Source organism: Notamacropus eugenii, chromosome 2, assembly GCF_028372415.1.
Source record: "Notamacropus eugenii isolate mMacEug1 chromosome 2, mMacEug1.pri_v2, whole genome shotgun sequence".
Lineage (NCBI taxonomy): Eukaryota > Metazoa > Chordata > Mammalia > Diprotodontia > Macropodidae > Notamacropus > Notamacropus eugenii.
Window position 1 is genome coordinate 64,675,635 of NC_092873.1, and position 72,089 is coordinate 64,747,723.

General features: G+C 42.6%; 1 long non-coding RNA gene across 1 annotated transcript; it reads left to right on the forward strand.

Annotated features, from left to right (window-relative positions):
- Nucleotides 1–21,782: 21,782 nt before the first annotated feature.
- LOC140523505 (uncharacterized) lies at nucleotides 21,783–29,524 on the forward strand. Its single transcript, XR_011973419.1, has 3 exons — nucleotides 21,783–21,981; nucleotides 29,046–29,180; nucleotides 29,418–29,524. It is a non-coding gene; the product is annotated as an uncharacterized lncRNA (long non-coding RNA).
- Nucleotides 29,525–72,089: the final 42,565 nt, after the last annotated feature.

Below are 72,089 nucleotides of genomic sequence, written 5' to 3' on the forward strand. Positions count from 1 at the left end.
CCTGGGAAGGTAGAAAGGGTCCAGGCTGCCCCTCTTGCCCCAAGAGCTTTGCATGTCTGATATGTAATATCTATTTGATGCCAGAGGTAACAGGGAGCTCCTGGGTTCACTGGACAACAGGATCTGGTCAGATCTCTACTTTAGGATGATCATATTGGCAGTTGAGTGGAGGATGACGGAGCACAGGGAGATTCGAGGCAGGCAGACCTACCTGCTGCCATTGCAATAGTCCAGATCTGAGGTGATGAGGGCCTGCCCCTGGGGAGGGGCTGTGAGTGGAAAGAGGTGACAAGATCACACAGATTGGATATGTGGAATGAAAACAAGAGAGGAAGGGAAAGTGGCAAGCCTGGAGGGCTGGGGGAGTGGTGGCACCAAAAGAGAAGTTGGGGAGAGTTTGAGGGAAAAGATAACAAGTTTGGTTTTGACTAGGTTGAGTCTAAGATGTCTACAGGATTCGCAGTGGAAGATGTCTAAAAGGCAGTTGGTGACCAGATGTCAAGAGAGAGGTCAGGGCTGGACATTTGGGAATCATTGGTACAGAGATGATGAGTGAATCCATGAGAGTTGGTGACATCTTCAAGCAAAATGTTATAGAGGGAGAAGAGAATAAGCCTTGGGAGGCCCCCATGGTTAGTGAGTGTGGCATGGATGAAGATCTGGCAAAGGACACTGAGGAGCAGAGGTTGGCAGAGAACTGGGAGAGCAGCAGAACCCAGAGATGGGGGGGGGGGGGAGAAGGGAGGGAGGAGGAGAAGGGGGAGGGGAGAAAGAAGAGGAGGAATAAGAGGGAGGGAGGAGGAAAGGAAGAGGGAGGGGGAGGAGGAGGATGGTGGGGATGGGCAGGAAGAGAAGGAGAAGGGGGGAGGAAGAGAAGGAGGAGGACATCGCCGATGTCCTGCGGAAGGAAGCCAGGGATTCAAATGAGGAGCATCCAGTCTTGTCCAGATGCCTAGAGTTGCCTACGTGGTACAGTACAGAGAGTGCTGGACCTAGAATCAGGAAAACCTGAATTCAAATCCTGCCGCACACACTAACTAGATGTTCTGCCGGACCATGGACAAATTGTCTAACTCATCTCTCAGACTCAGTTTTTTCATCTGTGAAATGTGAATAATAATAGCACCTGCTTCCTGGGGTTATTGTGAGGTTGAAATGACATCACAGAAAGGATTTGGAAATCTTTAAAAGCTATAGGAATATTAGCTATTATTGCCTGGGGCCACAAAGAGGTTAAATCGCCTGCCAAGGGTCCCCTTGTAACCCTTGTTAACCTGCTACGTGTGTGTCCTTTGTTGCTGAAGAAGACCATGCCATCAGAGAAATAATGGCATGACTTGCACTTGACTTTGTTTTGAGTGAGGAAGGGCTGTGCAGGTCACCAGCCTCACTTCTCCTCTAGAGCCATCTGGATCCAGTGAGCAGATATTCATCAGGATGACTGGAAATGACCCAGGATGAGGCAATTGAGGCTAAGTGACTTGCCCAAGGTCACAGCTAGTGAATGTCAAGTGTCTGAGGTGAGATTTGAACTCAGGTCCTCCTGACTCCTGCACTGGTGCTCTATCCACTACACCACCTAGCTGCCCCAACTTGCTATGTATCAGAGTCAGGACTTGAACACAGGTCTTATGTATTATCTCAAATGAAACAACAGATGTCAAAAGCCTTTAGTGAGGTTTCTGGCACACAATGGATGCCATAAAAATGCTTATTCCCTTCCTTTACATGTATGTATGTGTGTGTGTGTGTATGTATGTGTATGTGCATGTTTGTGTGTGTATGTGTGTATATGTGTGTATGTGTATGTGTGTGTGTGTAGGTATAATGTGAACCACATAAGGGCCTTTGGGATAGCTGCCTCAGTTGTGATCATCTTCATTTTATAGATGAGTAAAACAACATTTATCACTAAGTGATAAATGACTTATCCATGGTCACAGAGCCAGGAAATATTAGAAATAGCATTTGAATTCAAGTCTTCCTGATTTTTGGTTCTGCATTTGTAAAAATATTCCATCCTGGAGATGTTCAGGGCTATGTATGGAGGGAAGGGGGAGACAAGATCATTGGAAGAGCCTGAGCAGAGAGAGCAGGAGACTTTTGGAGTGCCTGGTTTCCAAGGCAGTGTTATTTGCCTCTCCTCTCCTCTCCTCTCCCTCTCTTCTCCTCTCCTCTCCCCCTTTCCCCCCTCCCCTCTTCCCCTCCCCTCCATTCCTCTCCCCTCCCTTCCCCTCACCTTTCCTCTCCTCTCCTCTTCTTTATAAACATATATATGTGTGTGTATGTATGTATATATGTATACACACATTCAGTTTATACTTCAATAATATATATTTATTTTAGCTAAAAAAGAGAGTAATAGAGATAGATGACAGATAGATGGATAGAACTCCTTAAGAAAAGAGACTGCTTTTGCTTTCTCTCTGTATTCTCAGAACTGAAAGCAATGCCTGGAACATAGTATTTGATAAACGGTGGTTGACTGGGTATAAATTTCCAGCTTCCTGTGGGGTGGTATGCATATTTGAATATACCTCTAAATCCCCATCTATGCACACATTCCTATGTGTTTATATTTTCATCTGTACCCTGTGCTAGTTACTGCCCATGTTTCTCATTCTGATCTGTAGAAGGCAGTCCTTTCTCCCCACCCCATCCGCCAGCTCCCCCCTCCTCCTTCTCTTCTGGTCCTCCCTTCTTCTCCCTTTCCCCCTCCCCTGATGAGGGACATGGGGATATAACTGACCTTTAGTTTCTCTCAGGTAGTGCTGAACAGAATGCTTGGCTGGCTCTTTACTTGTATAAATGGACATAATTTTGCTTGTGGGAGAGACTGAGAGATTTAATGAGGACCAGCAAGCACATAGACTTTGGGGAAATTTCTGGCTCGGTACAAAAATATAAATTCATCAAAAATGACTTCTCTAAATTGACTGCATAATTGTTTCCAATAAGCTGAAGGCTATGAGATGTGGGTTTTCCTGGGAATCGAATGACTTGGGCTCACCCAGTGAGGCTGATCTTGATATAAGGCCACAAGAACTTTCCCCCTCCAGGGAAGACCACAGAGGAACAAATATGGTGGAGTCATTTACTCCTTTTCCACTGGGAAGGGGCTGGAGACAAAGGGGTGGGTGACCCTGTAGAGGACTAGTGCACTTCCACAGAGGGGATGAAGAGAAAACTCAGAGAAGATAGGGGGTCTAAGGAAGACAGGAGTACCTTGAAGCCTTCTCACTAGATTGACCAACTCTGGGTCTAGTCAGGACTTATGTGATTTTCTTCCTCCTTCCCTGCTGCTTAGCAACCCAGTGGATTGGAGGGAACATTATACCTCCTGTCTTCTGAGGTCCTTGCCAGAAGAGGGGCTCAGAGGAAGTGCCTACCCTTTTAAAAAAACAAGGCAGTTTTTAACTGAGGTGGATCTGTTACCAGCAGGACATCACCTCTTCAATTGGTCACTGACGTTTTGATCCCCATGTGGGAACAGGAGCTCTATCACACATGCAATAGAGCATTGCATTTAGAGACATGAAGATTTGAATGAAATCTTACTTTTGACATGTTCTAGGCAAGTCCCTTAACCCTCAGTTTCCTCATCTGTAAAATGAAAGAGTTAGACAAGATGGCTTCTAAGGCCTCTTCCAGCTCTAAATATATAATCCTCTGGGTGGGGGAAGGTACACTCACACGCTCTTCCCTATTACAAGTATCTTGGAGGTAAAGAGTTGATAATTAATACTTGAAGGTGTCAGCTGATAATTGAAGGTAACAGTTAAAGCAGAAGTTGATAGATGAAGGAGTCTGTTGGTAAAGCTGAGCGGAGCTGAGCAGGAAAGCTACTGATACATTTTAAAGCATTATACTTTTTTCAAACAAAAATTCTTATATTTATTTAAGGTAAAATATTAATTGTATGATTATCACAGCATCCCTTCACATTATCACAGAATTATCAAATGTTTTGACAACTACAAAGGTCAGAATTTGATTTTTATAACTTGCACACAGTTACTGTACAGAAATTAGGTACATAGGATAGTGGCCCCAAAATGGAAGCCTGGAAGGATGTCAAAGATGTCAAGTCATATTTTAGACAATTTCAGGTAATTGGCGATACTGTTGAGGCAAAATACTCAACACAGCAGGAAATTACAAGACAAACATTTTATAACCAAAGGAACAACTTCTATTTTCTTTCCTTTAAGAAAGTAAGGATGGGAGTTCACTACACTCTAATCAAATACAGAAGATCAGTCTTTCTCAATTGAATCAATCTATCTCCCTACCCCAATTAATATAACTAGCAAGAGCCTCTTTGACTGATGTGCAAAATCAATTAATCAAGTGTGGAGAACGATGTGGACAATTCCTGAACATCTCTATTGAATCCATTAATCAACCCCAGGGTAATATAGACACATAGAGTGAGATACTTAGATCCAAAGGATAAATTTAGATGATGCCACATAGGAAAAGTGTTGGGATTGATTGAAGATGATTAGTCATGGCCTGTGGGGCCAACTCAGAATCCAGTATTTTAATAGCAGGTCAGAAAACTAGTTGAGCAATTTCAGCCAAGCCCTTGAAAAGTAATTGCTGGCTTGGTGGAAGAGTCTCTGTCTCCCCACCCACTTCCCCCCACTTTCTGCTTTGATCAGAGAATATGTTGTCAACTCTCAGAGGTCAGAAGATTTGAACTTTCCATTGGTGATATGATTGTCCCAGGAACAGCATGTCTGGCAAAATGGTGGCTAAAAGTAGCATCTGCACCCAGAACCAAGAACAATCTGGACAAAGCAAGTGAAGGCAGCTTTAGGACTCTACAAAGCCCTGCCTTTTATAAATGCAAATATCTACACCTCCAGGGAACTTCATGAGGCCTCTAGGAAAGGGGAAAGGACTTTTGTCCAACCAAGAGTTTTAAGTTCCCTTTCTTCAACACATGCTCTCTAATGGAGAGTCTATTTTCCATTGGGTTTGTGGGAGAATGTATTCCAGATGTTGTTTGAGTGGGGGATGTTAAACTTTGTTCCTGTGATACCTTCTCAGTAAAATATATCTAATTCTAACCCCTTGTAAAGCTAATTAATGTTAATTGACATTGCGGGGAGTTCAACTGGCTGTTCCGATTGGGACATTGGTGGACGCTCATGAGTGAAGCTACTAGAAACTTAAAAACCCTTCAGGGTGACCTCTATAAACATGAGGGGAGACACTTGATTGACTGCTGGTGACCTAACTTACCTGTAGGAGAAGAGAAGGTTGTGAGGATGATCCCTAGGGGCTACTACTCAAGCAAGGTCACTCTGAGCCTTGGGATGGAGAGGAAACAAACACTAAGTACCTACTAAGTACCAGGTACCATGCTAAATTTCTTACAAATGTAATTCATTTAATGCATGTTACCCTATGATGAGCTTCCTATTCGAAACACAATATTTTGTGTTCTCTCCTGAGATTCTGGTTTAAGAAAGTTACAGGAGGCATCTACTGGAATACTTCAGACTTCTGGGACAATCATCGCTGACTTAAGTTGATTTGAACAATGGACAGGGGATGATGACCTCATGCTTCCTTTCCAATGAAATATGAAGGAAGTGGCTTTGGTAGGTTTGAAACATTTGGCAAGTCAGCTAATTCTGTCACATTTATGAGTCAACAATTATCATCATTGTTAGTATTGACCCTTCATTGAGGGAGGGGACTCCCAGTGTGGAAACACCCTCTTCTGAAGAAAAGTGAACATTCTTATAGAGTTTTACATTTTACAAAGTTTTTTTTTTTACCAGTTAAGCTCTGATTAGTGCAAATAATAAATACCCTGAAATGGTCTCACATTACTTAGATTCTCACGGCATATTTCCATTGGCCTGGAATCAATTATTACAGTTCAATCTAACTGTAATTTTTTTTTCTAATTGTAATGTTAAATAGTGTGAATTCAGATGCGCACAAACTACTTCAGAGGATCTGTTATTCACACTAACTCAGATCTTGCTGTCCATGGGTTATATCATCTGTAAATGGGTGCTATTAATATTCCCATCTTACAGATGAGAAAACTGAGGGTGAGTGAAATTGATTGCCTTACCCAGGGGCAAATAATAAGGGTCGGAGATAGAATTTGAACTTAGGTTTTCCTGTTTCCCAGGAATTTTTTATACAACCTTACTTTCTCAATGACAGGACTATGTTGAGCTGAGGTTTACTTTCTAGTTCTGCCACTGCCCAAGTGGAGTGTCATTTCTTTACATCTGAAAGTGATCAAATCCAGTCTTCTTTGGGTAGTTATCTAGCCACTTCCATCAGCCAGGGAGTCTGGAGTGGAATCCTGAATGCTTCTCTAGCCATTGGCACTCAGAGTATGCCCAGCAACGTCTTCATGGAAGGCTTGCTTCTGAGTCTGTCTCTGCTGACAAGCTGGCTTCTCCTGGAGTAGCTCTGTCAGGGGATTGATGCTGTGTTTGGTCTTTGGGGAGCTCAAGAATTCTGTGGAGGATTTTTTTCCACCACAGCAGCAAATCGTGTTCTCTCTCCAAATAGGTCTATATTTTTAAATGGTGTATGGTAGAGGATCACTGGCCTTGGGACCAGGAGGGCCTGCGTTCAAGTTCTGACTCAGAACCATGCTGGCTGTGCGATCTTCAGCCTCTCAGGGCTCTGGGCTACTGCTTGAGCTTCTAAGGTACAGAGAAAGTGCTGACTTGCTTTGGTAGAAGGTTTACACTTTGTCAGTTCCTGAGTCCAATTCAATAGCATGTTCAGACCTTTTTCTTCTACCATTTTAAAACAAATAAAGACAAGGTTTGCTTTGGAAGAAAACATTCCCACCTCCAACTGTGGAGTGGCTCAAGCCTTGGGTACCTCAGCTGGTACCTCATCTACATGAGACTCTACTCATTGGCAGAGCTCCATCACTCCCTTCTCTGGGCTTGAAAGAATTGAAGGAGAGCTTGAGAGGGAGAGGTGCTGCTCCAGGCATCCAAGAAGACACATGGTTCTAGATTCTCATCATGGAGAGGTTCTCTCCTCACTCACCCCCTTTACAGAGAAGAAAACTGAGGCTCAGAAATGAGAAACAAATCATCCAAGGTCATCAGTGGCAGAAGTGGGATTTCCACCAGACCTCTAGATTCTGTGATACCAGGATATCTTGGTTCTCTGCCCAACTCAGTTGCTTCTTAGGTATATGACCTGGGAGAAATAATTATATTTCAATGAGCCTTTGAAAAGTGGGAACTATAGGATCCTGGACTCAGAGCTTGAAGGAACCTTTCTGGGCCAACCTCTTCATTTTGTAGATAAGGAAACTGAGGCACAAAAGAATTGAGTCCTTTGCCCCTTAACACACAGCTCCTAAGTGTCAAAAGAGGAATCTGAGCCTCTAGACCCTTGCTCCAGGGCTCTGTGCATTATAGGGGGGTGCCTCTGTGGATGAGATCATCTATCCTGTTGACTCTGAAAGGCTATTTTGAAGATAAAATGTAATATATAAAGATACTTTGACAACTCAGCAATCATTGTATAGATGCAGCATATTTGTATTATTAGAATTATCATCATTGTTAGTATTGACCCTTCATTGAGGGAGGGGACTCCCAGTGTGGAAACACCCTCTCCTGAAGAAAATTGGCATTTTGCAGTAACTTATGGTCTTCCAGGGGTGCCTGGGTTAATGAGCATACGTCCCAGGTCTCCCAGCTGCTATGTGTCAGATGTGGGATTTCAACTCAGTTCTTTCTGGCTTTGAGGCCACCATGCCTTACTTCTTTCTTCTCCTTTTCCTCCTTCTTTTCCTTTTCTTCCTTCTTCTCCTTTCTCTCTCTCTTTCCTTCCTTCCTTCCTTCCTTCCTTCCTTCCTTCCTTCCTTCTCCTCTTTGTCCTCCTCATTCTCTTTTCTCCTTGACTGCAGGAACCAAATGTTTGTTTTCTACCTCCAAACACTTTTTTTTAGCAGAAGAAGAAATCTTTAAGCTTTCTTGGAATTCTTGATCAAGAGAGAAGAATCAGATCTCTAGTAATTTTATGGGGCAATGTGGGGAAACTCCAGAGCCACATTTTACCTTTCTCTGATAATGAAAGTTGGGAAAATGGCTGCTTTTGCCCACATGTGTGTGGAATATCACCAGAGCAGGTGTGTAATGCAGAATGATTTATGGCATTAGTACCTTCCCAAAGCAGTCAGAGCATGCAGGGAGACAGTGAGGGGGAGCTGTCCAGGCCCAATGGCAGCTGCTCAGTCAGAGACCTGGAGACTGAGGAAGCGGGAGGGCAGTGATAAATGTCCAATTTTAATCTTGGCTTGTGGTTTGTTACTGTTGTTGATTTTCTTTGAGGGGGGAAGAGGGAAGGAATGGCAGCTGGATTTTAAAAGCGATGCCCACTGAGATGAGCTTTAAATTCATTAACACTCAGCTTCCTGTGGATTCTGCGGGGGTTGAGTCAAAAATGATTTTAGAATAGATTTCCTTTTAGGGTCATAAAGTTGGAAGACGGGAAGGAAACTTAGAGGTCATGGAGCACAACCCCCTCCCTTCCCAGAAGAGGAAACTGAGTCACAGAGAGGTGAAAGGGCTTGGATTTCCATGTATGTTCTGCATCCTGATGCCCCAATCACTAGGCCCTCCCCCACATAGCCAAAATCCCTTTGTCTTTACTCAGTGTGTAATTTATATTTTCTTAACTGTGCATATATATTCTACCCCCTCCCCCTCCCCAGGAGATATGATCAAACTATCAGAGCAGTCAAGGGACTGGTCTACAGTCACACAACAGGTAAGTAAGTGTGTAAAGCAAGATTGGAACTCAGGTTTTTCTGAACATAAGGTCTTTGGGGGTGGGGCAATTATTCTTTATCTTCAATTTCAAAGAGGACCCATGACATCATGGGGTGATGTCTTCATATGTATGAATTGGGTTTAAGTGAGGCAGGACTGCACAAAGTCATCAGCCTCACTCTCTCTTCCAGAGCCATCACAGTCTGTGACAAGGCAGATGTTAAGATGACTGGTGATGGCTTGGGATGTGGCGAATGACCTTGGAGTCTTTGATGCCTCACCAGGTGCTCCACAGCACCTGCTTCAGCCACCTTCATGGCTGCTTTGGAACAAACTGTTCTTATCTACCCATCATGCCAGGGGACATCTTCATGCGCTTAGAGTGTAGATGCCTCTTTAACTTACCATTGAATTTCAGGCTTAACAAGCAATACAGAATTGCTAGCTATCACCATCACCGTCACCATCACCATCATCGCATCTAGCCTCTATCTAAATGAATCCTGCCCACAGTATCCCCAGACAAATGGAAACTTCCACCAAGTGTGGGGGAATCTACTGCCTCCTGAAGTTCAGCACATTCCACTGCTGGATAGCATCATTCAGGAGAAGTGACTTTCCCAAGGACACTCAAGCAGCAAATGACTGAACCAGATTTGAAATCAGGCTCTCTGCCCCTCTATCCCATGCTCTTTTCCCTATGCTATATTGAATGCCTCTATCACTGGGCTCAGATGCCCTGACCCTTCTTCTTCTCTCTGGACTAATTGTCTCCTTTGGAGGCTGTTCCTTGAATCTATGCTTTTTGAGAGAACGGAACCTCCATCAGCTGAGTTTGCTTTCTAAGTGACAGCCTTGCATGGCCTTGAAAGGCACTCTGTTTTATCCCTTCCCAAGTCTGTGCTGACCCTGAACGCCCTGCCCTAGTCACACATATCTAGTGGGAAGCCTTGGTTTTGTGTCTTATTGTCTGTTTTTTGAAAGTGCTTACGGAAATGCCTTCTCTCAAATTACATAAAAAAATAAGTGTGTGGGTGTTTAGCTGGGAGAAGACAAGACAGTGAGAGGGAGTTGGGGGGTGCAGCACAGAAGCTGTCTCTAAGTATTCAGAGGCTGTCATGTGAAAGAAGGATTAGCTTTGCTCTGCTTGTGCTCAGAGGGCAGAACCAGGAACTGAGGGGAAGTTACAAAGAAGCAAATTTGGGCTTGAATTAGGGGGAAAAACCCCAAGCTTCCTGGAGGTGAGAGGTCTCTCTTAGTAGAATGGGGCTGCCTTGAGAGGTGGTGGACTGGGGGGCCAAAGTTAGAGTGTCACTTGTAGGTGATGACATCAAGGATGTGCTCAGGTACAGCCTGAGCCAGCTGGCCTCTGGGGTCCCTTGGAAGTCTGTGATATATTTAAGAGAATTTTTAACAAACAAACAAATAATAAAGAAACACAATTTTTAACAAGTTGGTTGTACATTTGAGCTCTGCAGGCGATCATGCTTGGAGAGATAAAGGCAAGCTAGAGAAGACCACGAACATGGGGGTGGAGGACCCGGGTTAAATGTCTGTCTTTTCCATTGACTGATTCTGTGGCTTTGGCTGAATAGCTGTTTTCCCTGTGCCTCAGTTTCCCTCTCTCTGAAACAAGAGGGTCAGATTAGAGGAGGTCTCAGGTTTATCACCAGATTGAAGATACTGTGACTTTTCTGGGCCTTCATTTTCCTTTTCTAAATTGAGGTGATCTTGGAGGTCCCTTCCTGTCTTAGATCTAAGATTTTATGAACTGACAGTTTCCCCCATCCCCATCCTTTCTCAGAGTTTACTGCCCAGTGGACCAGCTCTAACACCAACTGGAACCTGATCGGGACAAGAAGAAGGACCGTAGAGCATGCTGGGAGAGTCCTGAGCAGGGAGATAATATTCCTCACTGGGCAGGAGGAGCGGGGACCCACACAGAGCTGCTATTTGAGCTTGGCTATAAATAAGAGACTGAATTTCACCTGGAAGACACAAAGCAGGGGAAGGGAAGTTCTCTAGGTCACAGAGGGCACTGGGGCACGAAGGTGTGCGATATGTTGGTGAAAATGCCAAGAGCCCAGTTTGACAGAAAAATGGAGGGCGAGGTGGGGGGGCAGGGTGTAGGGGTGTCTGGGCTAGAAAGGGCAGACAGGGGAAGGCTTGAAAGCCAGGTCAAACAGTCTGGACTTTCTCCAATGGGCAAGGGAAGTTCCCTGACTCTTCTGGACTGATGAAATTAGAGCAGTGAGGAGCTGCTACTGCCAACAGCATGGCAGCTGGCTTGGAGGAGGAGAGACTGAGCCAGGAGAGTGATGTCGGAGGCAGTGGGGAAAGGGGGAAGGGCTGGGACAGGTATTTGAGAAGTGGAACCAATGGGGAGAGCAGGTTCCAGGAATGGGAGAAGGCCCAGGAGACACTGACCTTGACCTCAGACAACAAACAAAACACAACATAAAACAAACAAAAGCCCTTCCTAACAACTGGATTCTGAGGAGAATAACACCACCTCAAATGTATACAGAAAGCATTGTCCGTATTCTGTTTCATTTTATCCTCACAAACAACCCTGGGAGGTAAAGGCTACTATTATCCCCATTTTATCCATGAGGAGACCAAGGCTCAGAAATGAGTTGCCCAGGGTCACAGTGGAGTATTTGAGGCAGGATTCAAACTCAGGACTTGCAGACTCTAAGCTTTATTCTTTCTGTACTGTGCCATTTTTGTTGTTATTGTTCAGTTATGTCTGACTCTTTCTGAACCATTTGGGTTTTCTTGGCAAAGATACTGTAGTGGTTTGTTATTTCCTTCTCCAGCTCATTTTACAGATGAAGGAACTAAGGCAAACAGGGTAAATCGACTTGCCCAGAGTCATTAAGCTATCTTAAATGGTAGTAACACTGAAGTCAGGAGATCACATAACATGTAAAGACACTGGACTGGAAGGTGGGGGACTTCTGTTAGAGTCCTCACTTGAACAGGACTTCACTTTGTGTTTTCAGAAGAATAAGCTGGTTGTCTAGGTTTCAATTGCATTATTAGCATAATGGGGGAGGGGAAATAGCTCTAACGTCCCAAGCTTGAAAATTCTCTGAGTTTCTCAATCTGATGAATCTGGGCAGGGGTAGGGGGAAAAATGAGTTTGGTTTAGGACATGTGAGAAAGAAAGAAAGGAAGAAGGAGATGGAGGGAAGGGGAAGGAAGGAGAGAGATGGAGACACTGAAAGAGACTGAAAGGCAGTCAAAGTGGGAGGAGGAGAGGAGGCATAGCATTGGAGTCATATGATCATTGATTTCAAGCTGGAAGACATCTTAGAGATTATCCAATCTAACTTTCTCATTTTATAAACGAGAAAATGGCAGCCAACAGTGGTTAATTAATTTGATCAAAGCCATATAAGGAATAAGTGGCTAAGCTGGGATTCAAATTCAGATCCTCTCACTTCCAATCCAGGGTCTTTCTACTACACCAAGATGTCTCAGTGGAAGTCCCTGGCATCAACATGCCTCTCTTCCAAATTTCCCTACCAGTGTCCTTGTCAAGGCCACCATCATTTTTCCTGTCAGTCAGGTTTGGGACTTCAGAGGAATCCTTCATTTCCTCACTCTCTCATCCCCTACCTCCAGAGAGGTGGCCAGTACTTTCTTCACAGTATCTCTCATGTGTATCTCCTTTCTATTCAAAAGGGCATCACCCTACTTCAAACATGTTGGGAGGAAGGAAGAAAAGAAAGAAGGAAAGAATGAAGAAAGGAAGGAAGAAAGAAAGGAAGGAAGGAAGGAAAAGAGAGGGAGAAGAAAGAGGAGGAGAAGAAGAGAGAAGGAGGAGGAGGAAAGGACAGACTAGGTGGGCAGTTGCTCATTTGGAATGAAAGGAGAAAGAAGAACCAAGGAAGGAGAATGGGAAGAATGAAAAGACCCAGGTAAATGTGGTATTACAGAAGACAGAGGAGTCTGGGCAGCAGTGAAGTCAAGGAGGGTGAGGGTCACAGGAATGGCTATTATTAGATCTGTTCATTAGGTGGTCACCAAGGATATTTGAAACAGCCATTTCAATAGCTGGGCAAAAATGGAAGGAAACAGCAACTCGTTTTGGAGTTGGAAGACTTGAATTTGAAGCCAGGCTCTGTGATTCTGTGATTTAACTACCTGTGTGACCTTGAAAAACTCCTCTGTTTCCTTATCAGCAAAACAGCAAAACAGAAAACTGCCATTACCCACCTCCCCAAAACAGGAGGAAATTTGCATGTCTGGAGGTCTGAGTGGATAGTGAGGCTATAGAGATATCAAATGTAGTTTATACTTTCTCCAGTATGGCAATGGCAGGGAGGAGAGAAGGGGGCTGGTCCCTGGAGGGGGCAGCTGTGGCAGAGGAAGGTGTGTCTTGGGTGTTTTCGGGTGTCCTTAATGGTGCTGGAACTGGGGCTTATGGTCTCTCCCCTAATCAATCCCCCTTCTTCTAAGACACTGGAGACTTTGTCCTAGGGAAAGCTTCAAGGTTACAAGAGAAGACACAAATTCTTCAGGAAGTAGACTTGCCAGCAGCTCTGGGAAATTTCCTCATCCCTCCCCTTCCAATCCCACAATGAACTTAGCCTCCTCTGCCTCCCAGGAGTGGCCCAGATGGAAGGGAGTTTCCTCTCCCTGGCTAAGCTTTTCATGAGAAAGACCATGAGTCATTGGAACTGATTTCAGGCTGTCTTCCATGACCAAGACCTCCTAGGAGAGGAGAACACCAAAGATAGGAAAATGGCTCAGACATATGGCTCCTAGCCTCTGAAAACAATTCCCAGGCACACCCAGTTCCTGACTAGAGCCTGAGATCTGGGTTTGCTGATGCTTCAATGCCCCCTCCTCCCCATGGCGGCATTCCTTTATTTTCCAGTTTTAAAAGGTAGGAACATGATGTGAACAGTTAGAGACTTCAAGTATCAGTTAGTAGAAGCCTCTCATTTTATTATTTTTTAAAATTTATTTGTTTTCAGTTTTCAACATTCACTTGCACAAAATTTTGAATTTCAAATTTTCTCCCCATCTCCTCCCTCTCCCACCCTAGGACAGCATGTATTCTGATTAACCTTTCCTCCAATCTGCCCTCCCTTCAATCACCCCTCCCTTATGCCATTCCCTTCTGTTTTCCTGTAGGGCAAGATAGATTTCTGTACCCCATTGCCTGTATATCTTATTTCTTAGTTGCATGTAAAAACAATTAAATTTTAAAAAAAATTCTGACTTCTAACTTCTCTCCCTTCCTCCCTCCCCACCCACTCCCACTGAGAAGGCAAGCAATACAATAGGTTATACATGTATAGTCATGCAAAACACTTCTATAGCAGTCATATTGTGAGAGACTAACTACATTTCCCTTTATCCTGTTCCACCCTCCATTTAATCTATTCTCTCCTTTGGCCTGTCCCTCTACCAAAGTGTTTGCTTCTGATTACCCCTTCCCCTAATCTGCCATCCCTTCTGTTATCCCTGCTCTTATCCCTTTCTCCACTACTTTCCTGTAGGATAAGACAAACTTCCATACTCAATTCAGTGTGTATGTTATTCCCTCCTGAAGCCAAATCTGATGAAAGAATCTCACTTATTCCCTCTCACCTTCTCCCTTTTCCCCTCCATTGTAAAAGCTCTTTCTTTTCTCTTTTATGTGAGATGATTTACTACATTTCACCTCTCCCTTTCTCTTTCTCCTGGTACATTCCTCTCAATACTTAATTTTCTTTTCTTAGGTATTATTCCTTCATATTCAGCTCACTCTGTGCCTTCTGTGTCTGTCTCTGTCTTTTCTCATACACACACACACACACACACACACACACACACACATGCGCACATGCATACACACACATATTCCCTCCAACTATCATGATACTGAGAAAGGTCTCATGAGTTACAATATCATCTTTCCATGTAGAAATGTAAACAGTTCAACTTCAATAAATCCCTTATGGTTTCTCTTTCCTGTTTACCTTTTCATGCTTCTCTTGATTCTTGTATTTGAAAGTCAAATTTTCTATTCAGCTCTGGTCTTTTCAACAAAAGTGCTTGGAAGGCCTCTATTTCATTGAAGTTTCATTTTTTCCCTCTGAAGTATTATATTCAGTTTTGCTACATAGGTGATTCTTGATTTTAATCCTAGCTCCTTTGACCTCTGCAATATCATATTTCCAGCCATTTGATCCCTTAGTGTAGAAGTTGCTAAATCTTGTGTTATCTTGATTGTGTTTCCGCAATACTTGAATTGCTTCTTTTTGGCTTCTTGCAATATTTACTCCTTGACCTGAGAACTCTGGAACTTGGCTACAATATTCCTAGGAGTTTTCCTTTTGGGATCACTTTTAGGAGGTGATCAGTGGATTCTTTCCATTTCTATTTTACCCTCTGGTTCTAGAGTATCAGGGCAGATTTCCATGAAAATATTTGAAAGATGATGTCTAGGCTCTTTTTTTGATCAGTTTTCAGATAGACCAATAATTTTAAATTACCTCTCCTGGATCTATTTTCCAGGTCAGTTGTTTTTCCAATGAAATACTTCACATTGTCTTCATTTTTTTTTTCATTTTGGGAGTTTTTGTTTTATAATTTCTTGATTTCTCACAAAGTCATTAACTTCCATTTGCTCCATTCTAATTTTGAAGAAATTATTTTCTTTAGTGAGCTTTTGGACCTCCTTTTCCATTTGGCCAATTCTAGGCATTTTTTAAAGGCATTCTTCTCCTCATTGACTTTTTGGATCTCTTTTGCCATTTGGGTTAATCTAATTTTAAAGCTGTTATTTTCTTCAACATTTTTGGGGTCCCCTTTAGCAAGCTGTTGACTTATTTTTCATGATTTTCTTGCATCACTCTCTCTTCTCAATGCTTTCTCTTCTTCTCTTACTTGATTTTCCAAAGCCTTTCTGAACTCTTCCATGGCCTGAGACGATTTCATATTTTTCTTGGAGGCTTTGGATGCAGGAGCTTTGACTTTATTGTCTTCTTCTGTTTATATGTTTTGATCTTCCTTGTGATGTAAGAAAATATCTTTTCACCAAGAGAATAAGAATATATAGTCTGTTTATTTTCCTGTTTGCTCATTTTCCAGCCAATTACCTGATTTTTGAGTTCTTTGTTTACTTGGCTTTTGAGCTCTTTGATAAGTGACAGGCTCCAGAAGCAGCCTCTGTTTCAGCAGTGACTACTACTGCCCTGGGGCTGGATCCATGGGGCATCCCAGGCTGGGGCTGGAGCTGGGGCTGTACCATGCCAGGTGAGGCACCCTTCCCACTGACCTTTGAAGCTGTCTTTGGTGTTTGTTGGTTGAGAAGTCTGGAAGGTACCACCAGCAATTCAGTCCCCAAAGGCCTGCTGTAGCTCAGTCCAAGCCTGACCTGCACACCTGTCCCAGCTTGGCAGAATAGACCCTTCCTGTTGACCTTCCAGATTGTCTTGGGCTAGAAATCTGCTTTGGTCTGTCATTCTGTGGCTTTTGCTATTCCAGAATTTGTTCAGTCATTTTTTACAGGATTTTTAAGGGGTTTGGGGGAAGAGTTCTAGCAGATCTCCACTGCTGAAGCCTCTCATTTTAGAGAGAAGAAAACTGAGGCTAAGGAAAGGGAAGTGAGTAAGGAGGGATCACAGGGTCAGTAAGGCAAAGGTAACCAGCATTGGGCCAGGCCTCTCAGGAGCCAGAGGAGGGATCAATCAAGGGTTATAGGTAAATCTTCTCTTGGCCTTGGGATGGGGCCTGGCTGAGATCCTGGGAGGAGAGGAGGCAGATGAGCTTGGGATTGGGAGCTGTCTGATCATCTGCCCAGGAATGATGCAAGCCTTTGGCTCCTGGATCTGTGTGGGCCTCCAGTCAGGCAGGAGCTGACCCCTGGAGCAGACAGAACTCTTCAGTTTCTATACTGAACCCTGTGTCCAAGGGCTGTAAGCATTGCATGCTGTGAACCTGGCTGGCCCAGGGGGCCTTTGGGGAGCCTGGTTCCAGAAAGATGCTCCCACCTGCAAGTCAGAGATCAAGTTCTTGTTCTCAGTTTTGTGTTGTCTGGACATAGTCCATTCCCTTCTGAGCTGGGACATGCTGGGTGGAGCCATTTGGGAGATCTGAACCTTTTCCTGAAAGAGTAGATCAAGGGAAATGTTACCTGGAAGATTCAGGGAGGTTGGAGAGCTGCACCTAGATGGGGCAAGCCCATTCTGTCTCTTCTTTCACAGGTTAGAATCAGATCCTTTGCTTCATTTTGAAAGTTGAGAGATGGCAGTTCCTGAAGTGTGGGGTGGGGGAGGGTGTAGGAGGCACAGAGTATTGGTAGAGGATGTCAGGTCCCTTCTCCATGAGGGCTGATCTTCTCAATATTCATAGCCAGACCACCTGCTGGTTTAGGGTCAAGGTGCGCTCACTTCACATTACACAGGAAAGTGACTCAGGCTAGAATTCCATCCCTCCTGGAGAGTTGTTTGTTTGTTTTTCAATCTATATTCTCTTTCTCCCCCAGTGCCCCACCAAATCTAGCCTCTTTAAGCAGTAGGGGCTTCATCAAGACCACTTGAGCAATGGGCTGCCAGTGCTATCTAACTGGAATCCTCCAAGCTAATGTTTGAGTACCTTCAGTAGGGATCACAGAGATGATTGTCTGGTTTTTGGGTGATAAGCTGGATGGCCCCTGCTGTCCTTTTCAGGTCCGAAGGCTTAAAACCCTGAGAATGAAGGAATGAAGAGAGGTGAAGGGAGTGACTGACACCTGAGGAGCTCACAGGGCTCTTTGACAGGTTGGGGAGGGGAGAGTGAAAGAGAGAGAGAGAGAAAGAGAGAAAGAGGAGAAGGTGGAAAGGAGGGAGAGGAGAGGGTGAGAACTCGAAAGAGGTTCTTTTCAAGGAAACATTTAAAGAAAAGTGATCATATTTCTCAATGGCCATTTTAGATCTCCACCAGGGGGGTAGACAGGGGTCCAAGTGGAGTCAAGGAAAGGAATTATCTTTTCCTTCCCTAAATTCCAAGGCTGAGGCAGGGCCAAGACATGGGAGAGGAAAAGGAATGCACAAGATAATTCTATATAATAAACACTCCTACTCAGTTCTGGGATTGCTTGTGTTTTGGAAGTATACTTGAAGGTCAAGTAGGTCATCCCCTTCATTCTACAAATGAGGAAATTGAGGGCCACTGAGGTTAAGTGACTTGCCCAAGGTCACACAGGAAGTAAGTGTCAGAGGCCAGATTTGAATGAGATCCTCCTACTTTCTTGAATAATTACATGGCTCAAACCTCTATCCCTGAATAGACTGGGAACATTTAAAAATTAAACTCCTCCCATGGATCATCTAATAAAATATCAAAAGGGAAATGTAAATGAATTAGCAAAGTATTTATTATAGATGAAGTTACAAAGTGAACAGTATGAGATAGTCAAGTCAAAGAAGCACCCTCTGCCCTCATCTGTGAGTGAGTGAAATGTTCTTATGGAGACAGAGTTCAGGCTTCATTTCAGTCTGCCTTGTGTGGAAACCAGAACACTTAATGTCTGAGTACTCTTCATTCTGTTGATTTTTTTCCACTTGTTAAACCCCATAGAAGGACCTTTTCAGCACCAGAACTGATCTAGGTAGTCTTCAGATTTGTCAATGGTTGACTCGTTGGGACTCCTGACTTCAGAGACACCAAGGCAAGCTTGTATGTCCAACAAGACTCTGACTGCCCACAGCCTTGGTTTGTTGCCCTTTCTCACACTCATCTTTGGGGGTCTGCCTCTCCTCTCTTTCAGACTTCCACCTATCAGAAGGCTTTTGAATCAACCAGCATCTACACCTTGTGGTCCTATCACCCATACCCTCTGTTTCATATAACATGGAGTTCTGGGACTCTATACCAATGAGCAATGCTCTCTGAGTCTGAGCACCATGAGAAATAAAGTCCTGCTGACTTCTCCCCTTTTTCATAGCTATATCATCAGAAAACCCAACAATGCTGCAGTGTTTTAAGGTTTGAAAAGCACATTACACCCAATTATCTAAATCTTGCCTCACAGCAGCCTTTTGTGCAGAGCAGCCCTATGCATTATGACTTCTATTTTGCCAAAGAGAAACTGAGCCTCAGAAATAGCAAATGAATTACATGGAGTCACCAAACTAAAAAATATTGGAGGAGGGTATGAAACCCAAGTGAACAGTGATTCCACACCTAGCCTTCTTTCTTGAATCATCTTTCTAGAATCTAGAATCTTTTCTACATCACTGACTCCTGCTCCTTTCCCTTGTTACACCCCCATAGGTACTGAGGAAAGAGAATTTTGTAGAATCATAGACTTAAAGCAGGAAGTAACCTCGGGGAACCTTCCAGTCAAACTCTCATTTTACAAATGAGGAAAGTGAGGCCCAATGAGATTGGTGGAGATGATGGTTTGTTTATGTGGCCTCAAAAGTTCCCTCAATGTGAAGGATTAAATTGGAATGTGACATCCCTCCCCTGGTCCCAAGCTGCTGAGATTATAAAGCTCATATTAAGTGCAAGTCCTCTGAATTACATTTTGGAAGATCATTGAACAGCAGTGCTTTGTAGGGAATGAATCTACTCACTCAGAGGTGATTATGTGGACTCCCTTCTGTTTGCTTGGCTTGGATGGTTTTCACAAGCTCTCTCTTGTACATTCCCTTATTTCATCCTCTTAACAGCTCTAAAAGTCATGTGGTCAAGAGCACCTTTAAATAGAAGGCCAGAATGCATGTAAAAACCCTTCTTTCCTTAAAGGTGAGAGCTGAAGGTATAGAAGTGGAATGGAATTGCCAAGGGAGTGGAAGAAGGGAAGTCAGGCATAGGGCAGAGCTTTGGGAACCATGGATATTTAGGGGATAGATGGAAGGGAGAGAAGTCTTCAGAGACTGTGAAGCAGGATTAGCCAAATACATTGAAGTTAAGTGTCAGGACCTGCTGCCAATCAGGGGCCAGGATAAATCATCTTTGAAATTAAGTTCATGCCACTGGGGCTATGAAATTGATTTCCATTCAACTTTTTACAAAAATCATAGTACAGTTTTGTAGGCAAATAATTACTTACTAATACATAGCTGATTGAAGTGTGAATAATTCTTCTGCATCTGATTCTTATTGTTTGTACACATGGAGGGGTTTTTGATCTCCTTAAGACTGTTGTTGTTCTGCTTCTTGGTCCAGAAGAACACTGGGTATGAGGTTGGGCACTTGCTTTCAAATTCTGACTCTGACTGTTACCAGCTGTGTGACTGTTGGCAAATCTCATCCTCCTCTAAGGGCCTTGGTTTCTCCATCTATAAAATGGGGCTACTCATTGATTGGGGAATGGCAGAATAAATTATGGTTCATATACATGGCAAGAAAATATGGTTATCCTCCCTCCTGATAGATGCAGAAGGTTAAGGGAATTAGGGAAACTTTCTTGACAAAGAATTATATTTGATTGATAGACTAGTGGGGGAACCATTCCATTGGATTATTGGAGTCATATCCCTGGACTTTCCTGAGAGTGGATTTGAAGGGATGTAATGACATCCAGGTCAGAACTTGTCCCTCCGTCATTGCAATATTATATTTGAGCTTTGACTTTGAATAGCCAAGAAAAACCAGTGGGATATCAGTCTTTGGGAAATTGTGATTAATGTACCTTTTTTAATGCTGGCAGTTTCAGGGGCAGATAGGAAGAAGTGTGGACCACTGTACTGAGTGCTAGACCTTAGCAGAGAAGAGATCCTTAGACTCTGGTCAGATGAGTTGGAGTATAAAAGAGGGGAAGGGGAGGGAGAGAGAGAGAAAAAGAGAATGAAAGAGAGAGAGACACAGAGAGAGAGAGAGAGAAGGGGAGAGAGAGACGGAGACAGAGAGAGAAAGAGCGAGAGTGGGGAGAGACAGAGACAGAGAAAACAGTCTGAAAGGGTTTTTGCTTTATGGGGGGACTGATTTTGGGAATTTGATAGAATGTATAGTCTATGATATGCTTTTAAAAAAACAAACACTTTTTATTTAACCATATAAAATTGCTCACTAAGTCACCTGTCTTGGAGTGGAGCTTTTTGAATGACAGCATGTGGTGACTGATGAAGAGATGCTGATGGGTGGGGGTGGAGACATTGAGGGACATTTCTGATTCAATATAAGGTCCTTGAAATCGTAATTTAGTTCATTTTTGACTTTGTTTACTTAACACTTAGCCCAGTGCCTGGCATAGCCTGGGCACTTAATAAATGCCCACTGATGTATTGACACACACCTCTGGATGATGATAGATCCGTGTGTGTAGTATATGCATATGTGTGTTTGTATGTGTGCATGTGTGTGGACTGTGTATGTGTGAGGTGTGCATGTATGTAGGTATATGGTTGTGTCTGTATGTACATATGTATGTGGTTGTGTCTGTGTGTGCATGTCTCTGTGTGTGCACATGTGTGTATGTGTGTGCGTGTGGTTATATATGTGTGTATATTTGTGTGTGTACACTTATGTAGGTGACTACCAAATTGGTGACCCCAGATCCTGGTGAAGGACTCCCTGCCCATTCTTGAACATGGCTCACAATGAAGGTTACTCAGGCAGCTGATCCCTCACCCCTATGATACTATCTAGTGTTTACAAATAGAGTGAAATCTGATTGTTCCGTGAAAAGTGACCAACACAAAGGAGGGATTCAAAGAAATGTGGAAAGATGTGTATGCACTGATGGAGATGCAAAATCAGTCAAATAGAACCGCAAGAACAAGTGTGTACAGTGACTACCGTAGGAAAGAAAAACTCAGCTCATGGGCAGTGGCCAATCTTGGCTGCAGAAGACAAATATGATGTCCAATCATTGTGCTTGGTGGAGAGGCGAGGTGCTTAGTTGTAGGGCAGTGCACATGACATCAGACAAAGTTGTGTGGGCTAGTTTTGCTGAACTCTGTTAAAGGGATGGCTGTATGGTGGAACTGAAGGAAATATTGGGGAATAATTATATTATATAGAACTAAAAAAAATGGGACAAGTAACTCTTTCATTATCTACTTTACAGGGGTTTCCTGAGGAGAATGCTCTGCAAACCTCTATGGGTTAAAGAATGAAATTCAACCTGAAGGAAAATTTCCCACTGCCCAGATGGGCCATCTTTTATTTTTTCTAGTCATTGGCACTCCTGAGTGGGAATAGAAAACAAAATAAAAGAAAACCTTTCTACTATGGCGGAGGATGAAATCAATGTACCCTAGTCCAGGTAAGAAGTTTGGACCTAGTTGGTGGGTGGCACCCAGGGATGGGCCCCAGAGGCTTGGCATTTGCTCACCCCCAATTAGGAGGTGCTGAAATCAGCTCAAAACCACTCAGGAAAACTGATGGTTAAATTTTGAGAGTGAACATTTGCACCTGGGGTGTCAGCAAGCTACAAATCAGCACTTGATCTAGTGTTTTGTTGATTATTTAGACTTTAAAAATTGATGGAGAAAAATGTTACTAATGCACATTAAATTAAAGCATGTCATGTTCATGAAACATTTACCATCAGGTCCCTGCTAACGTCTTGGGTCATCTACAGTGTAGGAAGCTAACTGGACTTTACCTGAGTGGAGTATATTAACCAATCCTGGAGTCCTTGTTTCACTTCCTCAAATCTGCCTTCTCTGGGGCATCCAACAGCTGTGAGCTTTTTGTCCTTTTGGTGGAACTTTGAGTCAGTGACTAGTGGTTAATTTCTCAGAGCTTTGAATGATGCCTATTATAAGAGATTTTCATCTTAAGCATTGGGTCTTTTATTATGTACTTTGTCAATAACAGATGGACTTGTATAGCTGACCAACTGTTTGTTGTTTTGGGTCAAGCTTCTAGGAGGGTCATTGATGGACCTAAAACATGACTTAAGAGGTCTCTAAGAACTGCCCTGATGATCAGAAGTCCAAATCTAACTAAAACATCAATGCTTGCAGAGCAGCATCTATTTGATCAATCTGCCTGGTATGATGGACTATGAGAAGGACAATGGCTAAGATAATAAAAATCAGAAAAGTGTTCTTGGTGGGTTCATGCTGTCCTTCCCAAGTCTTGTCTTGGGTGCTCCAAACTACCAAAGTGATCTTCCTAAAGTATACATCTGCTCAGTCATCTCAGTCATGTCTGAGTCTTTGTGACCCATTTGGGGTTTTGTTGGCAAAGACATTGGAGTGGTTTGCCATTTCTTTCTTCAAGGGATCCATTTTGTCAGGCCTTCCTGACTCCAAGTTCACTGCTCTATCCATTGAGCCATCAGCTGCCTCCTATATAACTCCTTAGAGGCTTCCACTTGTCTAACTCCTACCTCTTTTTGTAGGATGATTAAATGTCACTTCCTTTTGTTCTCTCTATTCAAGTCAAACTGCCTTTCAGGCAATTCTTCCTGGCATTTCATCTTTCATCTCTGTAGTTTTGTACAGACTGCACCCCATACCTGGAATGCTCCTCCTTCCCTCTGCCTTTAGGAACTCCTAGATTCCCTCAGAATTCAGCTGCAGTGCTCTCTCCTACACAGTGGTGACCCTTATCCTTACTGTTAGTGTTATAGCTCTGAAATGACTTAGTATATATTTTGAATAACATATATGCACATGTTTTGTTTCCCTTGCAATAGAATGGAAACTCCTTGAAGGCAGGGACTGTTTCATTTTTTTCCCCTTTATATCCCTAGTGCCTAGCAAGTGCTACAGTAGAAACATGATAAATGTTTATTGAGTAGATGACTGATAAGGAAGTATGGTATAGCAGACTGATCCAATCAAGAGGATTGGGTTTTAGGGTTGTCTCTGACACTAACGTTGTGTGGCCTTAGGCCAGTTTCTTCCCCTCACTCAGTCTCCATTTCCCCATCTAAGAAGTTGGGGCTAGGTCAGACAAATGACCTCTAAGGTCTTTTCTAGCTCTAAGTTCTGTGATTCTATACCCCGTCTTATAGTTTTGAGCTAAAATCATTCATGGAAGGAGACTAGTGATGGTAAAGTACCTGAGATTTTGGGGGTCTTGATGATCTGGGGTCAAGATTCAGCATGGGTATTTACTAGATGACCATGAATATGTGCCTAGCTTCTCCGTGCCTCAGTTTCCTCTTCTGAAAAATGAGAGGTTTAAAATGAATGACCTTGAAGGACCCTTTGAGTTCTAAATCAATGATTCTCTATCTAAGTTGTCTCTATGTTTTTTTTTCATACTCTATGACTGTATGACCTGTGTTTTAAGGAAATAGTCTCACTGGTGTTTTTACTGATGCAATCAGCAGAAGTTCTGGTCTACCAGCAGTATAAAGTACCTGTGTGAACACCGAAGTCTCACACATGCAGAAGGCTTCATTTGGCCCAATCTGATGATTTGATTTGACACTGGTTTGGATGTCAGAGGTCCTTGTGGTAGATAATATGCAGGATCATGGATTTTCAGAGCAGAAAGGGACATCTAAGGCCAGTCTAGGCCTGAACCCCTCTGAAGAAGATCCTCTGCATCATATTTGACCAATGGTCACCTAGTCTTGGTTTGAAGATCCTCAGTAAAGGGGAGCTGTTCCCTTAGGAGGCAGCCCACTCCACCTTCAGGCAACTCAATGGGTTAGGAAGTTTGCCATTACCTCGAGCTGAAATCTGCCTCTCTGTTCCTTTTGCCTCCTTCTTCATGGTTCCTGGCTTTGCTTTCAGGGGTCCCATAGAAAAGGCCTAATCCTTCCTTCTCATGACATCCCTTTGGTTACTTGGACACAGCTATCATGGGTCCCCCATTCTTCCCACCCCACTATCTTCCCTTCTCCAGGCCAAACCTTCCCAGTTTCTTTGACTGAACCTTATAAGACATGGGCTTGATGACCTTCTCCATTCTGATTGGTCTCCTCTGGACACTCATCAGCTTATCAGTGTTTTTATTAAACCAAAGCCCACAGAACTAAAAACTTACTCCCGATACAGCAAGAAGGCTCTGTTCTGCATCACCCCTTCAACATGAGCCCCAGAACAAAGAGCTTTGCTAAAAACTAGTCATTACCACCCATCAGCAGGCATGCCTCAGAATGGGTTCAGCAGCAGTGAAGCCTGTCACTTCCATTTAGAAGGTGGTTGGCTGCCCGGAAGAGCTTTGAGCCCAAATGACCTACTTCTTCTCTTGGTGTAGGCAGCTACACAGATACACACCAGTGCATTTAGAGAGAGAGTGGAGAAACCCACATGGCCTGATTTACCTCAGAGATGATCAAGGGCTCTGGTACAGAGGATTTAGGAATGTTATTTCCTGCACCTCCCATTTTCTCCACTCTTCCACCATAGAGATTATTCAGCCTCTTTGTTTTAAAGACTAACAAAGAGAGGCCTGCGTGGGGGTTGACTGACTGGCTGAAGAGTTCCCAACTGTGTAAGGCCATATTAGAATAAAGACCCAGGTCTCCTGGCTTTTGATCCCACACTCCTCTTTATGGAGGAAACCCTTTCTCACTTTTCATGTTCGGATCCATTAACCCATTAAACAAACAAAGCTCCAGAAGAGCATGTCTTTGGCATTCCACTGCGATAAAAGCTAACATTAATAGTTAACATTTATATAGTTCTGACTATGCATCAGGCACTGTGCAAAGCCCTTTCATAATTACTATTTCATTTGATCTGCACAACAATCCTGGGAGGAACGTGCTATTATTATTTCCATTTTGCAACTGAGGAAACAGAGGCAGAGGTTAAGTGACTTGCCCAGGGTGACACAGCTAGTAAATGTTTGAGGGCAGACTTGAACTCAGGTCTTCCTGACTCTAGGTCCAGTACTCTGTGCACTGTGGCACCATCTAACTGCCTGGTGGCCACTAACTATTGATTCTGGAAAACTCTTAAAGGAGCAATGTCACAGACTGAGTCAGTGGCTCTTTTGGAAGTCAACTAGCAGTAACTGAAAAGAATCCGAGCTGCTATAGGCTCTTCATGAGTACATTTTGGCTTGTAATATTTATTTTCCAACTTTTCAGTGATGTACATGAGCCCCTGTGGAGCAAGCCAATGCATGCCCTCATCTGTGAAACAATGATAATCAGTTAGAAGGTGGGATCCTGTCTCCAGTCTTGCCTCCTGATGGAGCTTTCTCTGGCCTGGCCTGCCCTGCCACTTGGTGACAAAGTCATTCCTAATTAACCCAAAGACATTTTGGGAAGTGAAACCCTACCTACTGAAAGCAAGAGCCTGTGACGTAGACTGAGGGATCCTCAAGGACCTTAAGGAATTTTGAGAATGATCGTGAAATTTTGGCAGGAGCTTGAACGTGTGCGATTTTGACTGGTCACAAAGAGAAGAAAAGAAACCATTTCAGTATCTTTGACAAGAAAAGCCCCAAAAGGAGTCACAAAGAGTCAGACATGACTGAAAATGGCTAAGCAACAAACATCCCTGGGAATGTTACAACCTCAACTTGTCTCAGTTTCCTCATCTGTAAAATGGGGATTGTAATAGCACCTCCCTCCCAGAGTTGTGGTGAGGATCAAATGCTATGATGTTTGGAAAGAGTGCTTAGCACAGTGTCTCACACCCAGTAGGTACTATATAAATGCTTATGTGGCACCCCCTCCTTTTCTTGTCTCTTGCATTAGAATGGGAGCTCCCTGAGGGTAGAGGACACTTTCTCTGTCTCTGCCTGTAAAGCACCCAGAACAGTGCCTCAAACATAGTAGGTGCTTTATTTGGAGTGCTTTTCAGCTTATTTCAATGGAAGATTTTGAGAGTTTTGTTTTCATTTCTAATTTTATTTTAAACTATTTATAATTTCAGTGGCGCCGGGGATTGTTGGCAAGGAAGCAACTTCTTCCAATTAAATGTTGTGTGCTCCATTACTGATAGTCTCCGAGAGTTGTCTGAGGACTCTGGGATGTTAGGATGTATTTAGGATTACAAAGCCAGTTTATGTTAGAGTCCAGACTTGAATCCCTACTTTCTGAAATACGTGGAGTTGGAAAAGCTGTTTATCATGTTTTTGAAGAGGACCAATGATATCTTGAGTTGTGTGTGAATTGGATTTAAATGAGGAACATTACATAAAGTGTCAGCCTCACTGTCTCCTCTAGAGTCATGACAGTTCAATGGCTGAACAAAAGTCCGGATAGCAGGGGATGGCTTGGGCTGCACTGGATGACCTTGGAGCCTTCTGTATCTGACCAAGTTTGAAGCACTCCATAACGTCTGCTTCAGCTGCCATCATGACCCTTGGAACACATTGTTCTCATCCTCTGATCTGCCCCATGCTGCTGAGGCAAGTCTTCACATGCTTGGGGGAGACACCCCCCCCAACTCACCCACAGGTTGCCTGTCTGACCCAGGGTATGGCCACTGGCCACTGCATGTGCTACAGCTTATTGGAGTCATATGTGAGAGCTGGGTGAAGGTGGATGAGCAGCCCTCATACCAGAGGTACTAGTCCTTTATGAACATACTCTACATGCCTTCTGAAAAGTAGTCAATGTGTGTGATGGGGGCGGGGGAGGGACCGCATTCCTTCTAAATACCATCAGCAGAACCAAGGATCCCGGTCCCCAAGCTCCACCAGTCCCCTCTGCACTGTCTCCACCCTTTTTACCTTTCAACTCTGCAAAGAACAATTAAATGCCTAGTTAGTTTTGAGGAGTGAAAGCCCTGCAGGGAGAGTGAGGAAAGGGGCTGACCTCCCTTGGGAAAAGTTGCAGAAACAAATAGCCATTGTTTGCCAAAGTATTCAGAGTCAGAGCTGGAGGGCTCAGGGATGGGAAATAACCCCTGTCCAGAACACACCCTGGCTAAGAGGGCCGGAATACTGGACCATAGAGGGGTGTGGTTGACGCCTGCTTTGATCATGTAGCCCACTCCAAGGGGTCAGTGCCCTTTCAGCTTCCTTTGAGCTGGAGCAGGACTTCTTCGCCCCTTTGGAGAACTGGCCCCTTAAGCAGGCTGGGAAAGCCTGGGGACCCCTTCTCACAATCACATGATTAAGGACACAAAAGACAGAGTTTTACAAGAGAAGTCAGTCATATTGAAATACGGTTATCAAAATCTAATTTTCAAAAGTTCTTAGACTCCCTGGTGCACCTATGGGAGAAACCTATGTAGCACTTGTCCCTGCCAGTCCTCCTTAGATATTGCTGGGGAACAATGAGAACCACCATTTCTTTAAAGTTTCTTTACAATTCTGTGAAGGAGGCAAATCAGTCAGCTGATTGACAAGTGTACTGCGCATTGAGTCCTGGAGAGTGGGAGACATACTGCCTTCTCCCATAGCCCCAAGATCTCTGTCATCCTTCCTGAGTCAGGCCACAGGAATGTGGCTGCTCAGAGCTGTCATTTCCCCAGACCACACATTGCCTTCCCTGCACAGTCCTATCAGATGAGTGAGAAAAAAGCCTTTTACAAGCTGGTTACTTCCTGCTGGGGACTTGGGGATTTGCAGAAGGTGCCCAATCAGAGATTGAGCAGGGATTTCCTAAGTGACCTCTCCAGGCTAGTCCATGTGCCAGTTGCTGTAGATGGGAAGACAAGATGGAAGTCCCTCCCTTAAAGACGTACATTCTGCCGGAACAGACAACATGCCCTTACGTAAGAGTAATTGTAAAAAAAAAAAAAAAACCCAATAAAAAACATATTAGGTCAAAATGATTAAATTGGTGTGAGTGAACTTCTTTATTTAGAGAAAAATCTATGTTTTATAACAAATGTCTTCCTTTATCACATTATGGATTTTATTTTATGCATCCAAAAAACATTCCTCTGTTAAAGGGAACATAGGCATAATTAGATTGCCAGAAGGGGTCAGGATAAAAAAACAACACTCTGAAGGGGAGGCTTGGAGTTAGGAATATGAAGGTTCAAGTCCCACCTTAGCACTTTCTAACTGTGAGACTCACTGTGCCTCAGTTGCCTCATCTGTAAAATGACAGAGCTGTCTAGATGTCTCCTTTCTAGCTCAAAATTGAGGAACCTTTCTATATGACTTCATTTTCCACAACTTCTCCTCTTAAAAGGCAGCTCTCCTCAACCTAGGAGGCTTGTGCTCCTGGCCCATCTGTCTGCCTCATTATATCCTACTAAACCACTGGTGCCCAGCTCACGCCTCAAGACCTGCTTGAAATCTGCCCCATCTGTGCCAGGCCTTGTGGATGTTTCTTCTCTGAATTGTCTCATCCTGAGGCTATCCCCACACAATTCAGTCTTTAATCACATGTAATGCTATTCTGAATTGACTACTGGCTTCAATGTGGGTTAGTCTCTGCAGGACTATGATTAGAGCTGGGGGAGAGGGGACCTCAGATATGATTGACCCATTCTCCTTTATTTACAGATGAGGAAAATAAGGTCCAGAAAAGGGAAGAGACAGCATCCCAGCTTCAACAACATTCCCCTTTGAGGGAAATCATTTTACACATGAGGAGACTGAGGCAGAAAGCATGCAAGTGACTGGCACCTGGTTATACAGGTAAAAAGTGGCATACCGGGGGTGTGGGGTCACTCCAGGTAAAGTCTCTTTCCACTTGCTATCCCTTCTTTTAGCCAAAAAGTACAGTATGAGCACCCAGATGAAAAAAGCGTTAGAATTTTAGCTTAATGGAAGATTGTACTAGGCAGTTCATTTATCTTGTCTTAGAGCAGTGAATTGCAAAATATCTGGTGTCTTCCTTTCCTTCATCCCTTCCCTCTCTTTTTCTTTCCCTAGTGCTGAGGTCTCAGAGATTTGTCTTTTCCCCATGTAAAGATCACCTGGTCTTCTTATGCTTGCTTTAACCTCCACCCCCCAACAACTTCACAAGTTCGAGATGGGTAAGATGTACCTAGACAACCACTAGTCTGAAAAAGATTTGCAAGTTTGGGTGGCCTGCAAACTCAGTAGGAGTCAATAGTGTGGTGAAATATGTCTGAAAGCTAATTGATCTTGGGCTGTGGAAGGGAAAATTGCTATGTATGGAGGCAATGATTCCTCTGTTCTCATCACTGACCAGATGACAGAGGACAAGAGTGCCTTCAGCTAAAAAAAATAGTTTATTGCAGATTCCAATGTCTCAGTCATCTTCCTCTGAATGGTTTTCAGTTTGTCAGTGCCTTTCCTCAAACGAAACACCCAGAACTGAATTTTACAAGAAAGAACCTTCGAAGATTGGTTAGAAACAATTTTAGGAGAAGTAAATCAGAACAGAATGGATGCAAGGGGAGAAATATAGGATTGCATTCAGGATTTCCTAACAGCTAGAGTCCCCATGGAAGGGACTGGCCTTCAGTGACACTGGGCTCCGTCCTCTTTGAAAAAGACTTTGTGCAGAGGCTGAGTCATTGTCATGGGGTGGGGGAGTACAATCCCACTCTTGGATCAGAGCTTGCTTCTAGCTCCTTGCTGAGGGGTCCCTTGGATGGTCTTAGTTAGACCAGAAAGTGGGGTAGAGGACTCCTCATGAAGGTTGGGCCGCATGAGAGAACAGAAAGGAAGCTGTATTGGCAGTTAGAAAACCTGGACAAAGCATGAGGTCTAATGTAAAATCTTCTGGCTCAGTTTATAAAGCTCTTTACAGGCTGGTTACTTCCTACCTTTCCAGTCTTCTGATTCCCTTACATGTACTCTGGTATCTAGTGACACTGGCCCCCTCCTTCTGCTCTTTACACAATACCCTTCATCTCCAGACTTTGGGCATTTCCCCTAGCTGTACCCCCTGCCTGGAATGCCCTCCCTCCTCATCTCTGCCTCCTAGCCTCCCTTGCTTCCCTCAAGCCTCAACTAAAATCCCTCCTTTAGTAAGAAATCTTTCTTATCATCCCCAGGGCTGGCGCTTTCCCTCTGATTTTTCTTTCTCACTTAAGACTCTGCATATCTTGTATGCAATGTGAAAAGTTGCATGAGCTATGCCTTCCCCATTGAATATGAGCTCCTCGGGAGCAAGGACCATGCTTCCCCTGCGATGGGCATTGATCTGACAACATGGCAGGTATATTATAAACATGCATTACCTAATGGCTATTCATGTGGCCTTGGGTGAATCATTTTCCTTCTCTAGACCTCAGTTTCTCCCTCACAAAATGAGAGGCTGGACCAGAAAACCTCTATTGTCTACCTCCAAACCTACGACAGTGACATCTCTTCTCCCTGGGGGCTTCTGTTACTCTAGGCATTTATCTTGAAGACAGAGAGAAAAGAAAGCCTGAAATGAGTTGGGGAAAGTGATTGCAGCCATTGGTCTGAAATAGTTCTGGTTTCCAAGGTGTTTGTTGCCTCCAGAATCTGAAATAATCTCTCTGCAGCGTCTTCTCATTTGGTGGAATATTTCTGTTGGTTTATTTTTCCCTAAGAAACAATCAGGAGGAAAAGCCAAGAGGATCTTAGCTTTGCAGATAAATCTGTGAGTTTCAGTGTAACACCAGCAGGCCACCTCCTGCCTTATCTCATTTCTGTGACCCAGACTTAAACACAAAATCATTCTGAGAGAACTATTTTGGGCGACATTTGAAAATTCCAGGCAAACACCTTGGCTTCTTAGAGATGGGAAAGTCATGACTCCTGATTAGCGGACCCATGCGGGGGTGGGGGGGGCGGGGGGGGGGGATGCCAAGAATCTTAAGAGAGATAAAACATATCTTGTGACCTGGAAAGGAAGAATCCGCTCTCTCTCAAACTACTATGGGCTTTGGTTGGAAAGTTTTGTGTTTTCCCTTCAGGTCTCCAGAATTCTTCTTAAAATTAAAAAAAAAAAAGCTTGTTTTGTTCTGTAAACTAAAAATTAAGAAAAATCCTGCAGAAAAGGCAGATGGAATAAAGGCTAATTAAAATCCCACCCCCACCAATATCAGTCTTCAGAGTTTACATGATTAATGGTTTGTGAAGCTCTTTGCATGAGGTTTTTCCATTGAACCTCACAACAAGCTTGTGGTTGAAGTATTGGCAATAATTGGCTATTGTCACCAGTTGACTGACAGATGCTTTCAAGAACACTTTAAGCTAAGGCTTAATCTTCTCTACTCCATGCTGCAATACGAAGAGTCTAGTACAATGGAAAGGATTGAATTTGAAGTCCAATAGCCTCAGTTCAAATCCTGATTTTTTTCACCGTGTGACATTGGGGAAATCTTCACACCTTCCTCAGTTTCCCCATCTATAAAATGAGGGAGATGGACTCTAAAGTCACTTTCAATTCCATACACCTTTTTGAATGCCTACTGCTTACCAGACACTGGGCACACAGAGACAAATATCCAAAGTCCCTTCCCTCAGACAGCTTTCATTCAGCTAGAGGCTGCACAGATGCATAGACACAAAGCATCATTCCAATCAGTCAGTTTGGTGATGCAGATTTGGAGGTCAGGGGAGTGTCAAAGGCTGGATGGCTAGTACTGGGGGATTTCTGCAGAGAGATGATCATGAAACTTATGGGAGCTGAAAAGATGACTAAGAGAGCCCAGGGTGGAGTCCTGGACCACACTCACAGAAGATATTCCTGTAAAGGGGACTCTGTAGGAGAATAAGGTGAGAAAGGAGTGAGCATTCCAAAAGGGGTGCATGGGGAGGTCTGTGGGTGTGTGCTGTGTTCAATGGCCTCAGAAACTTCAGAGATGTCAGGAAGGATGAGCATTGAGGAAAGGCCATCCACCTTAGGAGATACAGGATCATTGATGGCCATCTTTCAGTTGAAAGATAAGGTCAAGAAAAATAAATAGTACATTAGGAAGGAGAGGTAATGAGTGTAAATCACTTCTTCCAGGAGTTTGGCAGCGAAGGAAAGAGAGATGGAAGATAATTTTAAGGATGATAAAGTCAGGCAAAAAAGTTTGTTTGTTTGTTTTTTTAAGCTGGGAGACATTTGGACAGGCTTGTAAGCAGTAGAAGAGCTTATGCAAAATGTGAGCAGGAAGGTTAGACAGATAAGAAGTGAGAGAGTCAGAGGGGAGCTTAAATGCAAGAGAAACTGGAAGGGGGGCAGGGAGAAAATGGGAATGGTTCATTACCACTGCTTGAAAAAATGTTTCTTGTTCATCTCCTTCTACAAAAAGCAGCCTATTTATAGTTTCATCAGCTATATTGACTTAACGGAATTCCTTTCCCAAGACTGTTATTGCCTATGAAAAGCTTATATTTAAATAGTGCTTTGTGTTTAAAACATAAAAGGTACTTGACAGGGGAAGGAAGATTATTCCAGTCCCACTTTTTCTTTTTCTTTTCTTTTCTTTTTTTTTTGCACAGAGATGTGCAGTTATTTACCAACTTAATCGGTGGGTGACAATTCTTGAGTTGGCCAAGATGCTGTAGGTGATTTAAGCCACTGTCAGCACAGAGCATGGGCCCAGCACAGGAAACACACATAATGAATGACCTGTCATGGATTGTTTGAATATTCTCAATTTATAGCAATGAGTTGAATTCCCTATAGCTATGAAGGGACCAAGCTGGCGCAGGAATCGAGGACTTCTGCTTACAAGTTCAGTGATCTTCCCATATTGTGCCAGGCATTTTTCCTTTTAATTTTTATTTTAAAAAATTGTATGTATATATGATTTATTTTTCAATTTTCAACATTTACTTTCACAAGAACATGAATTCCAAATTTTCTCCCCATCTCTCCCCACCTCCTAGCCCCGGACAGCATGCACCACATCTACCTCCTCCAGCCAGTTCTGCCTTCCATCACCCCCCTTCTTCCATCCCTCTCCCTTCTATTTTCCTGTAGGGCACTATAGATTTCTATACCCCATTGCCTGTACATCTTATTTCCCAGTTGCACACAAAAACAATTTTTAACACTCATTTTTAAAGCTTTGAGTTCCATATTCTCTCCCTTTCTCCCTCCCCATCCAACCTCATTGAGAAAGCAAGCAGTTCAATATAGGTCATACATGTACAATCATGCAAAATACTTCCAAAATACTTAGGTTACAAAAGACTAACCACATTTCCCTCCGTGCTGTCTTGTTCTCCATTTATTCCATTTTCTCCCTTGACCTGTCCCCAACAATAGTGTTTGCTTCTGATTATCCTTTTATCCAATTTCCTGTCCCTTCTATAGTCTTCCATCTCCTATCCCTTTCTTCCCTGTCTTCCTGCAGGGTAAAATAGATTTCTATACCCAATTAAGCATGTGTTATTACCTCCTTAAACCAAATTCTATGAGAGTAAGGCTTACTTATTTCCTTTCATCTCCCCCTCTTCCCCTCCATTGTAAAAACTCTTTCTTGCCTCTTTTATGTGAGGTGATTTTGTATATTCTATCTCTTCCTTTCTTTTACTCCTAGTACATTCCACTCAGCAGTAAATTTTATTTTTAGGTATTCTCCCTTCATATTCAGCTCACTCTGTGTCCTCTGTCTATGTATACATACATACACATATGTATATACACACATACATGCACATATGTAATATACACATAGATACATACCCATACCCCATACATATATATATATATATATATACATGTATGTATACACACATATATGCAAGTATGTATGTAGGTATATATTCCTTCTAACTACCCTAACACTCAAAAAGTTTTCATGAGTTACAAATATCATCTTTCCATGTAGGAGTTTAAACAGTTCAATTTTAATTAGTTCCTTATGGCTTCTCTTTACTGTTAACCTTTCCATGTTTCTCTTGATTCTTGTATTTGAAAGTCAAATTTTGTTTTCCACTCTGGTCTTTGCAACAAGAATGCTTGGAAGTCCTGTATTTCACTGAAATTACATTTTTTTCCCTGAAGTATTATACTCAGTTTTGTTGGGTAGGTGATTCTTGGTTTCAATCCTACCTTCTTTGACCTCTGAAATATCATATTCCAAGCCCTTCATCCCTTAGTGTAGAAGCTCCTAAATCCTGTGTTATCCCAATTGTATTTCCACAATACCTGAATTGTTTCTCTCTGGCTGCTTGTAACATATTCTCCTTGACCTGGGAACTCTGGAATTTGACTACAATATTCCTAGGAGTTTTCCTTTTGGGATCTCTTTCAGGGGGTGATCAGTGAATTTTTTCCATTTCCATTTTACCCTCTGGTTCTAGAATATCAGGACAGTTTTCCCTGATAACTTCTTGGAAGATGATGCCGAGGCTCTTTTTTGGATTTTTTTAATGTTTATTTATTTATTTTTAGTTTTCAACATTCATTTCCACAAAATTTTGAGTTCCAAATTTTCTCCCCATCTCTCCCCTCCCCCAGCCCCATAATGCCTTGCTTTCTGATTACCCCTTCCCTCAATATGCCCTCCCTTCTATCATACCCCTTCCTTCCCTAATCCCTATCTTCTCTCTTTTCTTGTAGGGTAAGATTGATTTCTATACACCATTACCTGTACTTCTTATTTTCCAGTTGTGGACAAAAACAATTCTCAACATTCATTCCTAAAACTTTGAGTTCCAACTTCTCTCCCTTCCTCCCTTCCCACCCAACCCCACTGAGAAGGCAAGCAATTCGATATAGACTATATATGTGTAGTTTTGTAAAAGACTTCCATAATAATCATGTTGTGTAAGACTAACTACATTTCCCTCCATCCTATTCTGCCCCCCATTTATTCTATTCTCTCTTTTGACTTTGTCTCTCCCCAAAAGTGTTTATTTCTAATTACTCCCTCTTCCCACTGGCCCTCCCTTATAACACCCCCCCCCACCCCACTTGTCCCCTTCTATCCTACTTTCTTGTAGTGTAAAATAGATTTTCATACCAAATTGAGTGAGCATGTTGTTCCCTCCTTAAGCCAAATGTGAAGAGAGTAAGCTTTACTTTTTCCCCCTCACTTCTTCCCTTTTCTCCTAGATTTAAAAAGCTTTTTCTTGCCTCTTTTATGAGAGATAATTTGTCCCATTCTTTTTCTCCCTTTCTCCTCCCAATGTATTCCTCTCTTACCTCTTAATTTTATTTTTTTAGATATCATCCCTTCTTATTCAACTCACTTTGTGCTCTCTGTCTCTGTCTGTCTGTCTCTCTTTGTGTGTGTGTGTGTGTGTGTGTGTGTGTGTGTGTGTGTGTGTATAATCCTTCCAACTACCCAAATATTGAGAAAAGTCTCAAGAGTTACAAATATTATCTTTCCATGTAGGAAGGTAAATAGTTAAACTTTAGAAAGTCCCTTATGATTTCACTTTCCTGTTTTCCTTTTCATGCTTCTCTTGATTCTAAATTTTTCTATTCAATTCTGGTATTTTCCTCAAGAATGCTTGAAAGTCCTCTATATCATTGCATGACCATTTTTTCCCCTGAAGCATTATACTCAGTTTTTCTGGATAGGTTTTTCTTGGTTTTAATCCTAGTTCCTTTGTCTTCTAGAATATCATATTCCAAACCCTTCAGTCCCTTAATGTAGAAGTTGCTAGATCTTGTGTTATCCTGATGTATTTTCACAATACTCAAATCGTTTCTTTCTAGCTGCTTGCAATATTTTCTCCTTGACCTGGGAACTCTGGAATTTGGCTACAATATTCCTAGGAATTTCTCTTTTTGGGTCTTTTTCATGAGGTGATCTGTGGTCACCTTTTCCCCTTTGGTTCTAGAATATCAGGGCAGTTTTCCTTGATAATTTCATGAAAGATTATATCTAGGCTCTTTTTTGATCATGGCTTTCAAGTAGTCCCATAATTTTTAAATTGTCTCTCCTGGATCTATTTACCAGGTCAGTTGTTTTTCCAATGAGATATTTCACATTACCGTCTATTTTTTCATTCTTTTGGTTTTATTTTGTAATTTCTTGGTTTCTCATAAAATCATTAGCATCTGTCTGCTCTATTCTAATTTTTAAAGAACTATTTTCTTCAGTAAGCTTTTGGACCTCTTTTCCCATTTGGCTAGTTCTGCTTTTTAAAGCATTCTTCTCCTCATTGGCTTTTTGAACCTCTTTTGCCAATTGAGTTAGCCTATTTTTAAAGGTGTTATTTTCTTCAGCATTTTTTTGGGTCTTCTTTAGCAAGTTGTTGACTCATTTTTCATGATTTTCTTGCATCACTCTCATTTCTCTTCTCAGTTTTTCCTCCACCTCTCTTACTTGACTTTCAAAATCCTTTTTGAGTTCTTCCATGGCTTGAGACCATTGCATTTTTATTTTGGAGGTTTTGGAAGCCTTGACTTCCTCTGATAGTATACATTGTTCTTCCTCATCCGAAAAGATGGAAGAAAATACCTGTTCACCAAGAAAGTAACCTTGTATAGTCTTATTTTTCTTTCCCCTTCTTTGGCTTTTTCCCCAGACAGTTACTTGACTTTTGAGTCCCTTGTCAAGAGGAGGGTATACTCTGGGGACCTGTAAGTTCTCAGTTCCTCCAAGCTGACATAATCAAGGGAGAAGAGTTTGCTTCTCTCCTGGCCTGTGCACTGGTCTGGGAACAACCAAAAACTTTTCTGAATCTGTGAGTTGATTTTCCTCTCCACAACTGCCTCTAGCTCCACCATGCCAGAGCTCCTCCTCCTCACCCCAGGGCCCAGTTCAGGGCTAATATCCAGATCTGTAGCTCAATTCCCCCAGGGGCTTTAGATGGAGGGCTCCAGAAATGGATGCTATGGCTACAGAGGCTGCTACTGGTGGGGCCATACAGTGTTCCCTTTTCACCCAGATGAAAAGCCTTTCTCATTGACCTTTGAAGCAGTCTGAGGCATTTGTGGGTTGAGCAATCTGGGAACTACTGCTGCCAGTGGCTCCCTGAAGCCTGTTCTGGGTCCTCTCCCTACCATGCTGCATGGCCCATCCTGGACTGTACACCATGCCTGGAGTGATAGACCTTTCCTCTCAGCCTTCCAGGCTGTCTTGGGCTGGAAATCTCTTTCACTCTGTCACTTTGTGGCTTCTGTTGCTCTAGAATTTATTTAGGGTCATTTTTTACAGGTATTTTATGGGCTATGTGGGGGAGCTTCTACAGGTCCATCTTTCTACTCTGCCATCTTGGCTCAGTCCCCCAAGGCTCTTTTTTTTTGATCTTTGTTTTCAGGTAGATCAATAATTTTTAAATTATCTCTCCTGGATCTATTTTCTAGGTCAGCTGTTTTTCCAATGAGATATTTCTTATATTCTTTTATTTTTTCATTCTTTTGGCTTTGTTTTATAATTTCTTGAATACTCTTAAAATCATTAACTTCCATCTGCTCCACTCTAATTTTTAAAGGACTGTTTTCTTCAGTGAGCTTTTGGAGCTCCTTTTCCATTTGGCCATTTCTGCTTTTTAAGGCACTCTTCTTCTCATTGGCTTTTTGGACCTCTTTTGCCATTGGGGTTAGTCTATTTTTAAAGATTTTATCTTTTTCAGCATTTTTGTTGACTCATTTTTTCATGACTTTCTTGCATCATTCTCATTTCTCTTCCCAATTTTCCCTCTACTTCTCTCATTTGATTTTCAAAATCCTTTTTGAGCTCTTCCATGACCTGAGAGTATCTCAAAGTGTTTTTGCAGGCTTTGGATGTAGGAGTCTTGACCTTGCTGTCTTCCTCCAGTTTTATGCTTTGGTCTTTCTCTGGTTGTATGCTTTGATATTTCTCATCCAAGAGGATGGAAGAAAATAGCTTTTTTACCAATAAAGTAACCTTCTATGATCTTATTTTCACCTTTTGGGGCATTTCCCCAGTCAATTACTTGACTTTTGAGTCCTTTGTCAAGTGGAAGGTATACTACCACAGGCTTCAGAGGTTTTGTGCTACTGTTGTCTGAGATACCTCTAGGGACTTGCAAGTTTTCAGTTCCTCTAAAGTGGCATAGTCAGGGGTGGGGAGGAGTTTATTCCTCTCCTGATCTATAAACAACCACAAGCACTCTTTTCTGCCCTAGAACTGTGAGTAGGATTCCCTCTCCACAGACACCACCAGGTCTGCCATACCAGTATTCTTCTTCCCCTCAGGACCGCCACTCAGGATTGAGACCCAGAGCAGTCACTTGATTCCCCCAGTGTCTGTTGATTAAGAGCTCCAGAAGCTGATGCAGCAGTGACTATTGCAGCTCTGGAGCCAGGGTTGGGGCTTGCTCCCCTCTCACCCAGGTGAAAGTACTTTCCCTCTGACCTTTGAAGCTGCCCTTGGCATTTTGAGTTGAGAAATCTGAAAACTGCAGCAGCTGCCCATGATTCAGTATGCTGGAGCCTACTCTAGTCCCATCTGTGCCAGCGCAGCCCATGCTGGGCTCTGCTCTGAGCCCAGAGTGATGGAATCTTCCTGTTGGCCTTCCAGGCTATCTTTGGCTGGAAATCTGTTTCACTCTCTCATTTTGTGACTTCTGCTGTTCTAGAATTTGTTTAGAATGATTTTTTACTGGTATTTTAAGGGCTTTGGGGGGAGAGCTTGAGCAGGTCCATGCTTCTACTGGGCTATTTTGATTCTCTCCACTCCCCCCCCCCCAACTTTAATTTTTAGATCAGGAACTTCACATGTTAAAGTATTGCATGCAAGGCAAAATTCAGCTCAACAAACATTTATTGAACACCTACTAAGGGCCATGAAACACTTGGGTTGGAGCATCAGCAGAGCTGTAATGACAATTCATCTCAGATGACATATTGGACAAAAGATTCCTGAGCTACGTTGCTTAATTAGCTCCCAAGGAATTTCTCATTTTGCTATAACTACACATGCACACACAAATACAGATCTATATACACACAAATATGCATATATACATATGTTAAGCACTGGTTTTTACACATACATGTATAAGTATATGTACAGACCAAAGCTTAGCATATATACATATGTAAATGTGTGTATGTGTGTGTATGTGTGTGAAATTGAGAAATTTATGACAGCAAAACCATGTAGAAAACAAATTTAGAAATATAGATTTAGAGACAGAAGGGACCCATCACACGTTCCACAGATGAGAAAACTGAAGCACAGAGAGCCAAGAAAAACTACCACATTTGGACTCTAACTCCTCAGCCCCTACTATGTGATGTGAGGAATTAACAGTGACCCTTAAAAAGATGAAGTCATTAAAAATGGTTGGATCTGGCAATATAAATGCAGAAAAAATCTGCTGTGACCAGCTTTATTTTTAAAGACATTTAAGGATTGTTAACATATCTCAGAAAGGGAAAGATTTTTAAAGAACATGAAAGATTATGATTAACATTTCTGTCATGAAACAGAAAGGTGATTGAGAAGACATCAACAATGATTACTTTTTTCCATTTCTACAAAATCTTTTGAAGAATGGTCTTTGAATGAATTGATGGGATCCTTTATGAAAATGCGAAGTTTTGTAGATATTTTTCAATAGTACAATGGAGGTTATTGTTCGCACAACTAAACACAGAAATATAGAACATATCCGATCTTGTGATCTTTTTCATTTATTTATTTCCTTTTAAGTTCTTAACTTATTCACTAGAACAAAACAGTGCAGCACTGAAGACTCCTGAATCATGGAGTCATGCTACTCACTAATGGGATTTCCTTGTGTCCTCTTGGAATATTTCTTGAATGGAATCTAAACAATCAAAATCCTTATGGAAAGTTCTCTAGTATTCCTATGCAATGATTCCATTGTATTAATTTTTATAATCCCTGGAAGACTATAAAACCCCCTCAGAGAAATCCATTTCATTGTGAAGGAAATTTATCTAACCATCCATCCTGTAAATACACAGTGGATGAAAGGGTCATTTTAAAAAATAAATTGTAATTTTGATGGATTGCCTAAGAAGTAACTCTGTCTCCATGTCTCTCTGTCTCTGTCTCTCTCTCTCTCTCTCTCTGACTCTAAGTCTGTCTCTCTCTGTCTCTATGCCTGTCTGCCTCTTTCCCTTCTACATACAGATAGGGACTAACCCTAACCCCAAACCTGTGATCCTAGTAAGAAAATTCTCTATACCAACATATGGAAACATCTTTTCAACAACATATAGTCTGAAAGAGTTGCCAAGAGAACTTGGTGGTAAAGTGACTTGTCCAGGGTCAGAACTTGAACCTGACCCCAAGACTGACTTCTATCCAGTACATACATATGTATATACATATATCTAAATAGCTACATTTATAAATAGATCTCATACTTCTATAGATATGTTTCTATGTATCTATAGCTACCTGTAGCTTAGAAAGATGATAGGACCATAGGTTTTATAGACAATGAAACCGAGTCCTAGAGATATTAAATAATCTGCCCAGGTCCAAGTGTCTGAAGAAGGATCTGGACCCCAGGCTCCCTGGTCTTAGCCCTCCACTCACCATGGCGCATTGATAGTAACTGGATACCAGAGATGAACAGAAAGAGGAAAGTGGGCTATCTAATCATTGGGAAGCTGCCCAGTGCTTTTAATGACCACACATTGCCTACTGATACAATTGCTTGTCTCATGCATTCCCAAGTGATATTCCTCAGCATCATGACACATTATGATAGAAGAGTAGTGATTATATATAATCCAAAAAGCAAAGGAAAGATACATGGTTGTGAGCAGGCAGTAACACCCTCCAACCACGCTGTAGACATGAGGAGTCCAAAAGGCATTAGAGGTTAGAAAGTAAGAGGAGTTGATTGTCTCTTAAGAAGGAGAGAGAGCAGCCTTTGTGCTGCCTGGGTAGCCTAGAAGCAATAAAATAACCAGGGGGAACCTTTCAGTATTTAGCCCTGTGCCTGACACACATTAGGCACTTACTAAGGATTGTTTAGGGGTACAGAGAACACTTGGCTTCGAATCAGGAAGATTCATCTCCATGAGTTTAAATCTGGCCTCAGACACTAATCAGTGCTGTGACCCTGGACAAGCCACTTTACCCTGTTTGCCTCAGTTTTCTTCCTCTGTCAAATTAACTGGAGAAGGAAATGGTGAACCACTCCATAATCTCTGCCAAGGAAACCCCAAATGGGGTCACAAAGAGTAGGACACAAAGTATTTGATTGATTGATTAGCTGGTCTCTCTATTTGAATTGAGGGGAAAACATGATTAATTTGCAGTGGCTGAAGGAATGCTGTGCCACATCTTTAGGTTGGGGACTTTAAGTATTGGAGTGTTTCAATCTTCACTTTATTAAAAAGAGCAGTGAAGGATTTGATAAGTTACGCCCATCACAGTCATTCCATGCTTGACTTCTTAGAAAGCCTTTGTTCAAAAATAGAATTGCCGTGTCTGTGACTAAGCCTTGTGATAGCACATATTCTTTGGCAGAGAGAGAATGAGAGCTTTGGGGGCTATGGAAACAATGGGATAAAAGAGGAGTGGAGCAGCTACGGAGGGGAGCAGGCAGAAACCCAAATTGCTGAACTCCTGAAATGATGCTGCTTTACCTAAGCTCTTATCCTGCCTGGGACACATTCCATTCACTTCTTTGGCTGACTCCTAATAAGTACTTTGGCGTCTTTAATGACAATTCCCATTAGAAACAATTTGTATGATTATTATGTTCCTCCCATGGAGAACACTCTTTGCTTCAAGCCTATATTGATAGCCTAGAGTTACAATGACTCACTCGGTCCAATTATAGGTTTCTCTGATAAATTCAGTTGGCAAAACACATAGTTTTCTGCACACATTGGAATCATAATTAGCATAGCTTGGTGTAAAACAGAATATGGTATCTACGACATTGGGCTCCAGGGCCATTGGTAGGAAATTTGTGCTAATGAAGTACTCAGCATCTTTATGGAGGTCCAGAAAGATAAAAAGGAGCCAGGGCAGGGTGGGGAGGTACCTCTAGTGGGGGTCTGTGCATCCTGAAATATAGAATGCTCCCTACGTTCTCCCGCACGGTGATGGCCTCGGTGATTGGGTTTTCTCAAAATCACAAAATCTCAGACTTGATAGGTACCCTTGAGTCTATCTATACTTGAATCCCCTTTATAATATGGAGGGCAAATAGTCATCCACCCTCTTCTTAAAGATCTCCAGTGAGAGGGACTCGACCATCACCCTCAAGTAGCCCATTAAAGCCTTTCTTTATACTCAGCCTCAGACTTCATCTTTTATAGTATCAGAGATTGAAAGTTGAAGGAGACATTCAAGATCTTGTAGTAGTAGTAGGAAGGGGAGGAGGAGGAGGAGGGAGAGAAGCTAACATTTATGTAGTACCTACTATGTGTCAAGAACTGTGCTATACTCTTATAAAAATCTCAGTAGGTACTTAGAGAAACCCTGGGAGGTAATGCTATTATTATCATCCCATTATATACTTGAGGAAACCAAGGCAAACAAATTAATTGACTCACCCAAGGTCACAATTGAACTCAGGTCTTCCTGATTCCAGGATCACTGGAGTGATATACCTCACCACCTAGCTACCTCTAAGAAACTGAAACCCAAAGGAGGGAAGTCATTTGTCAAAGGTCACACAGGCCAGTGCTCAAGCTGAGATGTAAAACTAGGTCCTTGGACACCAAATGCCATGTTCTTGTGTGCTCTCCCTCACTGGTCCTAGATTTCTCAGATTGATTCTCCATTGCCTCATCATTGACCTTCCCACCCAGGGCCACCTCTGCCCTGAGGTCCCCTCTCCTGCTTGGTGAGATTCAAGCCAGGACCACCATTACATAGAAGGCCTGGCTTACTCCCTTCACCTTTGGCTCCAATCACACTTGGGACTTCTCCATCTTTTCAACAGATACCTTCTTTCTCTCTTCCTCCCAGCCCAAGGCCCTCAACTCCCCTTCTCCCTCCTGAATTATGTGATGCCTTCCCCCAGCAGAACCTAAGATCACTGAAGGTTGGAATAGTCTTGTTGGCATGAATTTGTGTCCCCTGCTAATGGTAAGGGGAGGGAACCAGGAAAAAACTCTGGCAGAAGGCAGGAACTTGAGCTGAGGCTGGAAGGAAGTCAGGGATGCTAAGAAGAGGAGACATGGAGGCAGATGGGGGGATGGGACATCAAGTGTGTGAGGAACAACAAAAGGGCCTGTCGAACTGGAGCTTTGAGTTTGTGCAGGGAGAATGTGTGAGAAGGAAAACTGGATACTACTGGGAAGGTGCTAAACATCCAGTAGAGGAAACAGACATGGTCTCTGAGTTACTAAGGAGCCAAAGCAGTTTGTTCAGTAAGGGTGGGAGTGATCAGATCTCCTGGCAATTTGGCTAAAATCCTCTGATGGTTACAGGAGGGTGGATTAGAGAAAGAAAAGACTGGAGGCTGGGAGACCCATCAAGAGGCCATGAGCACATTCCTGAGAGGTGCTAAGAACCTAAACTAGAAGAGTTAGCTGGGTGAGGGAAGGGCAGGATGTGGAATGAGGGAGAGAGAAGGCAAGGATGGCCCTTGGGTTACAAACCTGGGTTACTGGAAGGATTGACCCTCAGAAGAAATACAGAAGTTGAAAAGGGGGAAGATTTTTGGTGACAGATGGTGAGCTCCTCTTTGGACATGCGAACCTTTAAATGTCAGTGACACATATTTGAAATGCCCCATAGACAGCTGGAGATCAAAGAGAGGGCCTGGGGCTGGATGCACAGATAAGGGGATTGTCTGCACAGAGTGAAGTAAATTCATGTAAGGGGATAAGGGCAGTAAGAGAGTAGAGGGAGAAAAGAAACTGGCCCAGCACAGTGTTGGACTTCACCAACTATTGAAACCACGAAATGAATAAAATCTCACAAATAAATGAGAGGGAGCAGTCAGCCAGCTAGGGGAGACCCAAGAGAGAAGAGCATTCCCAAAACCCAGGGAGGAGGGACAGAAATCCTCAGGAGGAGAGGGTGGTCAATTCTATCAGAAGCTTCAGAGAGAACAAGTAGCATGAGGACTGACAAAGGATTTGCCAATTAAGAGATGCTTGCACTGGTATCTTTGGAGAGAGTAGTTTCAGCTGAGTGAGGAAAAGGTATCCGACTGCAGAGTCCAGTGAGAGAAAAGGTGAAAGCAAGGAGTGTAGACTGATTTTTCTAGGAGTCTGACTGAGAAAGGAAGGTGAGATGTTAGGTGAAAGGTGTGGGGTTATAGAGACTAGTGAGGTTTCTTTCAGGGTTAGGAGACATGGGCAAGTTTGCAGGTATCAGGGAAGGAAGCAGGAGATGGACTCGTCCCCATAAAAACTTTCAAATCCTTCAGGACAGTCAACATGCCCCCTCCATACTCCCTTTACCTAGACTAAATAGGCTTAGTTCCTACAACTGATCATGGCATCATTTTGTTAGTCCCTGGTTTGTTGATATCTTACCCACCCCATGCCCTGTGGCATAAGTCCCTCTGCAATGGAGAGAACCTGAAGGACCAATGATTTCTGTATTGCTTGTGAATCTCAGCACACACACATCCCCAGGTCTCCCCCAAAGTCAAACCAAATAGTTTCCTTCTCTTTGGGCTGGATCTCCTCATCTGCATTTAATTCACATTCAATTGAACACAAGCATCCCTGGAATTTGTCTGGATGTTGTTGTAAGGGGCCTGGCGAAAGGCAGGAAATAACCTCTAAACTCTTCATTCAGTGGGAGTGGGGTCGTTTGAGCGAGTACAACCAGCTGGTGAAAGAAATGGGACCTCCCTCTGATGTAGGTGGCCAGGATCAGATCCAGCCACCCCCTACCCCCTGCTCCCTGGCTTCGAGCGGCCCACAGACCTCCAGTGCCCATTTTCACTCCAAATCCAGTCCCCGTCCATTGGCTGATTCCTTCAATGTTCCTGGTGTTAAGGGATTTTTTGGCTAGTTTCAGAGCCTGAATTGTTCTAAACTTAGTAACCGAACTTGAATATTTGTTCTGGCAGTAATTTCTAGAAAGCCCTGCCAAAATGGGACTCTTGTTGAAAGGAGGAAGGCTAGGGACTTTTTTGGAACATAAGTTAGCTGAAATCACCATGTGGATGCATTTAGGTTGGAAAGAACCTGGACTGACGTTGGAATTCTGCTGGATTAGAAAATTAGTGGAGAACATGTTTGGCAGAAGGACTTTCAAAGCCCTGAACTTTGGGGGCCACATTCCATCTGAGTTATGTAAGAGCTGAATTATTACCTGGAAAGAAAATATAGCTTTGGAGAGCCAGTGTTTGCTTTGGACAGGAATTTTTGAATTGAATCAAAGCTGACATTTGTATATTTCTTTGACCTGACAACTGCTTTGCTTATGCATTCTCTCATTGAATCTTGGAACGACCTTGTGGAAATAAATCTGAAAGGTACTATTATCTCCCTTTTGTAGCTGAGGAAGCTGAGGCTCTTAGATGTTAACTGGTTTGTTCAAGATTACCAATCTAAGGGTCAGAACTTGAATTTGAACCCAGAGCTCCTATACTCCAAGATCAGAATGCTATCCACAACACCACATTGTCTCTCAATAATAATTAGAAATTGTAGACTGGTTATAATATCATTCAAGGAGTTTAATATCTACATAGACAGGTAGGGTCTAATCCTAGCCCTGTCGTTAATGAACCACTCAGCCTTGAGCACCACTCCCTGCCTCAGTGTCCTTATCTGAAGAATTAAGGGGATGGATGACATCATCTCTGAAGGTACACAGGGTGAGGGGCAGTAGACAAGCTTCATTTCCTGCCAGGTTCTCATGACTTGATGGCAATGCTACTGCAAAATCATAATCCCTGAAAGGAAAAATCTCATGCCTGGGTGAGTGAGTGAAAGGAGGGGTGATAGATTGGCTAATGCTCCCCTGCTTATGGTTTTAAAGATAGTTAGCAATTCACTCCATTTATCCATCCATCCATCCATCCATCCATCCATCCATCCATCCATCCATCCATCCATTCATTAGTTTGTTCATTCATCCCATCGAATGTTTAGCTTGTTATCCCCCACTACCAGAATCCCACTGCACATAGCCTGCCTTCCTGGGGACACAGCAGTTGAGGGAGATAATCAGTCAATCCATTAATAAGTATTTGTTAACTGCTACTAGGTGCCAGACACTGCTTTGTACCGCAGAAAGAGGCAAAAGTGAAAAAGGTCCCTGTCCTTGGGAAGCTTACATCCTATTGGAGGACAACGTATTATCAGGTAATTGATGCAATCTCTCTAGAACCCAGTTTTCCCGTATAACCATAGGCAAAGCAAATATGAGCCAACTTGAGGTGCATTGTGGCAATGATATTAGAAGACTAAAAGCCCCCAAGGCCAGGACTGGAGCCTTAATTATTTTGGTGTTTCTTTTAGTACTAAGCACTATGCTTCACACAAAGAAGGTGCTCATCAAATGTTGTCGTGGCTCTTTGTCATTCGTTCTAGAAGAGGACCAGGACCAGGGCAGTGGGTGACATGCAAGTGAATTGCATTTAAGTGAGGCAGGGCTGTGTAAGTCACCAGCCTCACTCTCTCCTCTGGAGCCATCTGAGGTCAGTGGGCAGACAAAAATCAGGATGACTGGAGATGGCCCAGAATGCAGTGGCTTTTTTAAGCTTATCAAATGATTCAGTGAAGGCAGGAATGACAATGGTTTACAATATCCCAATTGATGTTCTGCCCCTGGATGTCCCATGATGGAACAATGACTCTCTGGGGCTGCAGCAGCACAGTGACAGCTCTGGCATGTCCTACCAATGACTTAGGGTATTGGCCCAAGGAGAGACTCTTCCCCTAAGACCAGCCTGGCTAATTTCAGAGATATGTAGCATCCACTTGGCCACAATGTGATGGATACTTTGTAGCCACAGCAGGTTACAAAGAGCCTCCATAAGTGCATGGAGGGATTGAAGTGACGATATTTAGAGGATGAGGACTTGAGTTTGAATTCTGTAACCTGTGTGACCTTGGGCAAGTCATTTCTCTCCCTCTGAAGAGTTTTTTCTACGACATAGTGAAGGGTTTGGACTAGATGACATTAAAGGTGCCTTCAAATTCTAGATCTATGATCCTATGATCTTAGAAATTCCTTCTTTTCTCTGAACCTCAGTCCCTTCTAGCTCTAAATTTATGATTCTGATCCTATGACCTGGATTCATATCCTGCCTCACTTAATAGCTCTGTGACCATAGGCAAATCTTAACTTCTTTTGGCCTCAGTTTCCTCATCTGTAAAATAAAGACATATACTTCTATGTTTATATCCCAAAGACATTTTTTAAAAAAATATATTTATAGCAGCTCTATTTGTGGGGGCTTAGAACTGGAAATTGAGAGGATGCCCATCTATTGAGGAATGGCTGGTATGGTGTATGATTGTGATGGAATATTATTGTATTATAAGAAATGACAAGCAGGATGATTTCAGAAAAACCTAGAAAGACTTACATGAACTGATACAGAGTGAAGTGAGCAGAACCAGGAGAACTTTGTACACAGTAATAGCACCATTGTATGATGATCAGCTGTGAATGACTTAGCTATTCTCAGCAATATAATAATCTAAGACAACCCTCAAAGACTCAAGATATTGTCTGAATACAGGCTGAAGCATTTTTTCATTTTCTTTCTTTTCTTATTTTTCTTTTATGTGAATTTTCTTGTACAAAATGACTAATATGGAAATGTTTAACATGATTACATAGGTATAACTATAGTTTATTGCTTACTGTCTCAGGGAGTGGGGGAGGAAGGAAGAGAGAGATAGAACTCAAAACTTCAAAAAAAATGTTAAAAATTGTTTTAACAAGTAACTGTGGGGAAAAAAAAGTCCAATTTTCTTTCCAGATCCTGACCTACAATCCTGATTTCTATCCTTGTCAATGTCCTAAAATGTGATGTCCATGCCTAAGCAACAAACTCTACCATGGGCTGACCAGGACTTAGTGGGACTGTCACTTTGTCCTAGAAGCCACGACTCTCAATGCAGCCCATCCAAATAATTTAGGTTCAAGTACTTCACAGTCATTTGTCAGGACTAATGCCATTCTAAAGCAGCTTTCCTTTTCAAAAGAAGGTATAAATTGGATTAATTTGTGGAAGTACTTAAATTAGCTCAGGGAGTCTAGGGTTAGGGTTATGCTCCATTAGAAATGATTCTGTTTTCTTGGAGGATTGTCTTTGAGTCCTGTCTCCATGGCTGCACAGATCCATGGAAATGTTTCCGTCCCAAGGCACATCCTCATTGAAGGTGCTTTCACTGCTCCTTAGGCGTTTGTTGTCCTAGGACTTGAAATGATGCTCGACCCCTGGAGAATCTTTGGGGTTTTTAGTACTTGTCATCTCTGTCATCAAAAAAATGGCGAAGACAGGTCAACTTGTGTAGGAATAAATGGGTTTATGATAGTGGTTGAAGTCCAGGAATTAGACAAAGGCCATCCCTTTAGGATCCTGGACTTGTAGATCAAGGAAGATCATGCAAAAAAAAAAAATGGTAGAAATTCTGACAAACCACAGCAGGTTGAAATGATGATTATAATCAGGGTGATAATAATAATGGTAATAAATAATAATAGCCATATAGCACATTTAAGATTGCAGATCACTTTGTGTACAGCATTACAGTTTTTCCTCACAATCACCCTATGGCAGAAGTACTATGAATATTATTCTCCCCATTGTATGGATGAGCAAACTGAGGTTCAGAGAGGTGGCACCATTTACCTCTGGTCACATAACTGGAAGATATCAGAAATGAATTTGGGCTAACTTTGCACTGTTCACTTGGATTCTTGACTCTCTCTTCAAATTCAGGAAGAGGTCACCTGCCCCTGGTTGACTTTACTATAAACCCAAGGAGCGCCCCATTCCTTCCATAGATTACTTCCCTAACTCCTGCAAGGGATTTTTGGGCCATCACTGCCCCTACCAACAAAATCTGGCCAGACTTGGCAACGTGTTGAGTAGGAAGATGTGGTTTATTAATGCACAAATAGGTGTGTGTACTAAATGCTAAATAATTATTCATTACTGAGTGAAGCATTTCCTCCTTGAGGATTCTCTATGAAATAATTCTCCCTTTAGAGCCAAACTGCATAGTGACTTTGGGGAGTGAGATAGCTCTTAGGAGTCCTAGACCCCCATTCTATTTGATGTGGTGGTCTCAACAAGCATTGAAGACCAGGAGGTCCCTCTCTCAGGCCTATTAACATCTATGATGACATCACAACTAGCACTCACCTAGGCTTTTGAGGCTAAAAGCTTTAGAAATGGTATCTCATTGGAACTTCTTATGGTATCTGTAGGGTCTTTGTTCCCATTCTAGCCTCAGACCTATCTCATATGACTCAGAGATGGAGTCTTTCTGAATGAGTTCAAGGAGACTCATACTAAAGTACCCTTATCTTTATATAAAATGGCATCCTTTTCTAAAACTCACACATATTATTATCTCATTCTGTCCTTAAAATGGCCACAGGAGGGAGGGAGCCCAGCTATTATTAAAGCCTTTGTTCTAGTTATAGGAAATCTGAAACCCTAAGCAATATTTTTATACATTGAGTTTTGTTTACCAGAGAGAAGGCACACCAAGCATAATTTGGAAATTCAACTTTAGTGGCTCTCCTGGGGTTGGGTTATGGGCACCAGCAGGATTTCGGCATTATGGTCAGGATGGACATGAGAGGTCACTGAGTCCAATCCTCTGCCCTCTGAAGGTAGCCCCTCTGCTTAGACCTTGTTGTAAATAGACCTTCCCGTTGGACCTTAAGGCATTTCCTCAGTCTAGCATGTCTTATTTTATGTGGAAACTTCTGTGTTTTTAGGGGCAGTTACAGGGTACAATAGATAGAGTGCCAGTTCTGGTGTCAGGAACAAAGATCTTCATGAGTTCAAATCCAGCCTCAGAAACTTACCAGCTGTGCGACCATGGGCAAGCCACTTCACCTCGTTTGCCTTATCTGTAAAATGAACTGGAGAAGGAAATGGCAAACCAGTCCAGTATCTCTGCCAAGAAAACCCAAATGGGGTCATGAAGAATCAGACATGCCTGAAAATATATATATATTTTCTCCCTGCTACCCTAGTTCACAGCAGAAACTTAGAGATTTGAATCTCAGTAAAGAATAAAATAGGGACTTCTCCTCCTGTAGGGGATTCCCCCATTGTCCCTGAGCTTACCCAAGTTCATCTAATGAAGGAAGAGGCTGGGAGTGAGAGCAGTTCTTAATGGATTAGGATGGCCACTGTCATGAACTGACTGGGACAGCTTAACCTCTACCCCACTTTGGCTGAGCCCTTACTGGTCTAGGCATTTTTAAAGGATTTAACTGGATCCCCAAATCTCTCTGAGCTGGAACGCACCTCAGTGGCCATTAATCCATATCTGAATAAACATTCACTCTATGAAATCAGTCAGTCCTTAAACAGTTATTAAGTGCCTTCCACCTAGGCTGGGTGGGTGGGGTGGGAGGAGGGAGAACAAAGAGAAAAAGGAAGCGGTCCTTGCCTTCAAGTAGCTTAAATTGAATTGCACCATACCTGGTGCCCAAGAAAATGGCATCTGGCTTCTGCTTGAAAACCTTCAGCAACAGGGAGCTCATTACATCTCAAGGTTACATCTCATCCCACTTGGGGATACTACTCACAGTTAGGAGATTTTTCTCTAAATTAAGCCTAGTTTGCTTCTCGGTTCCAGCCTCTGGGCATTTGTAATTCCTTCCCCTGGCTCAAATAGCAGCCCTCCCCCACCCCCGTTGCCAAGTGTTATTTTAATTTTCTCAGCATGGTGTTCTGTGAAGGATACTGGGTAGGAAACCTGGTTCCAATCCTGGCTGTGATACTTGCCAACTTTGTGAAAGTACTTAAGTTATGAATCTCCTGAGGTCTCAGTTTCTTCAGCTATAATATGGAGATAGTCATAGCCATACTACTCACTTTTAGGCTAAAATTCTCTACTGAACATGAATAATTACCCTGAATATTTATTTTCTTCATCTGTACTGAATTCCTATCAACTTACTCATCTAAATGACCATCACATCACATTTTCCCAAACCATTACTTGGCTCTTTTTTCAGGATTTACATCATGTCTTTATCAACTCTTCCTCCTACACAGCTGCTCTTTCCTCAGTGGTTCCCTTGCCTTGCTTCCTTTGGCTGTACTCTCTAGAGAGGGACGATTTCTGAGGTCTGAGGTTCACATGTACAGTGGAGTCCCAGCTGTTAGTGCCTCCTGTGATTGTTTATGTGTGTATGTGTGCATTTTATAAATATTATTTCCTTAGAGTGGGCTGTAAGCTCTGGGGGCAAGGACTGTTCCCTTTTTGCCTATGTATGGTATTCAGGAGGTGATTAATGAATGCTCATTGAATGACTGAATACAAGTTCCTTGAGGGCAGGACTGTGGTTGTATATTGCTCTTTGCAGCCTTAGCACATCCTGGGATATATTAAGGATGAGGTTGAATTGAACAGAATCTTTTGTGATTTGAGCAGCTTCTTGGTTTGAAATGCGTTAAAATGAGACTTAGAGGATTTGGGTGTCAGAGAAAACTGGTGACTCTCGGTGGATTCCTGTGGCTCTAATCCATCCATCCTTGCAAGATGTCATTGGTCCTTTTATATTGTATCTACTAGAGAAAGTCTTATCTCAGGAACAAACTATCAAAGACCAGAGCCTTGTTTGGCTGCTGTGTGCTTTTACTTGCTTGGTATCCAAGGGGGGGAATGTTGAAACACTGCTTTTAGATTGGGGGCTCAAAGTAAGAAATGACAAAAATTACCCTGAATATCTTTGAACCTTGTTCCCCAAAAGTCCAGTTAAGTCATTCAACCTGGGTGTCATTCTTAGATGGCATCTCCAAACGCACAACTGTCTATTCAGAAAATAAAGTCAAAGAACCACAGTCTTAGAGTCAGAGGGACCTCAGAGTTGGTCTCAACAATGTCCTTTACCATATTCCAGACAAGTGGTTGTCCAGATTTTTCTTAGAAACCTATTAAGAGAAGTCATTCACTGGTTTCCATGCATTTTTGTGAAAGTTCATAGGCTTAGAACTGGAGGAGGAGAGAGGCCATCTAGTCCTCATTTTACAGATTAGGAAACTGAGGCACAAAGAGTAAAAGTAACTCATCTAAGGTCAGACAGGTAGTAAATTGCAGAGGTGAGATTTGAACTCAGGACCTCTGAAATGAAGGTTCTTTCTTCTACACACACTGCCTCCCTTTCAACACAGCAGTCCTTCAGATAATTGAAGCTAGCTGTCATGGCTCCTCAGAGGCTTATCTATGCTAAACATTCCCAGTTCACCACTTGTCTTCCTCCTCCTGGTCACCTTAGGCTGAACCTGCTCTAGTTTAGAATGTCTGTCTTAAACTTTGGCCCCAAGAAATGGACACAGCATTCCAACCTGACCAGGGCAAGGATATGGCAGCACTCTTAAGTCCCTTATTCTGGGTCCCGTGCTTCTCTTAATCTAGTTTGTGATTATAATAGCTTTCTTTTGGCTGCCATCACACTGACTCATGTTGAACTTATGGTCCACTCAGACCCCCTCCTCTCCCCTGATCACTTTCAGCATTTTTTTCACAAGTCATTGGTTTGAGGTCATTCAAATAGATGCATAGTACTATGAGATGGGCACTGGGTTACGTTTGTTTTATCTCTCTCTTAATAATTCCCCTGGAGGATACCTTAATGAGTAATAGGAGCTTCATGAATGCTGATCGAATTGGGTTGATGAAAAGGTAGCATCCATCAGGACACTGTGACTTTGGGGCTTGACCTTGTCTCAGCTCTCTTCCAAAATACCGTTACCTGCAGAGCTCCTAGACAGTGCACTGGATGCAAAACAGAGCAGTCTCCATATCTTGTTACCTGTCTACGTCAGGTGATATTCTTTACCTGAAAATACATCAGAGATAAACTGATCACTGCAGCACAGAATTCCTCTGCTCTCCTATCACCCTCTCTCAGACCCCTGTGCAATTTCTTCTCTGATTTCCTGCTGGCTTTAGGAACCATAGTGTTTGCCAAGAGCTGTTCCTTTGAATTCTCATAGGACAAGAGGCTTCTTTCTTCTCCTTTTAGATGAGATCAGACCCTGGATCCCAGAAAGAGAACAAACTGGATTTTTTACTTGCCAATTCAAATGTTATGAAAATAATTATGTTGGCATGGATGAATGTGAGATGTGAGCAAACTTTCATTGATTCCTAACTGCAGAGTGTGCAGTAATGAGCTGCTCCTTCCCCACCCTAGGCCCTCTTACAGAGGGAAGAAAAAATAAGGCATATTTAGCTGTTGTTTTGCCACAAGGGTTATGCGAAGGCAAAGGACTGCCTTGTGGACTACAAGAGCTCCAAGTGGACAACTTGCTTTCTGGGACACCACGGTGAAGTAGGGAGGAGGAATCTAGCTCATTAATGCATTCTCCAGTTAGGAACTGATAATATTTTGCTTGTCTTATCTATCTGTCCTAAAGAAAATGATTTTTTTTTTTTACCATATCTGAATATGAAAATAAAGATGCTATTTCTTCTTTAGTCCTGGGATTTAGAGTCATTGTCTTTAAGGAGCAAAGGAAGAATTTGCTTGTTTGCAGAGAATTTAAGGGAAATGATTTTTGGCCAGTCCTGTGGTTTCTGAATCTATCGGGAGGAAACGGGGAGAGAAGCAGAAAGGGCCTTAGTGTTTTACGCAGCCTTGGAGGACATCATGGAGCAGTGTGAAGAGGGTAGTGGTGGCCAAAAGAAGTCTTCAGGGCAGCTAACAGGCATTCCCACAATCCTTTGCAAGTAAACCATTTTACCATGTAAGCAGGATACAAAGCATGGAGGACCAAGAAGTGGGTCCTTTAGTTAATACCTGATGTGTTCGTCCATGGAGGCATTGACTCCCTCGTTTATCTTTAAATGTGATGATGGCCACTGATGAGGAATGATACCCAGAAGTCAGAAAAAAAGTCTAATTTTCTTTTTTATGTGGGATAAAGAAAGAAAACTCTGAATGATGCACAAGAGTGTAATAGAGGTATAAGAACCATCACATGATGAGAGACTCATAGATTTATGATGGATCATAATTTTTCTGAGAATGAGGGCCATTTTTAAATATCAGATTTATTCTGCTTTAGTAGGAGAAACAATGCAGAGTAATATACCTTGAGAAGAATGGCTACATTTTTCCATAAAATCATTTGATTTCCAAATATTCCGTTCAATCATTCTATTCCATATATTTTAAACTTCTTCAGGCATGAACCGTGCCCCCCCCCCCCCCGCCCCCAACAACCTCCAACAGTAACATTAATGATTGCTTGAAGACCATCCAGGTCAGGCAGCTCACTACCTTCTGAGGCACACCATCTCACTTCGTTTTTTTTTTTCAATTAGAAAGTTGTCTCTTCTCTCTCCCCACCCCATCAAATGCCATGTGACTTCTTTCTAATTTCTGTCCATTGCTCTGGTTCTGCCCTCTAAGGTCAAGTGGTTGGGAGGGGTCAGTGTTCCCCCCAGGACTTGACACCTTGGTCCCATTTCTGTGGGTCGGGGAATGCCACCTATAAGGGTAATAGGGGGTAGTGGTAGAGTGCTGAACCTGGAGTTGGGAAGACCTGAATTTGAATTTGGCTTCTCTTGTGTATTTGCTGTGTAACCCTGGGCTAGTCACTGCCCTTCAGTTTTCTCATCTGTAAAGCAGGAACCCACCTCCCAGGGCTGCTGTGAATTCATGTCTATAAAGTACTCTGCAATCTGAAACATGCTTTTAAATGTCAGTCATTATTAAAGCCCCATCCAGGCAGCACAAAAGGGTAATGGCAATCTTCCCACAGCTCTTTGAGCAAGACACAGACATCCCAGTACACTTCTGGGCCCTGCCTCTTCTTTGCACGCAAACACAAGTTAACTCACCCAATGGATTTTTTACTTGCTTAGAGTTTCACTGGGGAGACTGGCCTGAGACCAACAATTCCTAGAGATTCAGAGCTAAATAAACATCTAGAGGCCCTTCCCAACGTCAATGATGCAGAGGTCCATGGCCATGAAGATGGGGGCAGGGGATCAGCTCCTTCTCCGTGGGAGGGAAGGATTGCCATTGAAGCCCTCGCCATTTCCTTTCCTAGGCAGAGAATCAGCTTAATAGCTGGAAGGGACCTCAGAAACCCCCTGGTCCAACCCCCCTCATTTTACAGATGGGAAAGCTGGGGCCCAGAGAGAAGAAGTGACTTCAGATTTTTTTTGTCAGTTCCTCGGACTTGAACCAGCTAAAAATCTCAATGAGCAGATGATTGAGGGACACCAGAGTGACCCATTGGAGTTGGGGCTGTTCTCAGACAATCTTCAGAGGCCTCTGGGTTATCCCCAAAGAGATGGTAAAGTTTGGAGGTAGGATAATGTAATACAGACAAGACTGTGTTGAGAGTCTGAATCTGACCACTGCTTCTGCCTTTTACTACATGTGTAACCGTGGCCAGATCCCTTCGCTTCTGAGGACCTCAGTTTCCCCCCTAACTTCACTGGAATATAAGCTCCTTGAGAGCAGGTTCTGTTTCATTTATCTTCATCTCCCCAGAGCCTGTATGTAGTGTCTGGCATACAGTTAGTGCTTAATAAATGCTTATGAAATTGAACTGAATGATCCCTAAGGTCCTGTCTGCCTCTAATACTTTAGCTCCTTCTCAGTGTTTCCATGATTCTTTACTGGTTTATGACAGGGCTGTGTGGTGGCAGGAAAGAATGAACAAATTCCTGATATCATCGTTCTTAGCCTCAGAAGATTGCATGGTGTAGGCAAGAGGATGCTGGACTGTGAGTCCAAGGATCAGGGTTGAGATGTTAGTTCTTCTTATGTGACCCTAGACAAGTCATGGAACCTCTCTGACCCTCAGCTTCTTCATCTTTAAAATGGGAAGATTGAAATAAATAACCTTCAAGGTCCCTTCCTTCTCTAAATCAATCATCTCGGTGTGCTCTGTTTTCCTCAGTGGCACCTTGAGACCTTGGAGGGTAACAGTAATACCTCAGACTTGCATTCTTGGTAGCCCTGAGTGTCATGCTAGGTAGTTCACCACAGACTTCAGTGATGTACATCACTTAGCAGTAGCCAGTAAAAAGGATGGAAACTATTCATTTCTTTGGTTCTTGCCACTGAACAGAACTTAGCCATTAGAAGATTGTGCTGTGCATGAGTGGGAAGGGGGATTCAAGACCGAAGCTTATGCTAGCACTTGTTAGGTTTATTGAAACTACCGCCTGGGCATCTAACATCCTTTTAGATCTATGTAGAAGGTACCAACTCATTTCCAACAACTGTGCTCATTACTGGGAATGGAAAGACAAAAGAATAATTTAAAATTTTAATGCAACTAATAGTCCCACAATTCACCTTTTAAGAGAAAAATAGCACTATATGAAGAAATAGACAGACAAATAATTCAAGCAGGGGACTTTAATATGTTAATATCAGAATATGACAAGTATAGTAAAAAACAAAAGTCACAAAGAAATGATAGGTTTGAATTGCTTGGCTCATCTTAGGTGAGTCAACCTTTGGGTCTCTGGGTTTCATATGTCAAATGAAAGGGAGGTCCTCAATGATCTCTAAGCTCCTTTTTGTCTCTGTATCTATGATCCTTTGATACCTGGGAAAGATAATACCTTTAATGCTAACCTCAAGAATTTTTTTTTTTAATTTTCAGGAAGATGCCTCACAAACCTTAAAGTGTTTCCAAATGAGAGTTATTTGTGGTTTGTGATTTCTCAAAGGAGCTTATTGGCATTAACTAAGTTTTCCATGGCCCAGAGCCTCACATGCCCTTCTAATAGAGTAGGGGATGGTTTGTGAATGACTCCTCATTCGTCAACTCACCCACGCATCTTAGAGACAATGCATTACAGGCAATGGCAGGAGTCCAGCTTACCAAGGTGTCATCTTCCTATTGGAAAGAAATGAGTGGTTTGCTTACATTTTCTGTGATCCATTTTTCAAAGGTGCCACTGATAAATTTAATGTCTCTCCTGTCCTCAGAAGGACATTTATCTTCCAGAATTAACAGGATGGTGGTTCAACCTTATTGTAACAAAACAATTTGCAGTGTTTTCTCATCAATCAGACACACCCTCTTAAAGACACGCTTTTTGACATTAGCCTAGGCTACATTTGGGTGGAACTCCAGTTGGAGGAGTGAGTATTTGGGGACATTGTGGGACTGTGATCTCACCAATGTGGGAATATTCTTCACTGGGGTAGATCTTGACCCATCTTTGCCTTCTCATCTTCTATGATTCCTACTTATAGCCTTCCATTGATCCTCTATAGAAGGCCTACATATCTGAGAGCTTCCTAAGTTAATTCACAATCATTTTTTGTGTCTCCTATGTTCCAGGCCCTGGCCACTTGGGCAACACAGCCTTTCTTTCTCTCTTTCTCTCTTTCTCTCTTCCTTCCTTCCTTCCTTCCTTCCTTCCTTCCTTCCTTCCTTCCTTCCTTCCTTCCTTCCTTCCTCCCTCCCTCCCTCCCTCCCTCCCTCCCTTCCTTCCTTCCTTCCTTCCTTCCTTCCTTCCTTCCTTCCTTCCTTCCTTCCTTCCTTCCTTCCTTCCTTCCTTCCTTCCTTCCTTTTCACGCAGAGCTTGACATGTAAATTTTTAATATCTGAAACTTTTCCCCCCTTTTCTCTTAAAGACCAGCCTTAACCCCTAATCACTCTAGCTGTCACTGATTGACCAATAATAGGTCCCAGGCCAAGCCCTACTTGGCCATTGTTTGGCCCATGATTGGCTCAGAATGAATTTAAATAGCAATTGTTGCTGTTTTGGTCAGAAATTCTGAGGGTCTTCCCCTCCAAAATCTATTTTTTTTAAGAGGCCACTCTTTGCCTCACTTCTTATTAAGACCTAATCACTGAATAGGTGTTACCTCAGTCTAAATGACACCTGTTAAAGACTTCAACTTAAAAAAACCAAGGTCCCCCACTGCTGGGTCATCTCCAGTCATCCTGATCTATATCTGGCCAGGGGACTCAGATGACTCTGGAGGAGAGAGGTACACAGCCCTCTCTCACTTGAATCCAATTCACTTGCATGTCATGGCATCATCTTCCTGATGTCATGGTCCTCTTCAAGAATGAAGGACAAACAGTATGTTCCAGGTATTGTCCTACAAGGGGTGGGAAAACTGCAAGGCCACCTGTGGAGTTTAGATTCAGTCAAAGGGCTGAACTTGAGGACCTAGAAGGCCACATGTGTCCTTGACGCTGCAGGCTCCCTGATTGGAATCAAAGGTGCCACTGATAAATTTGATGTTTCTCCTGCCTTCAGAAGGACATTTATCAGGAATTCACAGGATGGTAGTTCAACCCTATTGTAACAAAACAATTTTCAGTGTTTCCTCATCAGTCAGACCCAGTAAGCTTTCCTCCTGCTGTGACCTAGGCACTGGATATGCTGTTCAATCATTTTTCAGTCATATCTGACTCTTTGTGACTCCATTTGGGGTTTTCTCAGCAAAGATACTAGAATGGCTTGCCATTTCCTTCTCCAGCTCATTTGACAGATGAAGAACTGAGGTAAACAAAGTTAAGTGACTTGCCCAAGGTCACATAGCTAGTAAGTGTCTGAGGCTGGATTTGAACTCAGGAAGATAAATCTTTCTGATTCCCAGCCCAGTGCTCTATCCACTGTGCCACCTAGCTGCCCAGACATTGGGTATGCAAAGACAAAAATGAAACCTTCTCTGTATTCTTTTAGCATTCCATTGGCACTAGTACATCCTAGTTCCATCTATCTGTCATCTGTGGATCTACAAGTATATCTTCTCTACCTCTTTCTGATTAGGAGGCATTTAATTAATTTCTTCCTCCAGCATAAAACCAACCTATCAGAATGGGTGAATTTGCTTGCTTCCTCTGAGAATTCATCAGCTTATCACTGTCATTCCTCCTAGGGCAATGATCTACACCCACGCCCCAGCAATGATGAACCCTGTACCTTCCTCCAATAAGGTATCATAACTGATGAAGATCTGATGAAGGTGGGAAACTATTCCAATTAGCTTTTTTCAATTAATTTTTTCCATATCATATTTCTTTATGATTTGGTATTATAGGCTTCCATTGGGAAATTATGAACAGGCTCTTTTATCTAAAATATTAATCATGTATGGAAAAAATGAGGACGTGGTTAGAAGTCCTGAGCAGCGACTGGAAATTTGAAGAACACAGTACTTTCATACTGGACACAGTTGGATCAAGTGGCTGGGCTATAAGCTTTGAGGATATCCTTCAAACTGCCCCAGACCATACAGTACAGTGCCCTGTCAGAGGAGCTAGGTTCAAATTCTGTCTTGGTTACTTGCAACTATGTCACCCCATGAAACACAGAGGCTGGATTAGGTAATACATATGGTCCCAGCTCTAAATCTGTGATTCCATGCACAGAGCAGGTCCCCACAAATCTTTCTTGAGTGAATGAATGAATTCAGTTCAGTGAAAATTAGTAAACAAGTATGAAGGCATTTTGAAGATAGAGAGGGGTATAGGCAATAGAGAGTTTGGAGTCAAGAAGATTTGAGTCTTAGTTTCCTCCTCTGAAAAATAGGGATAATAGTCAACAAACATATTAAATACCTACTATGTACCAGGCACTGTGATGGGCACTGGACATGTAGAAGTTAGAAAGCAATAAAGCAGTCCTTGCCCACAGGAACATTTTACCCTACTGGAGACACAGAGGACCAAGAGATCAACCAAGCAGCATTTATTAAGTGTCTACCAGGCAGGGGACTAGGCTGGGGATATAGACACAAAATAGAACCATCTCTGCTCTCCAGGAAACGCATTGTTCTTTCTAATCATATGATTTCTAGTTCTTTTCTGATCAAACTAGTCTTAAAGTTTACCCAGTGATGCCTTCTAAGTCTTAGGCTGGTTTAGGGTTTAGCTTTTACCTAAGAAGGTCAAAATTCTTGGGAGCATCCCAGATCGTAATTGGTGAAGCTCAGTCAGATTTGTCAGTCTATATAAGCCTTAAGTAGAATTTTCCTGCTGCATAACTAGAGTGAGTGAAGGGTTTCAGATTCAGAAAATCTCAGACTCTAGGAGCTACAGAGGAGACGTTGGGGACATGAATTCCAACCTGGATCCCCATGAACCATCCCCAACAAATGATCATGTGATCACAGTGAGGTTTACTGGTCACTGGATTGGGAGTCAGAAAGAGCTAGATTAAAATCCTATCTCACTCACTGGCTGTGTGACTCTGGGGACTCTAACCTCTTTGTACCTTGGTTTCTTCATCTGTAAAAGGTGAAGGTTGAACTTGGTAGACTCCAAGGTCCTTTTCTGCTCAACCTCTCTAATCCCATGACTTTCCAAGGCTAGTCCTGGCCACTGGGGCCAAGCTGAGCAAGCCTAATCCTTCACAGGTTGTTTTCTGTCAAATTTTAACTATATTAGATTTGTTGGGAAAAAAATTCAATTTTGTATATTCACAACTGTCTATTTTTCTTGTATGATCCTCTCTTAGTTGTTCAGTCATTAAGTCTTCCCTACCCGTTGATTCAAAAGGTGATTTCTTCCTTGTTTTAATTTGTTTGTGATGTGACTTTTTTACATTTAGGTCATGCATTTATTTGGAGCTCATCATGGCATACAGTATGAGGTGCTACTGTAAACTTAAGTTCTGCCAGGCTGGATTTTCAGTTTTCCCAGCAGATTTTGCCAAATATGGAGCTCCCCCCTCCCCTGCCATAGCCCAGGTCTTTGGGTTCCCTGTTATTTGTTTTTGCTTCTGTTACATTGTATACTAAACTGTTTTATTGTATGACTACTCTAACTTCAAAAAACAGTACTAGACAGTTTTAATGGTTACTGTTTTACATACAGTTTGAGATCTGATACTGACAAACTCCCTTTCTTCTCACTTTTTTAATTACTACCATTAAATTTCTTGACCTCCTAATCCTACATGTGAATTTCAGATGTAATTGAATCTGTAAGGTTTCTTTGGACTCAACCATTCTGTGACTAATAACCTTGTCTTATCAAATGCACAAAAACCTCTGTGGTCAGTTCTGGCCCAAACTCTTTCTTCCATAGTAGCAGCCCTGTTTCATGTGGGATTATTTTTTCCAGAGAATAACAGGTACCAAATGGAGTCCTTGGGGGGAAAGCCAAGAATACTGTGTAGATCTGAGGTCTGACCACTGTTTGATAAAAATGCATCCCTTGGTAGAAACGAATCACTTTGCAGAAAGCCCAAATCATCAATTAAAGAAATCCGGATTACATTTTTATGGCCATCTTTTAAAAATCTGTTTAATTTCTTTTGATATGTTTATACTTTAATGTATCTGCCATCTCATGGGAGTGAGTACTCTCTCCTACGTTGCAGATTGCAACCCATCCATGAAAGCCTATCCTGTGGGATTCTTGGGAGTGTCCTCACATGATTGTGTTCCTTCTAGATTTCGTGGCAGTAAAACACTACCAATGAAGGCCTTGGGTTGTCCATTGGAAACATAGTTTGAATGCTTGGCAGTTCAGCTCAAGCAAGGACTTCAGTGTCTGGTACCTAATCCTGCCAGGTGATCCTCAGGAATCTTCTAAGACAGTTCAGATGGAAGTGATTCAGTTTCCTGGCATGGTGCTGGTAGACTGTCCATGTCTCACAGGCATACAGCAATGAGGTCAACACGATGGCTCTGTAGATCTTCAGTTTGACAGTCAGTCTTATACCTCTTCTCTCCCAAACTTTTTTGGGAGTTTGGGAGAGAAGAGGTATTTGTCCATATTATATAGATAAGAAAAAGACAGAAAAAACCTAATCCTTTCATCTACCTCATCTATGCAGGACTGTACCTCTCAAGGTACTCTGGCCTCTGTGGCTAAAAGCTAGTGATGACATTTTTCCTCAGTTGCCTGGACCTAGGCTTATGTTTTCCACCATCTTTGTATTCTGTTATGGAATGTATGTAACTCCCTAATATTCTAGAAACAGTCACATAGCCTCAGATCACCACTGTTGATGGGCTTGTGTGAGATACAGTGACACTTACTCAAATTAAACTCAGAGGTTTCTCAAGGTAGAAGGCAAAAAAGAATTTATTACAATCTCATGAGAAGGGGCACTTCCCGAGAGACCATGGACGATGTCAGCAAGGGAGCACTCCTGAGCTGAGCAGAGTACAACATTATGTAGTCCCTAATGTGGCAGCCCACTAGCCTCCCTTCCCATTGGCTGGGAATTCAGACGTACAGTCTAAACATAAGAATGTACCCCAGAGACAAAGAATGTGGAGAGGATCACCAGTGAAGGTTTTTGTTACCAAATATGAAACTTAAGGAAAGAATGCGGATGTGGCATTAAGGGGGCAGTGAAGGGGAAGTGAAGTGGGTGAGTGTACACCAGGTCACATGACCTTCAATTTGGTAGTCAGTCTAATACCTCTTCTCTCCCAAACCTTTCTTTGGAGCCTCTCAAAAACTGAGCTAGCTCTGGCAATGCATGCATCAACTTCATTGTCAATGTGTACATCCCTACGAAGTACATTACCAAGATAAGTGAGCTTCTCCACAGCATTCAAAACTTCTCCATTTGTTGAAACCAATGGTTCCACGTATGGATGATGTGGTGGGAACTGGTGGAGCACCTGTGTTTTTTTAGTGTTAATTATTAGGCCAAAATTAGCACAGGCAGCAGAGAATTGATCCATATTTTGTTGTATCTCAGCTTCAGAGGCTGCACTGACTGCACAATCATCTGGAAACAGAAAATCATACACCAACACTCACTTCACTTTGGTCTTAACTTGACCTTTTCAAATTGAAGAACTTACCATCAGTATGTTAATTGATCTTGATGCTGTGTTCATCCTCATTGAAAACATTTGTTATCATGGCTGAAAACATCATGCTGAAAAGCATGGGAGCAAGCATACAGCCCTGTTTCACTCCATGGGTGTCCATCTCTATAAGGGTAAAGGGACAATCACAGGGAAATCTCTCTCTTAGTCATTGCTGGCAAAATTCTTGCTAGAGTCCTCCTTAATAGGCTGATCCTTCATCTGGGCATATACCTAGAGCCAGTGTGGCTTCAGAAAGGACTGAGGAACAGTCAATATGGTATTTGCTCCCCGACAACTCCAGGAGAAATGCCAGGAGCAGAACAGAGGTCTGTACATAACGTTTGTAGATCTGACCAAGGCCTTTGACGCTGTTAGTCGTGAGGGCTTATGGAAAATTTTGTCAAAATTTGGTTACTCAGAGAAGTTCATCAATACTGTACATCAATTTCATGATGGCATGTTTGTTCTGGTTCTGGATAATGGACAAAGCTCTCATGCCTTCCCAGTCACCAATGGTCACATGACCAGAATTTTGGTGGTTCTTCACCATCCTGGAGCATTTTATTTGCCTAAGGGGGATACTTAGTTATTTTAACTTTGGCAGGAAGGGTGGGGGTTTTGGGGAGTTCATGCCTGAGGGGTCTTCATTTAACCTGATTTCACTAGGATTAAATGCCTGACATTTCACCATATGATTTCTCCTTTGACTCAAAAATATGTATTTATATTTGCTTCAAGAGAAAACACAGTTCACCCTTTCAACACACTCATCAAATTGAGATTGCAAAGGTTATTTGATATTGATGAGTTATCCAGGTATGAGAGAGAGCTAGGCAACGATAGAAAGAGAGAGAGAATAAGAAAGAGATAAAGGGACAAAGAGATAGGCAGATGGAGTAAGGGAGACAGGGAGAATGAGACAGAGAAATGGAAAGGGACAGAGACAGAGAGAAAATCAGAGAGACACACACACAGAGGAAATAAGTGATTTAAAAAATCCCAAGAAAGAGCTATGAAAACGATTAGGCAAATCAGAGCACTAGTTTACAAAATAAAGTGGAAGGAGAGAAACAGGACAGCTGAGTACTTGGGAGTCAAGGAAGACCTATGGAGCTCAGCTCAGTCATTGAATCAAAAGAAATCTTTTATTAAGTACCTACTATGGGTCAGACAGTGTGCTAGGTGCTGGAGATACAGACAAGAATGAAACAGTTCCTGTCCCCAAGGAGTTTACCTGAAATTAGGGTGGGGAGGCAGGAGTGCAGGGAACAACACATGTGCAGATAAGTAGATGCAGACGTGAAGTCAGGAAAACCCAAACTGAAATCCTGGCTTAGACAGAGACCCATGTAATTCTGAGCATTCACCTCAACAAGTACTTAACACCTACTGGGTACAGACCCTCCCATAGCTACAGATTTCTGGTCCAGAAAGGACTGAGTGTGGCTCCTGGGGCCCCAAGAGCCTTTACTCCTTCCCTGGGCCCCCTTCCTGTAAGCCTCCCTGTTCCTCCCCCCACCTTCTTATTCCCAAACCTGCTACAGGGAATTTTCATAATTGGCTTCATTTGGTGACCTTGTTTTCTAAACTGTTCTTGTACTGGTGGATGTAGGGAGGGTGAGTTATCCCCTCCTCCCACTTCAAAGCAGAGCCAGAGCAGTTGGGGTTCCTGCCCCTCTACTGATGAAACCCAGCTGGGGGCCACAGGCCAAGAAGACTCCAAAAGCTGTTTTTCTGAACGTCTTTGCCCATGGCTCTTGTTTGTTTTGAGTTTTGAGATTGGCTTTTTAACCATTTTAAGAACTGCTTTTGCCTGGGGGTATTTTTATGTTTTTATGAAAGGGATTGAATATTAGAACTCTCAGATGTTTTCCCATTATCCCTCCTCCCTCACCCTCTTTCCCTTTCTCTCCCTGATCTCCTATAGCTTTCAATCACGTGCTAATTTTCCTTCCACTGTAATCCTCTCCTACTCCTTTTAGGCTGTGCTCATATCAGCAGCAATCACACTTTTCCATCTCTTTCAAGAAGTTTTCCTGGCCATGATGTCTTCCCTAGAATTGAGTCAATATGAGTGGGGAGGGGGAGAGAAACAAACAGCCTTTGGGCTTTAGTTGGGCTTATCTGGGAACTGATAAAATCAGGCTGACTCCCCAGTGGCAGCCTACTCATTGGGATTCTGGGTGTTTATCCCTGGAAGGACACAATAAACCACCAATATTTAACAGTTTAAAAGAAAGAAGAGGGAGAGAAATCCTTACAAAATCCCTTCAGATAGAGAAACGGTAAATCTGGCTACCGCTACTCTAGAGATAAGAGAATAAAGGCAAGGCAGGCTTCAGTGACTGACCAGCCGCCAAAGATGGCTGAAATGTGCATCTAGGGTCCAAGTCTCTGGAGAGATTAGCACAGCCTTGCCTTACTCCCTGGACCTTAGTGCCTTTATCTACAAAAATAAGAGGTTTGGACTAAAGAGCCTCTGAGGTCCCTTCTTGCTCTGTCTCTACGATAGGATGTTTCTGAGTATCTGTTTTCTTACCTCTAAAGCTGCTCTGGATGGTCCCTGAGCCCCCTTCTAGCTTGAGACTGGTTATAAAATGATCCCATCGATCCTCACAACCACACTGTGAGATAGAATTTATTATCTCCATTTTACAGATGAAGCAGCCAAGGCCTGGAATCATGAAATCACTTGCTCAGGGTCACCCAGGAGGATTGGAACTCAGGTCTTCCCATGTCCATACTCCCTCCACTGAGTGAAATTGGAGCCCATTCACATCCTCTTGTCCTGAGTGCTTTTTATCCAAGTACTCCAAAAGTCCTTCATTTATGTGTGTGTACATATATATATATATACACACACACATAAATATATATATGCAATTTTGATCAAATACAGACATAGGTGGTGCCATGGTGCATAGAGTGCTGGGCCTGGAGTCAGAGGACTCATCTTCCTCAGTTCCAGCCTCAGATATTTTCTAGCTGTGTGATCCTGGGCAAGTCACTTCACCCTGCTTGCCTCAGTTTCCTCATCTGTAAAATGAACTGAAGAAGGAAATGGCAAACCACCAATATATATGAACATGTATGTGTATGTGTATATATGTATACATATGTATATATGCATATGTATATATGTGTATACACACACACACGTGTGTGTGTGTGTGTGTGTGTGTGTGTGTGTAACTTAGTGATTTACTGAGATGAGTGCAACCCTTGGGCTGTCCAACTGCTCATTCTCCCTCTTTCTATATAACTGTCCCACCTCCTTTGCCAGTCATGCCGGCCATAGGTAATGACTTTTCTGACCATTCTAGTGCATGAGACATCTCTGGTAATATATTCTAGCCTCCCTACTCCCTATCAACTCTGGTCACTCTCTTCTGTGGGATGGGCCTGGGGACACACACTAACTTGTACAAAACCACAATGACAATGATGATAATAAAGCATTTTTCATACATTTTCTCCTTTGATCCTCACAATAGCCCTATGAGGTAGAAAGAGACCTCCCCTCCAATTTTATGGATAAATTGACTAAGACTGAGAAAGGCTGAGTAACTCAAGGTCATACCTAGCAAACACCATGGGGAAAGATTTGCACACATTTTCCAGCTGTTCCTATCTGAACTACATACAAAAGGATGAGAGGAAGGAGCTGAATAGCAATGGGTCTGGTAATAGCATTTTCCATCAATATGGTAGCTTATGACTTAATAATCTGCAGGACAGCTAGGTGTGCACAGATGGGACTCCCAAATCCTCTGGGGCTGAATGGGCTACAGCCTCTGGAAGAATTGGCAGAAGTATCTGCTCTTTGAAAGAGGAGGGATATGTAGTGTGTGGGGAACTGCCCATGTAAGTCATGGGGACCCACATGGGTCTGTCCAGATTTGGCTCACAGGGAAGCAGGAATAGATACAACTCTATAGTCTCCTCCCTCTTCCCCTAACTTTCTTCAAGTCAGACTTTGATTCTTTTCAGAGAGAATCAGGAGGTTGGGGCCAGAGGGTGACCACTCTACTCCCTTGAGAGAAAAAGGGCACTGGGCTAGAACTATAGGCTATCTAGAACTATGGAACTATTGGAGATATTGTGAACTCAGTTCTAGACTACTTCAACAAAGCAAATACGATGATAAAGTAAATCACATGAATTTTTTGGTTTCCCAGTACATATCAAAGTTGTATTTATACTATACTATGGTTTATTGAGTGTGCAATAGTATTATATCTAAAACATTTTACATACCTTAATTAAAAATACTTTATTGGTAAAAAATGCTAACTATCACCAGAACCTTCAGCAAGTTGTAGTCCTCTACCAGAAAGGTAAAAGGTCTTGTCTTGGTGTCGATGGCTGCTCACTGATCAGGGCGGTAGTCACTGAAGGTCAGGGTGGCCACACGGATTCTTAAGACAAGACAACAAAGAAGTTTGCCCCATCAATTGACTCTTCCTTTCATTTGAAAACTCATTATAGGGTTGGTAAACTGGCTTCATTTCAATATCGTTGTGTTTCAGGGAATAGGGAGGCAGGAGAGATGGGGACAGCACCTCGTGAAGCAATCAGAACACAACGCTTCTTGATTAAGTCTGCGGTCTTATATGGGCGTGACTCATGGTGCCCCAAACCAATTGCAACAGAAAATCAAAGATCACTGGTCACAGGTCATCAGGACAGATATAATAATAAAGAAAACAAATGGAACTATTGAAAGAATTACCAAAATGTGACACAAAAACGCAGCATGAGCAGATGCCCTTGGAAAAATGGCACTGATAGTCTTGTTCAATGTAAGTTTGCCACAAACCTTGCATTTGTAAATAATGTAGTATCTGCGAAATGTAATGTAGCAAAGCCCAATCAAATGAGGTGTGTGATACAAGGACATTTGCCCACGTGGCTGTCTACTCTTAAATATTGCTAGTCTAGGGGACATATTTTTGCATTCAAGCAACGCTTGATTGATAGCCCTTAATAGGAAAGGAGTGACAGCTAGACTTGGCTCCCTTTCCACCAAACACCAATCACACATTGATCACATGTAATAAATAGCAAATAAACCAATTCATTCAAACCAATAGCAAACAGAAATCAGAGGACGTAGACAAAGGAGAATATATAGACAAAGCAACTGAATTGTCCCTTTGGAATCAACATAACTCAGCTCAACCAAGAGTCTCGGATATCCCTTGGAGGGAAATTCCCTGAAGTCTCCAGTGTACTCAGCTGAGGATGAGGCCAGGATAGAGGGGGCTGACTCCTCCACGTTAGGGCTTTGTTGTTTTACCCAGAGTCTCTCTGTCCCTGGAGGGGTCTGGAAAGAATCTAGAACTTTGCATCTTCTCTCTTAAAGCTGGAAGCTTGACAACCATGAGCTGTCCTCTTTTCAGCTCTTAGCAACTCCACCCTTCACACACTGGAGCACTGAGTAATCAATCTCCAGCAATAAGGAGAATCTTACACCTTTTGAGCCAAGGGTTACTGAAAGTATATTGCACCCATTCTAACTGCTGACTGGTAAAGTCCCTCAGGGAGCAGATATCTCACCAACTTGAGAGGTTTGTCAAACTTCAGTCATAAGATAGGAGTGTTAATCACAAGGGCAAATATGAAGGTCAGCCAATCCTTTGAAAAAAAAAAAGGCTGCTGGGCACAGGAAACCCTACCTCCAGATTGACCTATGGATCTGCTCTGGTTCCAGGGAACTGAACCTCCCAGAGTTCAGGGCCTTTGTGTCAGTCAAGATTACACCATAGCTGGAAGATATTTATCCTTAAAAAGCCTTTGAAATGGAAGAGACACAGGGTATTATTTGTAGAAGGAAATTATTTTTAGGATACAATGATATTACTTTCTTTAGAGAGAAAATGTTCATGAGGAAATAAAGGAATAGTTTTGGAATTAGACCAGATTTTCTACCTTCTCTCACACTGAGTTTTCCATTTAGTAAAAATATCTAGTTGTTGTTGTTGTTCAGTCATGTTCAACTCTCCGTGTCTCCATTTGGAGTTCTCTTGGCAGAGATCCTAGAGTGGTTTGCCATTTCCTTCTCCAGCTCATTTTACAGATGAGGAAACTGAGGCAAGCAGGGTAAAGTGACCTACCCAGGGTCACACAGCTAGGAAGGGTCTGATGCTGGATTTGAACTGAGGAAGATGAGTCTCCCTGACTCCAGGCCCAGTGCTCTACGCACCATGGCACCACCTATGTCTGTAATTGACCAAAATTACATAACCGTTTTCCTTACTCTTTTCTAGAAACCCTAAATTCACGCAGTTTTGTCTTTTCTTCACATTATATTCCCATCACTTAGCACAGTGCCTGGCACATAGTAAGTGGCTAACTAATGAGGGCAAGTCCTTCAGGGCATAGCCTTGTAAAAACAGATATAAATGAACAGCACTGGTCAGCACAACGATATATGATGCCTTGTTTTCAGTACTACTGACATATACACAGCCCTTTATGACTTGCAAAGGGCTTAACATCCATTATCTCATTGAATATGCACAATAATCCCCATACAGACTCTATTATCTTTATTTTACAGAGGAGGAAACTGAGACTCAGAGAGGTTAAGGAATGTGCTCATGGTCAGTTACAAAGGTACAAAGTGATACAAGATTGAAACCCAGGTCTTCTTGACCCTCAAGTCCAGAGCTCTAAAGAATTTCTGTGTTGTAGGGAACTCTTATTGAATCCCATTTTTCTTTTACAAATTGGGAAACTGAGGCTCAGAGGCTAATTGATCTGCTGGCAATCTCACAGCTGGCAGAATCAGGAGCAGAATCTCAGGATCTCTGAGATTAGATGATACCTCAGTGGTCATTGTTCCAACCTGTAATACATCCCAAATCCCTTCCACCTTTACGCTGAGTCAATGCTCATTCAATCATTGTTGGATGACCTGGAGTAATAGGGACTTGACCAGCTCCAAAGGCAGACCACTTCACCTTGGGACACCTCTCACACTTAGAAAGTCTTTTCTGACAATCAAGTCTAAATTTGCCTTTTTTTCCCTCTTCTCATTGTTCCTAAGTTCTGCCAACTTGGTGTTGTTTGATTGATGATGACTGATAATTGATGGTTGTAGTCCTACCACACCTCATAGCCAAGCAATGGAAAGTACATTTCTGGAATAGAAGGATGTTTGAATTGAATCATGGTGGGGTGTTTCTTGGGGGGAGAAGTAGAGTGACTAGATTTGGAGGTAGGTAGTGGAGGAAGGGTATTTAAGTCTTATTAGCAACTCCAAAAGGTTCTTGGCAGATCACTCCCAAAAGTCTGATCGTTTCATTCCCTTGCTCAGGAATCTCCCCAGTTCCTCTAGGGACATTTAGCCTAGCACTGAAAGACATCCCCAACCTGGTTCATTTTATCTTTCCATGTTTTTTCCCCTTGCTGCTTCTCGCAAACTCCATCTTCTGACCAACCTGGCTTTCTCATTTTTCTCCAAACTCTGTGTGCCACCTCTTCTCTTTGGCTTTGCACAGGCTGTTCCTTGTGTTCAGAATGTGCTCCCTTTTCCTTTATACCTGTTAGAAACTTCTTCTCCTTTCAAACTCAACTCATTTCCAGCTGCAACAGGAAATCTTTCCTGTTCCTAGTTGTCCATCCCCTTCAGACTGACTTATCTACGTGTGTCATTTTCCTCAGACACCATCTCATTAGTTCATTGATAAATCAATGAGCATTTCTTAGACAACTACTATATACCAGGCACTAGGAATACTCAGAGAAAAATTAAACATCTCCTGCCCTCAAGGAACTTACATTCAAATAGAATTGACCATAAACCACACACACACACACACACACACACACACACACACAAACAGAAATAGATTAGGTAGACACATAGGTAGAGGTAGACTGCTAGGTAATTAGGTAGGTAGATAGATGGAGACAGAGAGACAGAGAAAGAGAGAGAGCAAGAGAGAGAGAGAGACAGACAGAGAAAGTGACAGAGAGAGAGATCGGGAGGTAGATAGGTGGGTAGGGAGAGAGGGAGATAGATAGACAGGTAGATAGATAGATAGATAGATAGATAGATAGATAGATAGATAGATAGATAGATAGATAGATAGACAGATAGATAGATAGACTAAAACTCTGGATTATTATCTTAGAGTCCCATGGAATAAGCTTTGGTTTCCTCAGGTCTAGAGTTGTTGGTGAGTCACCCCATGATTGGGGCAGCCTGATTATGACCCAATGGTCCTACATGGTAATAGGCTTCTTCTTGACTGGTCTTTGGAGGAACTTCTTTCCAAGAGGAGAGTAAGTGCTCCAATTCTATTGAAGGTCATTTGGATGCATCTGTCTTCAAAGCAGAGTCCCTATGGCTCCATGCTCCTGACTGAAACTGAGATTTTGTCCACTCTGAATCATTTCTGATCCCACTGATTTTGATCAAAGGTCTCAGAAAAGACATGAAGTCAATGAAGTGCTCCCTTGGAGGTCTTGGATTTATCCTGGCTGTACCAGCCCCATGTTCTTCACCATGTTTGTCACCACATAAATGCAATTTGTTCAAAATCCTAGGAATCTGTTTTGGCTTGGGAGGAAATGAAGTAGGCCAGACCACCACTGGCAACCCTGGCACATTCATGAGAGTGAAAGGGAAGTGTGTGACACAGGACAGTGTGGTGGAAAGAGATAGTATCTCAGGCGTGGTAGGATTTGAGTTCAAATTCCAGCTCTGCCACTTGTTAGCTATGCGACTGTGCACAAGCCCTTCACATCTCTGTGACTCAGTTTACTCACCTGTAACATGAGGAATTTGAACTTGATGAACTCTCAGGTCCTTTCTAGCTCCAAACCTCTGATCCTATAACCTTTGTGGGCCTCAGTTTCCTGACTTGTAAAATGTAGGATTGAA